The sequence below is a fragment of the Solanum verrucosum genome, unplaced genomic scaffold (genome assembly GCF_900185275.1).
Source record: "Solanum verrucosum unplaced genomic scaffold, falcon-dt-bn FXZP01000103.1, whole genome shotgun sequence".
Classification (NCBI taxonomy): domain Eukaryota; kingdom Viridiplantae; phylum Streptophyta; class Magnoliopsida; order Solanales; family Solanaceae; genus Solanum; species Solanum verrucosum.
This window is the reverse complement of record NW_026020048.1, coordinates 4,875,519-4,946,464: the sequence shown is the minus strand read 5'-3', so window position 1 is coordinate 4,946,464 and position 70,946 is coordinate 4,875,519. Positions and strand designations below refer to the sequence as shown.

General features: G+C 31.9%; 7 protein-coding genes and 1 pseudogene across 7 annotated transcripts in view; 4 read left to right on the top strand and 4 right to left on the bottom strand.

Moving 5' to 3' along the window:
- Nucleotides 1-911: 911 nt before the first annotated feature.
- LOC125822024 (ultraviolet-B receptor UVR8-like) lies at nt 912-6,145 on the bottom strand. The gene is made up of 6 exons (XM_049501401.1): nt 5,419-6,145; nt 4,550-4,759; nt 3,314-3,424; nt 1,710-2,078; nt 1,449-1,556; nt 912-1,225 (listed from the first exon to the last, which is right to left on the bottom strand). The coding sequence occupies exons 1-6, from the start codon at nt 5,755-5,757 to the stop codon at nt 923-925; spliced, it is 1,440 nt and encodes a 479-aa protein (XP_049357358.1). The 5' UTR covers nt 5,758-6,145; the 3' UTR covers nt 912-922.
- Nucleotides 6,146-13,904: 7,759 nt separating this feature from the next.
- LOC125822034 (uncharacterized) lies at nt 13,905-16,100 on the top strand. Its single transcript, XM_049501412.1, has 4 exons — nt 13,905-14,099; nt 14,277-14,327; nt 14,958-15,009; nt 15,643-16,100. The coding sequence occupies exons 1-4, from the start codon at nt 13,980-13,982 to the stop codon at nt 15,834-15,836; spliced, it is 417 nt and encodes a 138-aa protein (XP_049357369.1). The 5' UTR covers nt 13,905-13,979; the 3' UTR covers nt 15,837-16,100.
- A 7,245-nt stretch (nt 16,101-23,345) lies between these two features.
- Nucleotides 23,346-24,480, bottom strand: LOC125822035 (nuclear/nucleolar GTPase 2-like). The gene is made up of 3 exons (XM_049501413.1): nt 24,318-24,480; nt 23,912-24,045; nt 23,346-23,447 (listed from the first exon to the last, which is right to left on the bottom strand). Exons 1-3 carry the CDS (start codon nt 24,478-24,480, stop codon nt 23,346-23,348), a joined length of 399 nt encoding a protein of 132 aa, XP_049357370.1.
- A 477-nt stretch (nt 24,481-24,957) lies between these two features.
- LOC125821905 (MLO-like protein 11) lies at nt 24,958-31,852 on the top strand (annotated as a pseudogene).
- Nucleotides 31,853-40,040: 8,188 nt separating this feature from the next.
- On the bottom strand, nt 40,041-43,775 carry LOC125822030 (probable protein phosphatase 2C 47). The gene is made up of 4 exons (XM_049501407.1): nt 43,254-43,775; nt 42,328-42,522; nt 41,740-41,945; nt 40,041-41,007 (listed from the first exon to the last, which is right to left on the bottom strand). The coding sequence occupies exons 1-4, from the start codon at nt 43,461-43,463 to the stop codon at nt 40,452-40,454; spliced, it is 1,167 nt and encodes a 388-aa protein (XP_049357364.1). The 5' UTR covers nt 43,464-43,775; the 3' UTR covers nt 40,041-40,451.
- Nucleotides 43,776-49,068: 5,293 nt separating this feature from the next.
- LOC125822019 (glutamate receptor 3.6) lies at nt 49,069-53,865 on the top strand. Its single transcript, XM_049501394.1, has 6 exons — nt 49,069-49,365; nt 49,487-50,838; nt 50,924-51,201; nt 51,374-51,405; nt 51,490-51,896; nt 53,233-53,865. Exons 1-6 carry the CDS (start codon nt 49,101-49,103, stop codon nt 53,710-53,712), a joined length of 2,814 nt encoding a protein of 937 aa, XP_049357351.1. The 5' UTR covers nt 49,069-49,100; the 3' UTR covers nt 53,713-53,865.
- Nucleotides 53,866-54,024: 159 nt separating this feature from the next.
- On the bottom strand, nt 54,025-61,222 carry LOC125822022 (serine/threonine-protein kinase/endoribonuclease IRE1a). Its single transcript, XM_049501399.1, has 7 exons — nt 60,825-61,222; nt 59,638-59,887; nt 57,392-58,806; nt 56,415-56,587; nt 55,857-56,103; nt 54,628-54,931; nt 54,025-54,423 (listed from the first exon to the last, which is right to left on the bottom strand). Exons 1-7 carry the CDS (start codon nt 60,983-60,985, stop codon nt 54,277-54,279), a joined length of 2,697 nt encoding a protein of 898 aa, XP_049357356.1. The 5' UTR covers nt 60,986-61,222; the 3' UTR covers nt 54,025-54,276.
- An 8,552-nt stretch (nt 61,223-69,774) lies between these two features.
- The window catches only part of LOC125822020 (exosome complex exonuclease RRP44 homolog A), a 30,250-nt gene continuing 29,078 nt past the window's right edge, over nt 69,775-70,946 (top strand). The window contains exons 1-3 of the mRNA XM_049501395.1: nt 69,775-69,830; nt 69,909-70,049; nt 70,138-70,295. Of these exons, the coding sequence (XP_049357352.1) occupies nt 69,777-69,830; nt 69,909-70,049; nt 70,138-70,295 (353 nt within the window). The 5' untranslated portion in view covers nt 69,775-69,776. The remainder of the gene's footprint in view (nt 69,831-69,908; nt 70,050-70,137; nt 70,296-70,946) is intronic.

Sequence of the window (70,946 nt, the reverse complement as noted above, 5' to 3'; positions counted from 1 at the left end):
CCTTTATTTTTGTACTTGAACTAGAATGCCAAAGAGTTGTATTCATCATAAATCAATACCAACAATTTTTATATTTTAAATTAGTTATACATATCATTAGGTATTCGAATACATTTCAGATGAACACATATTCAAAGAAGTTCAAACATTTAAATATTCAAAACAGAGGGCATTAGAAATTTTCCAACACTTCCACTCATATAAGATATAAAATACAAACTACTGTTTTAAAAAAAAAATTGAAATTCTTAAGAACAAAGGGAAAAAAATGCTAGAAAGAAAAATGGCAACATATGCTCTTTCAAAAACGTAGCTGATGTTAAATTTTAATTTTTTTTTTATCTTTTTTGAAATTTTCTGTTCGATGATTTTCTCTATTCTGTTATTAATTATTTGTATTCTTTCAAATTAATCAAAATAAAATAAATACATAACTCAGCCCTTAACAAACTAAAATATTGAAGACAATTGCATATCGTGTGAATTTATGTTTGGGTAATTGAAGACGATTGCAGCGAGGTAGAAATTGTGACTCTTTTTAACATGTTGAAAGTCTCCATTAAAGAGTAATTGATCTTTTCAAGACTTTAATTAATGTTGTTTTCTGCTCTTCTGTACCTGGGATGAGGAAGAGGTTGTAATGAACTTCAGAAGACAATAATGTATGATTGTTTATTTGTATCATACAACAAAATATTTCTTTACACAAGAACACTAACAAAAGATTTAATCAATAAACAAATAAAAAACAAAGCAAAACATTTAAAGTCCTTTTTTGAAATGTTATATAACACTCTACAAACAATATTGGTCTGGTCAATATACATTATTTGATTAGTAACATGTACTAGACGACTTTGGCACTTTAGTGCTCGATACTAGTACATTCTTGTACGAGGCGTGTTTTCCGCTATTGCTTGCATTATTCATGCAACATTTCAGTAGGTTCAAGGCATCCCCTTACTGCATCATGCCCAAGTTGGGCTCTTTCGTTGTCTCCAAATCCAAAGACTCGTCCACAATTTGTAACAACTACGGTGTGGTATAAGCCAGTGCTAATTTGAGATATGTGATGGGATCTCAAGCTCTCCAGGATCCGAGGCTTCAAAACTTTATCTGATGCTCCTCTGTCAAGGAATCCGAGGCTACCAAAGCCCATCCAGCCAAAGCCATAAACAGAACCATTGTCCACCAGGACAAACGTTTTCCTCTTGCTTGCACAAACCTACCAAAATCATAAAATTTAATACAAGTAAATGATTAAAAGACGGGGCAGGCAAAATAAAGCTAGGACTAGGAAGACTGTTATATATTTTACAAGCCTTGAATTATTTTGTATCATATTACTTGCGTTATACACTAGTTTGAGTTATTTCATGTTTCCAAATGTTGCCTTAGTTAATACTGGGCTTGTAATGTCGACTAGCAAATGTAAAAGAATGCCAGACCTGAACTGCTAGATGGCTCTTAAGGCTGGTCAAGTGTGACGGAGTAGTCTTATCAATCTCATCACCATGCCCCAATGCACCACAATAACCTTTCCCCCAAGTATATACCTGAAATCACAAAAATCAATCGTCAGTCGTCACTAGCACTTTATTCTTTTCTGCAGTTATTTTTTCCCGGTGTATAGTGGTAAGTCAACCAACTTTTAGCATACATCTTAAATGAAATTATACTATCGTGTTATTTTAGTTACAATGACTTACATATCCAGTGGAATCCAGTGCCACAACATGCTCATCGCCAGCAGAAACACGAGCCACATTAATGCCCTTCCTCTTAAACGACTGGATTGCACGTGGCTGAAGTTCATTCTGCTGTTCTCCATGACCAAGGCAGAAATTAGTACCCGAACCAAAAGAGTACAGAGTGCCATCATCAGACACCGCAAGTGCATAACTAGGACCAGCAGCAATCTGAACTATAGAACCAATAGATGCCAGTAATTCTATGCATGTCGGTGTTGGCCTATCCGACGTGTCACCATGACCAAGTTGACCATGTGCGTTAGTTCCGCATGTGAAAACATGACCTTTCCTAGTGAGAAACATAGTAAAACTGAGACCTGCAGCAACCTGAACCAGTTCCAACAGTAGTGAGCATTGTATTCATGACAAAACTTAACGGCAACATCCTCCTGTAGGACAATGAAGTGTTTTTTATCTCTACCATGCAATTTACACAGCATAAAAATTTCCAATTGGTTAAATTCATTAAATGATGACTGGAACCCCATGTAGCATTAATTCGGCAATTTATTTATTATTCCCTCCTATTCAATTTGTTTGTCATACTTCACTTTTTAGTATGTTTCAAAAAGAATGTCTCTTTCCTTGTTAGGCAACTCTTTAATTCCAACTTACCACATGGAATGTTTAAGACACAAGATTAAAGGGCATTTTAATACATTCCATATATCCTATTCAAAAATCTTCCTTACTTAAGAAACTCCGTGTCTAATCAAAATCAGACAAATCAATTGAAACGGAGAGAGTATTTTTTCAAAGATACTACAAAAGTAAGCCCAACTTTAAAGAAAAACGAACCCAAAACATTTACAGACAATGACAAAATGCAGAAGAGCATCACATACACATTGCTGGGAACCAATTAGATCCGCATTAGCACCATAACACCTACAATGGTATTTCCAATTTGCAACTAAAACTAATGGACATTTCATAGGTGTTGCCTAACACTGTTTCTCACCTTCAGTAGTTGTATGGGAAATAGAAGATTTATCCTTGTGATGCATGGGTCTTCTGATTTTGGATCTTAAAAATACCTTTGTTTTCATTTTTAGCCTTCATTTATTCAACAGTGGCTTGCCGATCCATTTTTATCAAAAAGCATTTCAAGAAATGACAGATAGCTTATTGCAATTAAACATAGGAACAAGAAGGTGTTTATGTCATTCACAACTTGAATTATGCTATTAAAACTTAACGGAGTTTATCCTTCGGTTCCTTATTTCTTTCGTAGCTGGTCTTGATAAGAGAGACCAGAAATTCCTGGCAGATTCTAAAATCCTCCTAGTATCATCACTTTAAGTTGCAGATATTTCAAATCATCACAATCATTTTTCTTTTCCAGTTCTCCTCCAAACAAAAGAATAAATCTTGACGCAGTACCGTTTATTCCCATAAATTGATCTAGTAGAACTAAAAGATCCACTTAGTCGTAAACCATATATAGAATCTCAATCTCTATTAACTTACCTTTTCAAAAAAAAAAAAAGAATCCTGATCTGTTTACATGTATTGAGGTAACCCGTCAATTAGATGACACAACATGATAGAAAGAAATTTACCTGCTTGACAGGAATATTCTTCAATGCTTCAACCATTCTTGGCCTGAAGATTGGGCGTCCGGTGTCGCTATGCCCACAACAGTATGATGAGTTATCTCCACATGTGAACACCTATACCAAGAATTGTAAACCTCATGAATAATATAAAATTCATTCCAATAGTACGTATATACATTCTATGTTGTAGAAGAAGACAAAATTTGGCAGTTTTTAGCATATTTACAACAGAGAAAGATTCTCTAACACACTTTGAATATTGAAACCTACTGTGGACTATGATAAAGGGATATGTCTAAGCGGTACAACACTTGAGAGGCTCTCTCATCGTAAGGTGCACAGATCCGCTCGGTATAGATTTTTTTTTTTGTCTATCTTATTTTATTGCAGTAGCACTAGCCATTACAAATTGGCAGAATGATGACTGATTTTCTCCATAAGGGGAAGGAAAAAGTGAGCAGAAGTATTTGACCAGCACTTGGATAGAAACATAGGAGTAGAACCCTGGATTAGTGCACTATATTGATTAGGAACATCTCTAACTAAGGGAAATCACGACCACGTGTCTTTCAAAAACCCAACACTCTTGGGGTGAAGTAACGGAAAGCAAGCATGATATTCGATGGAATACAAGCTAAGCTGATAATCCAAAATGCTGGATATAATAGAAGTATTTGGAAGCTTTAGGTCTAAATAATGGATTGTCCATATTGTTATTATAACAATGGTGTTTGGGTCAGTTTACGCTCACCTTAACTATTCCTGTTACCTCCCACCAGCAAAGTATCGACTAACATTGTACACTAAAGCTTAGGCAAATAGGAAGAATTCACCTAGTATTTTTTGTTACTAGTCTCCAAGGTTAAAACCCACTAAATCCACTTCATTGACCACAACTTGCCAGTAAGTTTTAGGTCTAACTCATACTAAAATAGTAAGAATTTTTTTTGCAGAGTGGCATGGTGTGGCAGTTCTTGCATTTTTCAAAGTCAATATATATTTCAACAATATTAGTATCAGTCTTCCAAAGGAACCTCTCCTAAAATAATTCTCAAGAAAACAGAAAATGAGATTGGATTGCTTGTTTCCAATTACATTCTTCCTCTTTCACTTTCTTTACGTTACTCCTCAACAGAATGAGGATTTCCACATCATGCATGCAAAAAACAAAGTGCACGTAAAAGGTAAATTACTGTAATAAAAATAAGAGTAGTTGATAATATATGACGATTGCCAAACCTGTCCAGACCCTGTGACAAAAGCAGCATGATTATGCGAAGCTGAAACTTGGGCAACTTGTACGGGAACAGGAAAGCTAATTCGAGTAAATTCCACACACTGAGTTGTTTCAGGCCCATGACCAAGGACACCGCATAAACTGGAACCACAAGAGTATGCTGCTGAATCATTGATTAGCAGTGTGTGATACCTGCCACTCCTTATTTGCATCTGCCGATAACTTGTTACAGTAAGTAACAACAAATGATGAAGTCCTAGCTGCAGATTATTCTAGTAGAGGGAGTAACTAAAATCTAGAGATATTAAGATCAGAAAGATAGAAATCAATCAGCAACTAAACCTCAATCACAAAATAGTGAGATCGGCTCTATGAATAATCGTTATCCATTCCATTCTATTTAGTCTCATTTCTTTGCAATACTAAATACTTCACTAAACCTTACATAAAATTCCCTAACCAAACAAAAAAAGATACCCTAGTACTGACTGCTATGTGTGAAGCAGAGGAATCACACGCTCCATCCTGTTGAAGACTCCAAATTTTCACTAAGGGGTTTAAAATATGAAGAAGTAAACACATGAAGAAGCCGAAGGGGGTTCAAAATACGAAGAAGTAAACACACGAAGAAGTCGAAGGGGGTTCAAAGAGTGTCATTTTTGGCCCTATCTGGCTCCGCCCCTGGCCTCCATCAACAAGCATATCTCATGACTAACAACAACAAAAATAGTGTCTTAAAACATTCCATCCATCTATGTGTGTATTTTGATAAGTAACATTTCAACCATATATTTATTAGTCCTAAAATAGCAATCAACCAAACAAATTAAACATTGGTAAATGAATTATAAGTTTTGCAAAGAAATAGTACATTGCCTGCAGAGGTTTCAACCATGTCAGAGGACTGTTCCACAGCCATCAAGAACCTCAAAAGACGCTTCCAATTGCCGTTACATCGCTTCAACAGCTCTTCCTGAGCATTACAATGCAAAGAAGCATAGATTGGACTCAATCCACTAAGCTGAAAAGCAGCATAATCTACCAAAGACTTGAACTTTTTAGGAAACAAACCATGTGTTCCCCTAAAAGTCCTTGAAGTTAGCTCTAAACTTATTAAATCAATAACAGCTAATCGACCCGACATCAATATTTCAAGAATCAAATGAACTGGCAAATCCTCCATTGAAGTTGACCTCAAACGATCCCCCATTTTCCCTTCACAAAAACAATCTTTTAAACGAAAATGGAATCAATTAACACACTTTATCAAGAAATATCAAATGTAAGAAAATTAAATGAAATTGAATAAGAAAATGAAGGGCTTGGAGGGGAAATCTTATAATCTAAGTCGAAATAAATCATCAAGAAACAACAACCCCAAACACAAACATGAACAAACAAAACAAAATTAAACTTTTTTTCTAGCAAATTACAAGAAAAAACTCCAAAACCCCACAAAGATAGGAACTTTATAAACACAAATTTGAGCAAATATCGGATCTATGAATGAAAATTGAGTTGTGGGGTCCTTGATAAACAAGAAATTAAGCTAAAAGTAGGTAAAGAAACAGTCCAATAGTGGAATTTTTTTCATTATATAGAAGTGGGAAAAGAAGAAAGCGACTAAGAGTTAAAGCTTTAATAAACCGAAATTCTGACTGAAGAATAAAGTATTAAAGATTAACAAGCAAAAATGTCCAACTGGGAAACACATCAAATTTACAGGCGAAGATTTCTCCTCTTTTTTTTTCTTTCATTCATGTTCTCTTTTTTTTTTAAATTTCCGCTAGGCACAATTAAATTTGAATTTATCTTTAAAAAATTATAAAACGTTCTTTAATAAAGATAATTTTATAACTAGAGTTTAAATTCTGACTATAAAATTTGATTTTATATTTGAATTTTTTTAGGAATTTTACTCATAATAGTTTTATAACAGTAATCAAATAATAACAAAATTTGATTTGTCAAAGTTTTAACTTTTAAATTCATAATTGAATGAGAGCTTAATTAAGGATGAAAAATACTTATTACTCTTTTACATAATAATTCTTGTTTATTTTCCCCCTTTTTTTGGGTTGTTGTTTGTTTTGATTGGGCAAATAATGCTCTAATTGTTTTTTAATTTTTTTTCTTTTTGGATTGATTATTATGTAAAAGTTGCATGTTAGCATACACTACTATGGGTCATGTCTTTTCCTTTTTGAATTGATTGTTAGATCTTTTAAAAAATATGTATATTTAGGGTTATTCAAAATCAATAATTTGCTAAATTTGGATCGCGCATTGCAAGACTCATTCGGGGGTGGCGCTCCCAACAAGATTTTCTCCATATCCAGAGCTCAAACTCGAGACCTCTGGTTAAGGGTGAAGCACTCCCACCAGTGCACCACAATCCATGTTGGTTTGTTTTACTACACTTATGAGTCTTTTGTTGTAAAGAATAATACCAAACAGTCTTAGAATTAAATTATAATGTTGTTTAATTTGTTATTTGTTTTATATAACTTATTTCGAAATTAATAATTAGTATCAAAATAAGTTATCCCTTCCTTTTAATGGCATAGCAATCTTGGGATAAAATAGGTAAATAACAAAAACACCCATTTAAACCCTTTTTTAAACGGCATTATCCACATTCATGAAAGGTATTTTCGTGAATAAATAATTTGTTCTTAAAATTTATACCAATGCACATTATTTTGAATAATACACACAACTAGGGGTGTTCACGGGTCGGTTTGGATCGGATATTGATCAAAATCAAAACCAACTCAATTTAATCGATTTTTAAATTATCAAAACCAAACCAAACCAAATATAATAAACATTTATCGGTTTCGATTTGGTTTAGTTCGGTTATTCGGTTATTAACCATACACAAAAATAAAAGAAACAATTCATTCAAAATGTGAAAAAAGTGACAACAATCCATTCAAAACGTAAAATAGTTAGAATGACTTAAATTACTGAATTTTTGATCACTAAATTTACTATCAGTAAAGCTTTAAAATTCACTATATTGACCTAGAAGGAAGAGACAATAACATTTTCAGTCCCACAAAGAATTGTCATAGACACTCATATACATGAAATCAATAAGATAAATATTTCATCTTGGACATTTTTGTTTTCAATAAGTAAATTATAAAGAAATTTTAATGAAAATATGTATAAGATCTTTAAAATCTATATACTACCTTAAAAGCATGAACTCCCAAACTTGAATGTTGAATTACTATAATACCCCAAATTAAAAGCACTCAATTTACTTTATTTATTAGTTTAATTAATTTTATTATATTGAAAGTAGACACCTTTTCAAATTAAATGATTGTGACTTTTTCAATGAGTTGTGACTTTTTCAAAGGGTTGTGACTTTTTTGACGGGTTGTTCACTTTTTCTGACTTTTCCGAAGGGTTGTGACTTTTCTAAAGTGTTGTGCCTTTTCATATGAATTGTGTCTTTTTCAAAGAATTGTGACTTGTTAGATAAGCAGTGACTTTTTCAAAAGGTTGTGACTTTTCGGATAAGACACAATTAACACATATTCATACTAATATTTGATAGTTATAAATGAGGGGTTTCCTCACACTTTTAAACTACAATTTTTTTCCTCCTTCAAAAAATCTCAAGTGTTATTTGCAAAAAATGATTAAGTTTGAAATTCAACAAAATTCGAGGTACCTTATAAGAAAGAGTTGGTGAAAAAATTGTAGCAAATCATTCATTAATTCACACTCGTATTTTTTCTTACCATTTTCATGAGTTAACAATGAATAAAAGTTATAGGAGAGATAACAATATTAAACAAATATGAAAAAAAAACATATGATTTGGGTAAGATATTTCTTCTTTGTTTTCTTATTTTTTATTCTCTTCCCTCAAACGAAGGAGTTTCTTCCTAATTTTGTTAAAACAATGGCTATCAACGTAGTCCATTGAATTATTAGTTTTGATGTTAAATTCAGTATTTCAAAATTAATTTTTACTTTTACTTATAATATGAAAACATAGCCATGATAATAATTATTTTTTAATGGATATGTATGTAGAAAAGAACGGAGAAAGTAAAGTGTTGGTGACAAGAATTAAATCAAATGGAACACTAGAGTACTGAATATAACATGAACATATATTTTCGTCTTCCTTCTTTATTGACCATGTATTGTTCCATATAATTTTTCTTTATGTCACAAAACAACCAATTAAATCTATACTTCTTCACTACTCGTACAAGTTTGACGGAGTTAAGCTGTATTGAGGGAATCTTTTTGTCTCAATCAATCAAGAATGCCCGAGATACACTCTTTACTAGCTATATAAAAATAGATAAGAAAATAGTGATTGATCATAAGATGATCTTAAATCAAATTAACGATTCTATAAATAATACTTTAAATTTTATTCATCTATTAATTTTTATCATTGAAAAATTTAAATATTTTATATCATGATACAACTTCTATAAGATAATAGATACTTTCATTAGACAACAACTATAACATATGTATGCGGCAGAAAAAAGGAGAAGACTACAATTCCACAAAGATAAGATGAAAACTTAATGAAATGAAATATTTTTACCATAGGTGATGTTATTCATATATTAAAATTAAATTATTATACTAAAGTATATATAACCATCATTCATAACAATCAAGTGCACTTTTTTTGGTAAAATTACCTCTCTATGATAGACTTACTCAAATATTAATTGAATAATAATATTTTATAAATGATATGTTACATATAAAGATAAAATATTGAAATACTTATGATAATTTTTATTAGTGTCATGCACATACTAAATTTCAAGTATGAATATTTAAGACAAAATTTCTACTTAAATGATTCACATCATTTATGTTCATAACCTCAATAGGAAAGGCTATTGGTGACATTTTTTGAATGAATATTTTTTTTTCTGTTTTGTTGGTTAGATTTGTTTACAAAATTGAGTGGAGTAAGAAATAATATTATTAAAGAATGTCACTTTCTTTCATATATAAATTTTGAATGTATTTTGAAATGTTTTAACTTTTAATGATATCTGATCATTTTGATTTCAAAATACAAGTAGCTCTGTGACAATGTGTATTAATAATTTAAAAACACTTATCCTATGTTTGTTCAATTATAACTATTTACTAAAAAAACTTTAATTTAGTAATATTAATTCTATTTTACAACATCATATACTATATCTATGATACATACATGCAACGCACGTGCCGTAAAATTAGTTATTTTAAAAGATACGACCTTTCATGATCGATAAATTAACACTTCTGTTAGAAAAGAACATAATCTCAAAACCCTAAGGGGCCGTTTGGTTACTGGTTAGAGTTATGCATATATTAGTTATGTATGTATTAGTTATGTAGGTATTAGTTATGCAGGTATTAGTTATGTAGGTATTAGTTATGCAGATATTAGTTATGTAGGTATTAATTATGCATATATTGGTTATGTAAGTATTCGTTATGCAGGTATTGTTTATGTAGATATTAATTATACAAATATTAGTTATGTAAGTATTATTTATGTAAGATTTCGTTACGTAGAAATTATAATACATATATTATTACTTATTGATTGTTTAATTTATTGTAAATTAATATACATTTTTTTTAAAAAAATAAAAAATTATAAAGCTTGTATCCAAGATAAAATGCAACGGGCCCTTGAGGGGGTGTTGGTGGGTGGGGGGGGGCTGGGGAAGTAGAAATCTATAGGTTGATGCGCACAAATAATAAAATGCAACAGTTCGGGGGGTGGGGGGGTGGGGTGGGGGCAAACAGTTTTCTGGGTGTGTTTGTTGGGCGAGGTGGAGGGGGAGGCAATCACGAAACTAAAAAAATTTGAGTTAGGGGCGTCCTTTTTTTTTTTTTTTAAATGACTCCTAAATCTTGTGAATTAATATTAATATACATTATTATTTACAAATAAATAATTAAGTAAACAAATTAAGGGTAAATATATAATTTTATTATTTTAATCCATGTAAAACTAATACCTTCATAACTTGTTCCACCTTCTACCCCGCATAAAATTATACATAGATTTTCCAATAAGTTATGTGAGTATTAGCTATGTAGAGTTACAAAAATGCAACCAAACACCACATAAATCAATACATGAATAACTTTTATACAACATTTGGAGACACACCAACCAAACATTGTATAAAATTTATACATGAATAATTTTGATTTTATTTACAAACCAAACATGGTATAAAATTAATACATAAATAACCAACTTATTCATGTATTAACTTTGCCCTTATCAAGTAACCAAACGGCCCCTAAAGTCACCTCTCTCACGCCCAACATCACCGACCCATCCCCGACCGGCGCCACGCCACGCACGCCACGATCCCCGGCCGGCGCCTTCTCCGCAGCAGCAGCAGAGGGCGGCAGTAGCAGAAGCAAAGGGCGTCAGCAGCAGCAGAGGGCGGCAGTAGCAGAAGCAAAGGGCGTCAGCAGCAGCAGAGGGCGGCAGCAGCAATCTTGGTAAGTTTTAAATTTTCCATTTGCTCATCAACAATTTGAAAAAGTTTAGGAATATCACTAAAACAAAAAAAAGACAACTCCAACTTATGCATTGACTTGTTTCAAGCCTAAAAAACCAATCTTGATTGTTGATATTAACTTGTCTGATTATCTAAAAGAGTTAATGTATGTGAGGTTTGCTGCTTCTACTGAGGGGAGTACTTAAGTGCATAGTATTGAGAATTGGAGTTTTTGAACTTGTGGATTTGGCCCTGTGAGGCATCCTCATAATGTTTCTGATAATACTGTGATTGTAAAGCCTCCGATTATTCAAGATTCTTGCCATAAACATCATAATAAGAGTCTTGGGTTGGGTTTTGGAATTGGTGGTCCAGCTTTCTTTTGTGCTTCTTGTAGCTTTTGGTTGGATTTCTGTCAAGAAATGGTGGTCTAGCTTTCTTTAAATTTGCACAAATAAGACATCTGTAACAGCAAAACGATGAAAATAAATCCAAAAAACATTGATCAATTGAAAATAGGAGTAACCTATTTTGAATTATCAAGAAAAAGAACTAGAGATGACATGGGAGGAAAGGAACTAGAGATGCTTATCCTTCGGGTGGCCCAGTGGTTTGAGCTTGGGACTTCCATGTTGGAGGTCTCAAGTTCGAAACCCCTTGCCAGCGAAAGCAAGGGGTTTGCCTTCTGGGTCGAGCTCGTCGCACCAGGCTTGCTTAGTGAGGGTTACCTTTCCTATGTGATTTGTGAGCTATTGCATAGGAGCGGGGGTTTTACCCTGTGCGCACCCAAAGGGTAGCGGCTGCGGGTTTCCCTTATCATCAAAAAAAAAAAAAAAACACAAACTTGTTTACTAATTGTTAACTGTTAATAATGATTGAAATCTCTCTATAATGACCATTGAAGAAATTCTTAATTGTTTCTTTTCTTGCTAGGCAACTGAGGAAGCTCAACATCTAAAAAAGTTGATACAAGACTATACTGCTTTTTTCATCAAAGTAGGAGATAAGGTTTGGTGTTTCTAAATTTCTAAAGTTCAAGTACAGTTGTTTTCTATAATGTGTTTGTGTCCATCTAGTTATTTATAAAAACAATATATTAAGTATGTATATTAATAAAATATATGTATATAATTCATCGGTTCGGTTTGGTTATTTCTTCGGTTTTTTCGAATAAAACCATAACCAAACCAAATACTATTGATTTTCAAAAATCTAAAACCAAGCCAAACCAAACCAAACCAAACCCAAATAAAATCGGTTTTATTTTATCGATTTGGTTTGGTTTTTCGGTTTGGATCGATTTTTATCCAAATCGTGAACACCCCAACACACAACAAACCAAAGCACTCACTTAGAAATATTAATTTAAACATAATTTATCTTATCATAATTAATCTATCACATTATAACTTGTATTCAAACCGGATCAAGACTCGGTTTAGACAGATTCAAATTACAATTCTACCCCTGACTAGTTCGTCTTCAGGGTTAGGGCTACGGCCTGGCTGATGCACATTCAAAAGTTGCGCTCAGCGCCATAGCTGCTCACTGCTTTCATCTCTCACGCCTCATTGAGACAGTGCTTCAATCCTCAATCACAGACGATAATTTCTGATTCAGAAGTGCAGAAGCTGTGTATCTAGGTAAAGTAGTGAACTCAGAAGCTGCGATTTCCTCGTCTCTCAGTCTACTCTTCCAACTGGTAAAGTTAATTTTCTGAATTTCACTATGCCAATTTGACCATAAAAGCTTGTGTGAGAGTAGGACTTGGATACAGTATTAGTATTTAGTGCCTGTTTGGATTAACTTATTTTTAGGTGATTTTGATTTTTAAGCACTTTTTAAGTTTTGTAGGTGGTTGGAAAAGTTAAAAAATTGCTTTTAAAAGTAGGTATCATCCTGTACGATTTTTTTTAGTAATGGCGATGATCATTTTTGTTTGTGGACAGTTGGGAAGCTTAGATTAGCTGTAATCTGTAAAGCCACCCTTTTTGAAACAAAAAAAAGTTGTATTATAGAACTACCAGTTTACTCAGCTTAAGGAAGATACATGGAAACAAGTAAAATTTTGTCATCTTTTTTTCCCTAGTGGAGAATATACTCGAAAGTCGAAAGAACCGTCACAACCTGACAGAGAACAACTATTTGGATGCCAAAAGCTAAAAAAAAAAGAGAGGAAAGAGAGAATCAAATCTTCATATCAAAAAGAAGGATACAACATGGGAAGGAACAAAACTTCAGCTACTTTATACCAAAAGCTTATAAATCATGAAGTGTATATCAAACCAAACGGGTAAAAACTTGAAAATGATCACTTTTTATTCGCTGTTGTAGTTCCATAAGAGCTAGCTTATCCTTTTTTCTTCATTGACACACCATACCTTTTTGAAACAAATTTTGAGTATCATAAGAAACACCAAATCAAACTTAGTTCTCTCATTTATTAAGAGGATTAGATGGAATTTTAATTTGTTTGTCTCATAAGAAAGAATAATAAATGAATTTGAATACTGATTTTTTGTTCGTAAAATATATCCTAGTCAGACGAAGGAATGCTGACATGACTCATGTTGTTTTGACTTCACAATTACTCAAATATAAGGAGATTTTAAGAAGTTAACAAAATTGATGTTCTGAAGCACAATAGTAATGCACAGGGTGATTGTCAGAAGAAGGTGTCTTGTTTGTTGTTTAATACGTAATACATTTGCTGCATTATGTCATTGATTGAAGTTTATGGGGCAGTATGGCATCTATATATAAAGTTGTTGTACAATGAAAAAGTAAGGTTTTCCTTCGTCATTGTTTTACACGTTCTCTTTTCTCTTTTCAGCTTTTCTCCTTCACTTCTTTCCCTTCCTCTGTGTGTATCATCCATCACAATTCTTGGTGTTGTTATTTTCTGCTGCGCTGTATGATGGAAAAGCAGTCACTTTGTGATGACAACATGGAGGAAGCAGAGTATATATTGCTTGATCTGGATGACCTTCCCTGCGAAATTTACATTCCCCCAAATGCACCATATGTTCTCTCGGTATGATCCCAAGTTCACCTTTGTGTTTCAATGTTTTGATGTTCTTATAGATTCAAAACTAAGTGATAACCCTTTTGGCCTTTCCTTTAATTTCTTTTGACTTGTTAGTTACTCATTGCTTCTTGAAAACTATTGCAATTGCTTTGTTTCTTTAATTTTGAAACTTTTTTTTTGCAGGGTCTTGACACATTAAACCCCATCTTGACCATCGATGGTAAAATCAAGCTGGTGAGTTGGTGTTTCGAGGCTGATTCAAGTTCATTTTTGTTTTGAATTTATCAATCATGTTTACAGAATTATAATATATCTCCTTAGTGAGATTAGTTGTTTGTGTGGTAATATTCTTATAAAGGTATCTATCTCCTTAGTGACATTAGTCATTACAGTGGTCAGTCATCTTGATCCCCGCTGACATCCTTACACCCCAAAAGGCCACCACACTTACATCAGTGACATTGCACTCACTTTACTGTCTAGCTATTTCTTGCAAAATAGACAATAATGCACTTAAATAAAACTTTATGGCTGATAGGTCTCAGTCCTCACTCCTCACAGTTTTGTCTTCCATTCGTGAGAAAGATATAGACAGATTGTATCCATTTCAACTCCCTTGTTTTTTCTGGCGAGTCGTTAGTTGAAATCTTTCTAGAACAAAAGAGTTGGTGAAGGGAAAACAAAGTATATATAATGGAGAGTGGGTGTAACAATTGTGGTTATACACTCCAAATATGTTGTATCTTTTGATTATCCTCACATGCATTTGAACCCCCGTTGGGCAATTAAGCTGATTAGTCCATATGCTATTTTCGTACCGTAGAAGTGTGTTTATCTCAACTGTTGTTTATTTCTGTTTTGCAGATTGGACAGTATGATGAGACTATTGGGACATGCCTTGTTTTTGATGAAAGTGGTAAGCCATGTTCCTCTCCGCAACATATTATAATAGAACAAGAGAAGGAATGAGCTACTTTTTTGATTACTTTAATCTAGCTTCAACGTTGCTGGTGGTGTTCCATCTCATCCCAAAAAATATTTTTAAAAAATAAGAGGGAGTTCTTCTTTGCTTGTTTCTATCATACAAAAATCTGCCTGGGGTCGGAACTTGATTCTTTATAACTGAACTGCAGTTAGATGTTTTTTAGGGGTGCAGATTAGTTTACTGTTTTCTAATTTTGGTTTTCTGGTGCAATTCTGACACTGGGCTGCCTCCTGGTATCCGTGAATGATAATTTTTGACAACATTAGGCACATAGTAGACTGTGAACCAGGGAATCTGTCGTTTTTAGGTTCATATGAATGGAGTACGTTTTTTTCTGGAACCTGTCCTCTAACATAATGTTGCATTCGACACAATGAAACATAAAAATAGGAGGGGGCCTTCAGAATTTTAGTCCACGACTCCTTGGCGCATGTCTTTTTCTATTAAGACTTGCATCCAGTATTTCTAGTTTCATGATTTTTGCATATTAGTTGGATAATATAAAAAAAACAAAAATTCTTCAAATCAATCTGGAATTTTATCACCAAGTAAACGTTTCTGCAGATACACCTCCGGTGGTCCATGAAGAGGCGGGGCCTTCTGAAGCTAACCTTTTCCCAGGAAGGCCTACGTTAGATCCTAAGCAAACCAAGTCCAAACAAGTCAAGCCTGTAACACAGCTTCAAAAGATACTTAAATTCAGGTTGTTGCAGAATAGTGAAACTGGAGATGCAAGAGAGAAGACAAAAGAAGATTAGGTAACCGAGTGTTTTAGTAACTTAGATGCTACTACTCGAGAATGTACAGTGGAGTCGAAACAGAGCTATTATGACGTAGCAATGGTGTAGCATGGATAATACTAGCATTTTTCTTTACAAGTACTAGTATATGTTAACGATATAGTTGGTTGAGAACTCAGATATTGCACATTGAGCAGCAACTGAATTTGGCAGATAGAATCAGTTGGATACAAAAAGCTATTAGTACTTTATAATTTGCTCCTTTTATTATTATCGATGGAAAGCAGAGTTAGATTATTATCTTTGTTGCTTCAGTATCCTTAGAGATAGCTGGTCTGAACAAAGAGGATGCTGACACCATAGTTGCACCAGTTAGAGTATTTTTGGGTTTGGGTCAAAGGGTATCTCAATCTTATATATATCTTTATTCTACTGGGATTTACGATAAAATCTGTATTTGTTACCAACACGTTTAGGATTGATATATTTGGCCAATTGGGTTACAATTCAGCAATGTGCTTAATATCCTTCAACTAGGTGTATACTATTCTTTTAGTGCTTATGGTTGTCCACAGAGTAGTGATTGACTATAGTTGGTATAATCTTTATGTGTGCTTTCCAGGGAGGCGAACCTGACTATAAGACTGCTGCCAAGATGGTTCTCCATGATTGGCAAAGAGGCAAAATTCCGCCTCCAAAGCTGGATGATGCTGCCTCTGATGAGCAAAATGAACTTGTCACTGAGGCAGACACAGCCGTGGATAACAATCAAGCCACAGCTGCTCTCAAAGCTATTGCTGACGTCGTTTCATCACAACAACTGAAGGAAGTTCCTGTTCAGGAGGAACTATTTAGTAAGGCTGAGTTGTTGGGTGAAAATTGAAATGGACGGTTCATTTAAGACTTGCAACTCCTGTAGCACCCTCAATGGCATCAGCAGCCATTGCACAGTTCTGAAATTGAGTTGTTCTATATCATTCTTACATCTTTAAGTTAGGTCCATTGCTTTCTGAGAGTTTTCTAGTCCTAGTAGAGATTGATATGCGGATCGAAAATATAGATATCTCGTATTTTATTTTAATGTTTATTTCGAATTTTGTCTTATTTACGGAATTGAATTGGTATGAGCTTAAATGGAAATGATTCATATTGTTTATCTCAACTTGTTTAAGATTGAAGCTTTATTCTCTGGGTTTTCAGTGTTTGTGCGCTGCAGCCTGCAGTGAATTGAATTGCTGCATAAAATTTTGACTTAGAGTTTAATAAAGTGGAGAGAGATTTTTCGACAATAATCTAATCGAGATGATAGATCACCTTATGATTGATGTGATTATAAGTCAAGGGATAAAAAGATATCTTATCACCGACAATCTGTTCAGGATTTCATACTCAACGAGGGCAACTAAATACGAGGCCGGTTGCACTCATTATGAAACTTAACTCAACACCTTACGATACGAGCTGATGATTCAATACTAATTTTACTCAGTCAATTGCAAATTACTAAATTTATAATCAAATTAATTACTATTTGATTTTATTTTTCAAAAGGATAAAAAAACTAGAAAATTAATCCATCTCAATTTGAAACTCCTTTAATTTAATTTAATTGGCACGTAGGGAGTTGGGGACTTAATTATAATTTAATATATTTAATTGTGCCTAACATGTAGCTGTCCCTTCGATTTATTATTTGTAACATCCTCAATAAGTTGAATAGCTTGTTTGCTTAATTATTTTGTGATTTGTGTTAGCAAATACCGACACCCATTATCCTCATGTGCCATGTTCTAGATATTAATATTTGCCTTCAATCATTAAAATTATAATCATCTCGACTCATGACATAATTATTTTTTACTTAATTACAACAATATATTCAGTATAATTATATAAATAGGGTTTGGAAGAATAAAGGATATACAAAACTTATATTTAGCTTGAAAGGTTTAGAAGTAATTTCTGATAGGCCCTTACGTAAAAATAAATAAATTTACTTAGTTAAAGTCCTTAATTCTTCCCAACTCACTTATATCATTTTTTACTTAATTAATTAAAGCTTTGATCCTTTATTCAAGACTAATTTTTTTTTTTAAAAAAATCACCTTATCCTCCCTTGCAAGTACTCCCTCTATTTCATTTTACTTGTTCATTTTAATAAATTTAGAGGGTTTTATTGTGTTTTTTTTCATATTTTCTCTTAGTATTAAATAACTACATAAAATAATGTTTGATCAAATTTAGAGTTCAAAACATCATTAATAAGGTTAATTTTATAAAATACATCTCTAATTAAAGCTTTTTAAAGAGATTTATTAAATCAATATACGTCAAGTAATATAAAACGAAGAAAGTATTTACTGATTTCTTCTTGTCCCTACCATTTTTGAATTATTGAGTTATTAGAGGCTTTATGCATCAAAAGAAGCACTTAACTTTGTTTTACATAAAATGAGGTTGAGTACAATGGATTCCTTATCATTTTGTGTCTTTTTATTTCTTTTTATCTATTTACTTTATGGATGTTACACACAATTGAAAGTAACTGTGTTTACACACACAAAATAATGTGATGATGATATTTATAAACGAATTCAGAATTTAAAATGTATGAATTATAATAATTATGTTTATGATAGATATTTTATCGTCCTTTAGCTTATGTCTTATGCTATTTGTTGTCATAGAAGCTTTGAGATTGAGTAGCACTTACTCCATCCGCCTATCTTTAACAATTAGATGACTTATAATCAATATGGATGATGCAATATGTTTTTTTATTTCTTAAGAAATGTACTAAATCAATTATGAACAAATAAAAATGAATGAAGCTGACGTGTTAAAAGACAAACCAATTTGAGAGTCAAGTCACATTAAATAATTTTCTAATCCTTATTGCCTTTTTATTTTACCACCTTTTTAACTCACTTTAATTATCACTATTCTTTATTAGAGATTGATACGTTCATACTTCATCGTGAATGGACTTTATATTTTTTTTTTTAATCAAGTCAAAATCTAGTATAAACATTACCAATATATACATTTGACATTTCTATATAATTTTCTTAAAAAAGAAAATCATAAATACCAGGGTTGAAATCGATCCACCTTAGGTATTTATTTGTCAAAAAATTACACTATCAAAATATATATATAAAAAAATGTAAAGTAATATTAGTGTACAATATGCAATTTAATTTAATTCCTGGTTCAATCAATTAAATACATTATTCATTTAACCACAATAATTAGAAGTACGAGTATTTTTTTTTTCTTCTTCTATTCTTGTATAAATATATCTTGGTAATCTGTATCATGATTAATCAATAATCAATAACTCTCCTTATCACCAAGTGGGAGTAACTAATTATCAAATGGACCTTATCATTAAATTTGTAGCTAATTAGCTCAGCTAAGATCCACAGATCAGCATCTAGCTTGATACACTCATCATGTTCTCTTTCTATTATTTTTTCGAGCGCGAAATCAGAATTTGTATTAAGAGATCAATCGTCTGAAATATGAAGAAGTTAAATACAATTGGAAAAGTTGAAACTCATTATCTACTAATACTATATATACATAATAAATAAATTTAACTTTATATATACGGTATAACTTTTTATCGTTCGTTGACTCCGCCCCTAATAATTTTCCTACACTATTATTATAGTAATATAATATTAGTAGAAGGTAGTATACTAGATATTTAGTTGTTATTGTTTTGTGTATCCACGTTCTTGCATACATCATCCACCTAGTGAATCCCATTTCTTATTTTTCTTACACTCAAAAAATATTTACATAATTAAACTATTTAAATAATAATTAAAGTAATTCTTTCTAATTTTTTACGTTAATTAATATCTTAGAATAAATATTAGTACTTAGCATGCTCTGACGTGATTAAATTGTATTAATAATGTAAATAATCATCATATTTTGTTTGTATAATTAACTTAAGCAATTACTTATGAGGTAAAAATTAACCCAGGGAAATTATTTTACCAACCAACGTGAGATATATTATTGGTTCATTAATTAAAAGATATATACTCAGTAAATTATTGTTGACTTTATAAGTGAAAGACTATTTAAAATGTACAATTGACAGAATTTTTCATTAGTTTTTTTTTTAATCGTAAGCTCAAACGTCATGCTCCTCACATTCAACAATTAGTAGCTAGATTATGAAAAAACAACAACTAGTAACTAGGTTGATCAATTTATTTGTGTTGTGTTTTTTCTTGTTCGATGTCTGATTAGTAAAAGTGACTTCATTCTTATTATAATTTAAACTCGAAATATATTTTTATATATTTGTTAGTAACGATATAACATATATCAATTGTATATGTACTTCAGTACAATATTTAATATTTTCATAATTTTTTTTATAAATATCAAATATATATCAAATACCAATCTAAATTGTAGTATATATGCACCAAGATAATTTAATATCTACCAAAGTATTCACACCCCTATTCATAGAGTTTTGGAGGTAGGGTACGCAAGAGATTCATCGAAGACTTAAAATAATTATACTACTAGTATATTCTTCTCAATTTTTTAATATATATATATAGTCGATTAAATTTGAATTTGCGCTAGAAAGCTCTACATTGAGAATAAATCCCTCTCTAATAAAGACGATCTCATACACATGGAAAGCAAATATGAGACATTTGAATAAGAACGAAGAAATATTTATCACTTCACTACAATCTTCATTGACGTAGTATTTTTATTTTTTTTACCTGAACTGGTGGATGTCTATCTGTCAGTATTCAGTACGAAGTAGCAAAGAAATTAGAGCCCCAGAAACTACAAGGAAGCTAATTACTCTTACTTGCTCCAGCTCATTTTCAGACATCAATGCCCAAAGAAGCTCCCACACTGCTTTTCAATATTTTTTCACTATTATTTAGTTCAAATGACCACACTTTCTTTTGTCTTTTATTTTGCTTCTTTTCTGTAGTAAGTAATGTTCTTTCTTTAATTAACATGTTCCTAAAAGACACACTCTTTACTCAGACAAAATCAGCTATTTTAAACTCAAAACCCCATAAAGATTGGACCTTTCTGCAATTAGTGTAAAGAGTAGTTGTTTTTAGTTTCAAGTATCATTTTATTACCTCAAATTATTTGGTGGGTCTTAGGTCTAGACATCAAATCAAATCTGTAGTAGTTGCATTGGCAAATCAAGAATTGTGGGTCAAATTAGCTTCTTCTTTTTTTTGCTGGCTGGTAGCTTCTTTTTTTTTTTGCTGGTTGGTTTGAGTCCAAATCAGAGTCAATACATCTTTTTGAAAGTTCAGTCTTTGTTGGAATAGCTAAAGAAACATACCCCAAGTGGCAGATTTCACTATTTTAGAATGTGAAAGATTATAAAAGATTCACAGTAGAGGGACAATGATTCTTGATTTATTGTACTAAGGAAAATGCAAGAAAGGTTGGGTTTTTATGTTGCTAGTAGAACTTATCAGTCAAGTGAACTGACAGAAAGTTTTGATTTTTTCTGTAATTAGTAGAGTTTAATTTGATTTGAAGTTAAAAGTTAAAAATTTGAAGTTCTGGTAGATTAGTTGTAAAGACATTTGGCTGAAATGTCTGGAGAAGATACACAAGAACTTCGTTCGTTGGCCTTGACACCAACATGGTCTGTTGCTTCTGTATTGACTATATTTGTTTCTGTTTCACTGCTTGTGGAGCGATCCATTCGATCACAGGTTATCTAATGTAAGCAAGGTTCTCTTTTGCACTGTTTGGATTGTGTAGTCTTGTTGGTTTTATTGGAAGAATTGAGTCGAGCTTGTATTGGAAATAGCCTCTCTACCTTTGAGGTAGGGCTAAGGTTTGCGTATACCTTGCCCTTACCAGACACCACTTTATGGGATTACACGGGTTATGTTGTTGTTGGTTTTATTGGAAGAATGTTATAGGAGTCCAGTACCAATTAAGGAGTTCATAGTCCTACTGTATATACAAAAGAATTGATGTTGTATATATAGTGTAATTTTCCGGGCAAAGGAATTCATGACTAACTTTTGTTCATGTTTGAGTCTGTGTTATTCTGGACTTTTGTAGATATTCATGTTGTATGTTCTCAGAAATATAGGGGGTGGGGGAGGATATATGATTAGAATATGCCTGCTAGATATCATGAAATGCTCACCCTAAAAAAATAGTTGTCTAATAAGAATGATTCACATACATATCTCTAAGAATAAGTATTTGATCATTTAGGTTAAAAAATGAAAAAAGTTTCACATGATGGTTAGTGATATGAATCATTTTCATATAAAGCTTGGACAATCTAATTTTATATAGCATTAGAGTTAGATACAGCTCTCCTAATAATGAATTCCCAATTTAAAATTATTCATGTATAAATCTGCTCTAATAATATTTGTAGTATGATGACATCTATCGATCTATTCTTCGAGAGGAACATTCGTCATCTATCTACATACTCTTCTAGAGGAACATTTGTAGTTTACTTACAATTAATAATGTATCTATATTTCTATTAGATTCGTCATCCTTAACATTTATTTTGATTATGTTTATCTTGCATTGTCGGTTCAACAACATGCACAACTATTTTGATCATTTTTTTCTTGCATTACTGGCTTATTATGTAAAATTAGCTCCTCAATCTAATTCACACACTAAAAAAATTATTTAAAAAGAAAAAAGATTGTGCAAGTCTTATGACTATCTTATTAACACTTTTTCATTTTTGAAGAATTTCAAAATTATTTGAAAAATTAATTACATGGTACTAGTTATTTCATCCGCTTGAATTTATTTGCCTTACTTTTCTTTTAGTCTGTTATAAAAGAATGTTTTTTCCTTTTTTACAATTTTTATAATTCTAACTTTAGACATGACATGAAATATTTAAGACCAAAAAATTAAAAAGCATTTTGATAAATTTGACATATCTTTAATTTAAAATCATAAGATTGAAATATCTTCTATATTTTTTAAAACTTTATAATAAGTCAAAATAAAAACAAATAAATTGAAAGAGTGGGAGTAGGACTTTTCTTTAGGCCAGCAGTTAGGATGGGGGTTTGTATCCTCCTCACCCTAAAATTCTCGAATACTAAAGTATCTACTAATTTACTAAAATCTGAGTTATCCAATCTTATCTTGGCTTCTCCCTTGAATCATCTTGGGGAAAAGGTCGGATTTAGATGGTCTATCTCTTCATGAATCGCAGGAGGGGGTGATCTGCAAAATGATTTTTTGATTAACAACATACCCGGTATAATTCAACAAGTGGAGTTTGAGGTAGAGAGGATGTTTCAAATAGATCCTCGACTCACAAAAGGAATTTTTTATTAGTGAATGATAAAATATCAACTGATTCAAATATTTTCTATATGTTTTAAGCTTCAGTCTAATATTCTAAAAACTGCATACTTAGAAACAATTTTTCCTTTTCGGTACAAGAGTGCATTCACAGAAACAACAAGCATAAACTTTTAGTATTGTGCAATCTCATTTCATACCTTACGGCGTGTCGGCCTTCTTGGCTAATGATTTAAAATGTTTTGCGTGTTTCTTCTCTGTTCCAGCAGAAGGCTTACTGCCAAGTTGATGAGCTTTTCCTTTCTTCACAAAGGTAAAAGAGGACGAAATTAGTAAAACATAATTGGGGAATCAAGCACGAGTGTAGCAAGATCTAGCCAGTGCATAACACGTTATATATAAAAAGCATCAAGATGCATGCTGCATAATTACAAACAAGAGGTGTGTTAGCTCGAATACATCAGAAACAAACTAGGCTAAGTAAGATCAGGGAGCTAACGGAACCAAAGTTCATCATTGTTATTTAATGAAGTCAAGTTATTCCAACTAAACAAGTTAAGTAAACATCTAGATCGTGCTCTTATTTATGAGCTATTCAATATATATTACATAACACGAAGCTCACTATCAAGTAACTCTGTCCACCAAGGCCTGATGGGAAGAAATTATCCCATGACCAATACAAAGGTTTACAGTGAGTCGGATAGAGATTGACAAACAAATCAAGTTCTTAAGCAAATAGACTAAGGAAAAGACACTATGCATACCTTCTTGTGCTCATTCACAAGGGACATGGGCAAATTACTTCCATTCATTATGATATTGTAGTTACTTGAAAGCCGATCCGGAATCTCTTCTCTAAAGGATTCCAATTTCTCCTGACTAATCACCCGAGTATTGACTGTAGAATCCCGAAAATCATATCAATTTCAGACGATTCACATATAATCCACCATAATAGCAATTGAACAATAAGAAAATCAAAACATATTCAGCTAAAATTAAACATTAATACACCTTGCTCCTGTGATCCAATTCACTAATAACGTCGTCAATTCGACCAATTTTTGTATCACAAACTATATATAAAACCTGAAAGTTACAATTAACCTTATAATGACGAACGAATAGATTCTACATGCATTCATAAAACTTTTTGGGGAGAGTACATACTGAACCATCGGGGATCTGGTTGTATCCTCGTTGACGGAAGCTGCTTTGATTGATACTCGTGCTTCAATACTTTCCCCTTCCGATCACGCTTCGGCCTACAATTATACATCTTCAGCCGCCGTGTAGTGGCGGAGCTACGGTGGCCAATTTTGTTCTTCGCCATTTTGAGTGAATGAAAAAAATAGGGCTTTTTAAAATATTACTCCATGCACGGTTCTGTCAACAGAATATGTATTGCGATTTTGTTCTCATAATTACCGTAAGATCCTCTAAACTTTAGCTTATTTGTCTTTTGCATACTAAACCTTTTCATATTTACTCCTTTTCCCGGATATCCTGACTATTGATTTTTTTTTTTTGACTTTCGGAGAAATAAATTGTACTACCACTTGTTCTACTTTGGACTTTACATGATTTGATGACAAATTAAAATGGACAAATAATATGTCAAGGTTATTTTTATTTTTGATTTCTCACCCGATGTGATACCTTCGACTAAATCTAGGTTTATGTTGAAAAGTTCCACATTGACGGTTTTGGTCTCCCACTTGATTTCTGATACCCACATTATAATCCGAGTAAATCCGAATTTGCATTGGAATTGAAAGTCCCACATTGGGATTTTTTGGCTTACCACCTAATGTCTAGTATTCACATTGGAGCCCGACTGAATCGGAATTTGCATCGAAAAGTCCCTTGGGTAAAACTTTTCCCTAACAAAGGGAACTCCGTACCCAGAAGGAACTCAAACTCGAGACCTTTGATTAAAGATAAAAGAACACTTACCACTCTACCACAACCTTGTTAGGGTCAAGGTCATTGAGATATAGCCATTTTTTGAAAACCAAAACAACATAATTGTCATTAACTTCATAATAAGATTTCAAAGGATTTTCTTATATCTACATTCAATGAAAGAATTGTGTAAACAAGGGGATGAGAGATACATCAAATAATAATAAAAGGAGATAATTATAAAGTAATAGCCTTTTGTATCCAACTAATTCTATCTGCCATATTCAGTTGCTGCTCATTGTGCAATATCTGAGTTCTGAACCAGCTATATCGTTAGCATATACTAGTACTAATAAAGAAAAATTGCTAATATTATCCATGCTACGCCGTAATAGCTCTGTTTCGACTCCACTGTACATTCTCGAGTAGTAGCATCTAAGTTACCTAATCTTCTTTTGGCTTCTCTCTTGCATCTTCAGTTTCACTATTCTGCAACAACCTGAATTTAAGTATCTTCTGAAGCTGTGTTACAGGCTTGACTTGTTTGGACTTGGTGCTTACTTAGGATCTAACGTGGGCCTTCCTGGGAAAAGGTTAGCTTCAGAAGGTCCCGCCTCTTCATGAACGTAACCAGTATCTGCAAAAACCTTTGCTTGGTGATAAAATTCTATATCTTTGCAGTGGCCCTCTAGCTCTGGGGATTCGTGGTGGGCTTTATGCTGTTTAATGTAAAAGGTACTTCATCCTCCTCTGTTTGGCATGAGGAGCGTATGCATGCCACACTTATTTTTTATCATTAGATAAGTTTGCATTTTACTGCTCCCCGACATTTGTGTTCTGGTGAAACTAAAATTCATCCACAATCTCATGCATGACCATTGACCAATTGAACTTAAACATGCAGGATCGAATCTGTATTTCTGGATAGCGTTAATTCCTATCATTGCAATTCTGTTTTGTGAGTACTCTTTTTCATAAATGCAATGCCTATTTCCCTTTCTCTTTATTCCTTGCCGCGTAGTGGAAGACTTGACTGTGACCCAGCATGAGTCATCTTTCTTAATTACTAATATTTATCTCTTCCCTTACATGCATTCTGAATTATCTTGTATATTATATGAACTTATGGATGTGATAGAAGATATATATATAAATAGTCATTTACCTCGTGGGTACAAAACTGCAGCATGTAATCGCAACCTTGGCATTGGAGAGTGCTGCAATTACTGGCTCATTCTCAATGGTCAAGCTAAAACCACGAGACGAACTTTTTTGTCCTTTTCCAGGTTTGTTTGTACAATCATACTTCATTTTTTTAATTGTTTCGTCTATCTACTACGTTCTTTAATGTCTGTCTATATACACTAACTTGTTTTTGCATGCTTACTCTTGCAGAATGCATTTTTTTTGGTTCTGGGTATTCATTCACTGGTCCCTGAAATACTAATGATTCTTTGTCGGAGTTGGACAAAACCATGTTTCCTCCCTTAAATACTTCCTTAGACAAAACCATATTCTCTATTCCATGTGCTTGCATGCATATGTTTGTTTCCATTTGTATGTTGTGAATATCTGAGTTTTGACAAAGTTACGTCTTTATTCCAGTGGCAATTTGGGTATAACTCATGTTTCATAAAGAAGAATAGTTGACCAAAACAAGCTATTATTTGATTCAATTCACCAAAGTAATATGAAACAAAACTAGTATAAACGTTGTTGGTAGTAATGTATTAGGCTTTATTTCATTTTAAAAAATAAATGGACCAAAAATAGTAGGGAGACGGCATTAAAGAAGATTTATGTTACTAGCAGTAACGTTTTAGGCTTAAAATGTTACCATCAGTAACGAATCTCTGCAAATCTGCCACTTTCGAATCTTTGTACCAAGTTTTGTTATTACGAAGCAGGTTTTAATGATAAAACGTTACTCCTAGTAACGATTCTGTCGAATCAAATCACGTCTCCCAACTGAGAATCTTTGTACGAAATCTGACGTTAAAGTCGTTACTATGAGTCACGTTTTAAGACTAAAACGTTACTTTGAGTAACGATTCTATCGAATCATGTCACCAGGCTCTGAATATGTCTTATTGATTTGATCTGCCAATAAAACGTTACTATACGTTACGTTTTAACTTTAAAACGTTACTATACGTTACATTTTAACTTTAAAACGTGACTGACAGTAACAACAAACTGTTAAAGTGTTCCTTTTACAATTTGACCACGGATCATTATAAGAAATGGTGGTGTAGAATGTTTAGCACATTCCAATAATTTTCTACAAAGCTTCTGTTTATGTGTCCCATTGTTGAATCAATGCTCACAAAATTTTAATAGGTAAGTCTTGTCAACATTTTGTAATGTATTTATAAAAACATATTTTTAATAACTATAATGCATCTTATTTTTGTGTGTAGAATTTTTTATGGCTAATTTTGAAGATAACGTGATGATTATTTTGTATTGGGGTGATGAAATAATCACTGAGATGAAGGGAAAGAAGAAGGTTTCTCAAAACCACCATAGTTGTAGATCTGGACTAACCAATGTATTTTGGAAAGTTCCTTTCAGTATTTTCTTTTTGTTTGGATGGTGACATTTGTGGATATGAATGAATAATAGGTCCATGTGACCACAATTCACTTAAAAAAAGAAGATGAGGGTAACGTTTTACACCTACAACGTTACTCATAGTAACGTTTATTCATTTAACATCGTCAACTCTGTCAGTTGAATTTTTGAAATAAAAATAACCTAAAACGTTACTCTGAAGTACGTTTATATTACTTTTGTAAAAAATTTAAAAAGCGTGTTAGTTAGGTGAATTGGTTTTAAAAATAACTTATTTTGGTCAAAAATTCCATAAAGAACCACACACTTGTGTATCTACGACTCATTATGGGGTATGTGTAATTACCAACTGTATTTGTATGTACTATTGTTTAAGGTTTTAGATTTACCAACGTATATTTATATGGGTAAATCACATAAATATGCTATGTTATAAAAATATTTACCATCTATGGCAACAAAATTTTTCTAACTAAATATAACATTTTTTTGGAATTAAGAAAATTGTACAGTCTTCGCCTCTTTCTCAGCCCTTTTTTCTCTTCTTCTTTTTACTCTTCTGCTTATTCGTCTCTTTCTCTGACACTATTTTGCTTCCTCCTTTTTTTTTTCCTCTTCTTCTTTGAAATTTTCATTCAAATAACTATCCTCAAATCAGTTTTTTTCCCATATTTCACTATTTTTATCCAAAAACAAGATGAAAAGAGGAATAGAAAGACCGAAAATTTGTACAAAATCATGTTTTTAAGCAGAAATTTTAAATCTCTAAAATTACAGAAGCAAGAGTTCACCATTGATGGTCATTATAAAGCTTCAAATTTTGAATTCATTATTTGAATTTTACGAATTTGTGATTAGTTTGGATAGGTAGTTCGTACAAATAATTGAAAATGTCATTTGGAGTTTGTATCTCAATTTTAAGAGGGTTTGGTTTAGTTTATAATTGATTTTAGGAGAAATATTAGATTGAAACTCGAAAAAGGTGAAGTTTATGGAACTGTATCGCAATTGTATTAAAGTTGTATTAGATATGTTTCATAATTGTATTAAAATCATGAACAATACATTTATAATACATATTACAAACTTCTCTCCTTTTTTAGTGATATCAACCAAAATAATTTAAGTAACAAATTTGTTATACATTTATAACATAGGCATAATACATATTACAAATGTTCGAGATACAAACCAAAATAATTTATAAGACACATATAATACATATTTTATTCATGAATAATACAAGTTTAATTCAGTCTATAGATTATTGTCTTGACTTTCGTTAGTTACATTTTGCATTGCTAATTTTCTTTTCTAATTCAACTTTAATATTATGTAATACACTTTTAACACAAATTTAATTCATTTTGTAGTTTATTATTTGTTACTATTAGATTACTTGTTTAATTCATTATTGATTTAAGTTTAATTCACTCTATAGACCATTGTTTGTGTTTCATTAGTTATATTTTTTATCCATGCTTAATTCTCTCTTCTAATTCAACTTTAATATTTGTGTAATGCACTTTTAATACAAGTTAATTCATTTTGCAGTTTATTGGTTGATTTGTTATGATTGAATTACTTGTTTAATTCATTGTTGATACAAGTTTTATTCAATTTACAATAATGCTCTTTCGTTTGCTACATTTTGCATTCATGTTTAATTCACTTCTAATTCAACTTTAATATGTGTGTAATACATTTTTAATTCAAGTTTAATTCATTTGACAGTTTATTATGTCTCTTCATTTGTTACGATTAAATTACTTGTCTAATTAATTATTGATACAAGTTTTATGCAGTCTACGAATCATTGACTCCTCTTTCGTTTGCGATTAGTTTGGATAGGTTGTTCCTACAAATAATTGAAAATTGAATTAAAATCATGAACAATACATTTATAATACATATTTCAAATATATCATCTTCTTATATAATTCAAAATAATTTATAAGATACATCTAATACATGTTTTATTCACGAATAATGATATATGTTCAATTCAGTTTATAGAACATTGTCTTGTCTTTCGTTAGTTACGTTTTCAATTCATTCTTAATTCTCTCTTCTAATTCAACTTTAATACTATGTAATACAATTTTAATTCAAATTTAATTCATTTTGAAGTTTTTTGATTTATTTGTTACTATTGGATACTTATTTAATTCATTATTGATATAACTCATAAGTTTAATTCAGTTTATAGATCATTATCATGTCTTTCGTTAGTTACATTTTTCATTCATTCTTAATTCTCTCTTTTAATTCAACTTTAATACTATGTAATACAATTTTAATGCAAACTTAATTCATTTCGCAGTTTTTTAATTTATTTGGTACTATTGGATACTTCTTTAATTCATTATTGATACAAGTTTAATTAACTCTAGAGATCATTGTCTTGTCTTTCGTTAGTTACGTTTTCCATTCATTCTTAATTCTCTCTTCTTATTCAACTTTAATACTGTGTAATACAATTTTAATGCAAATTTAATTCATTTTGCAGTTTTTTGATTTATTTGTTACTATTGGATACTTGTTTAATTCATTATTGATACATGTTTAATTTACTAAATTGGTCAATGTCTACTCTTTCATTAGTTACATGTTTTTAGTCATGCTTAATTCTCTCTTCTAACTCAACTTTAATATTTGTGTAATACACTTTTAAATACAATTTTAATTCATTTTGCAATTAATTGGTTGATTTGTTACGATTGGATTACTTGTTTAATTCATTATTGATACAAGTTTTTTTCAATTTATATGCAGATCAAAGAATGCTCTTTTGTTTGCTACATTTTGCATTCATATTTGATTCTCTTATAATAATTCAACTTTAATATGTTTGTAATACATTTTTAATTCAAGTTTAATTCATTTTGCAGTTTTTTATGTCTTTTTATTTGTTACGATTAAATTACTTGTCTAATTAATTATTGATACAAGTTTTATTCAGTCTAAAATCATTGACTACTCTACGGAAAAAAAGAGGAAAAAGAGCAATAGTAAAAAAGGGAGAAAGAGCAACAAAAAAGAAAGGAAGGGAGAATGAATAACAGAAAGAAAAAAAAGAAAGAAAGAAAGAAAGGAAGGGAGAAAGAGTGAGACAGATAAAAGAGAGAAATTAATGAAGTTGTTATAAATGGTAATAATTAAAGAGTATGTTTAAAATAAGTAATTATTTTTTAAAAGGAATCCACTCAAGTAATTAATCCTATATATTTAGCACAACAATCTAAACGTATGCTGTTGTTTGTCACCCAGGTTTAATTTGCTGGACAATTCCTTTGCAGTTATAGCACCTTGCCACTCTATGCCCTGGTTACACAGGTATTATGTCACGACGGAAATAGCAAAATTGATGAGAAGTCAGAATAGTATGATCCTCTTCTTAGTGTTTGACTTTGTACGCCATTACCTCTCTGCCCTTCTACATACAATATTCTCATAACCACCTTAAGGTTATGGATGACATGTCTCAAATTTTCTAGTTCCGTTTTCCTTTCTCTTTCCTCATGACAAACAAACACCAATAGATGGGAGACTGGAGTGGGTGAGGTAAATGAGGACGATGGCATAGGGGAAACGGAAGGGGCTTTATCTTTTCCCTTCTCTTTAGGTATATTGTTAAAAATCATGTACAGGCTATTCATTCCATTCTTAAATGTGGTCTACTTTAAACCGTCAACGGTATGTCCAGAGATCATAGACTACTTCAACATGTTGCACTTCCACAGTAAACTCGTGAATCGGACTATTGAATGAGATTGTAGATATTAGTAATATTTTCCGACAACAAAGCTTTGAACATATTATATTGCCTCTTTGCAGATGGGTACAAACTATAAGGCTGCATTGATTCCACAGAGAATAAGAGAAACGATCCATGGATGGGGAAAAAGGAGGATGCGTATGTTCGTTCCCAGATGATTCAACGGTGCACACTGATACAAGCACCGTAATGTCACTCGAGGAATATGATCATGACCAGTAGTTGGTTGATAGCCCTCGAACAGTGCATGGTGCAGGTACAGAAATTGAGTTACAGCCACCAACAACTGTCACAGAGGATCATCATTCAGTAACAATTAACGACACTTCAAGTCGTATTGGTACTCCTCCCCTGTGCCTCTATTTCTTCCGCAACTTCCCCAAGTCTTCTAATATCAACATCATCTTCAATGCCTGCTAGAGGACATTTGGGTTTGGATAAACAATAACCACCATAGTGAAGTCGCAAAACAATACTAAGTGAAGTTGGTGTTGATAACGTTGCATATAACATATATACTTGAAGAAGTTTGACATGTGAATTCAAAGAAATATGCAGGTAGGAAAGAAATAGTTGCAAACATATTTTCCCCAAATCAGTCATAGTTCTCAATATTTTTTGCCAAGTTTTGGAAATCCCTGGTATACATAAAGGCTACCAACTCCATTTATTTACTTGTCCATTGTAACACTTCTTCCACTGTACACACGATATAAACTTGTGAACTCCATATATGAATTTCATCAAAGCAAAAGCTAGCTAGCCTTCTTCAGTATTAATCAAATTAAATTTCTTCTAAATCTAAGTCCTTAACTTCAATTATACATATTTCCCAACTCGAATATTTGTTCAGCAATGTCTTTCCGTTTATGAGGATCGCGAGTAATTATTACAACAGAATAGTTTCCAGAGCATGACTCAGACTACCAAACGATAAGAAAAGATGCCTAATGAAAATGTATAGCATTACCATAAGTCCCATGATATTCAGCTTTTCTCACTGGCATCTATACTTGATCCTGCATCCGCCAGTGCTTCAGCCATCATTTTTGCTCTATTCTGAGTTTGTCTTTCCACAGCAACCATATAGAAGCCTAACAAGCAAGATACAGATAAAGAACAACATCAAGTATTCAAACAGAAGAGCTAAAAATAATTTAAGCACTCAGCAGAGATTGGTCACAGTAAACACATAGATATATCCAAAATCTTGATGTATCATTAAACTATTCATAAATTTTCATTTGTCAAGAGAGTCATTGCGCATACTGAGAATGGAAGTAGGTCATCTCAACAATCCATACCCCATAGTGTCCCATGGCACCCCTCAAAGCTTTCTGGAACTAAAAGAACCTAAAAATTGGCATGTGAATCAAAATCTACAGTATATGAGTAATGATATGAATTATGATCAAACTTTGATGATCACTATAAAAAGTTAAGAGTTGATCCATTCGCCTAGTGGGGTTTTTGGTTCAGCGTTTATCATACTTCTCAGTTAATAAATTCTAGTTTGCACAAAGATGGTTGAGAATTAGTTATTCCAAATGTAAGAAAAAATTAAAACAAAATTATAACATACTGCATCAAGGAATAAATTTTCACTTGACTCGGAAGATCTCTATGTTTGAACTGGTGGAGATGTAGAGTTTCTTCTAGCCAATAACTTTTCTGAAGCTCATGTGATTTTTTTTCTATAAGCTCTTTTCCTATAGAGCAAACACCTTTAGAATTTTAACCAATACCATAAGTTGATGAACACCACTACATGCAATATTTTTGGATGAATACGGTAAGCAGTTGGCAGTCACTAGGTACTTCTAGGTTAATAAAGAGCTTCGATGAGGAGATTTCATATGTATTACATTATTAATTAAGTCTTGGCATACTAGCTAATTTGTTAGTTGTTGACTTTCTGCCAGTCCAGTACAGGCTAAAAATAACCATTGCTTGTCTAGAGAGAAAAATCTCAAGAAAAAATCAAAGGAGATTGATGGTATACCAACAGCACTTCCAATTGCACAGACCCATAAAAGCCTTCCTGACCATTTGTCAGCAACGATTCCTCTATTCCCAAATCCCATCAGCTAACTGGAGCAAAGACAGCACGTATTAGAATGTGAATTTCTCACCATGAACTGCAGCAGTAAAGTCCAGTTTAGCAAGGAAAACACATATTAGAATGTGAATTTTTCAACAGCTCCAAATGCTTTCACATTGTTCAATGTAACTAGTGTACAACGAAACATATCATTTTCATATTTCTAAGTCTTGGAAATCCTGGTATACATGGTTTCAATATTTTCTTACTGTTTAAATTGGTTTTTCTTTCCTCACTTTCTACTGTAAAAAAGCAAACTGAAAAAACTAATTACCATTTTACCATATGGTCACACTATTTTGCAGAAAATGGCTTCATAAAAGTACAGAATGCTCAAAAAGAAAGAAACAGACGAGAGCAACAAACATAATTAAATGAAATCCAAACACTCATGTGTGAGAGAATGACACTGTCAAATTGTTCTTCCAGGGACCAACAGATCAGCAAAATCAATGCCATTACCAGATATCAAATAGTGAATACTATTGAAAATGATTTCATGTACGAGACCTATTAATCAAAATGAACATATTGGAATTTTTTTATTTTTTTATTTTTAATGACAAGGGAAACCCGCAGCCGCTACCCTTTGGGTGTGCACAGGGTAAAACCCTCGCTCCTATGCAATAGCTCGCAAACCACATAGGAGAGGTAACCCGCACTAGGCAAGTCTGGTGCGACGAGCTCGACCCAGAAGGCAAACCCCTTGCTTTCGCTGGCAAGGGGTATCAAACTTGAGACCTCCAACATGGAAATCCCAAGCTCAAACCACCGGGCTAACATATTGGAAATTTAATCAATTGAAGAAGCAGATTCTCATCTTTTCCCCTTTGCTGGGTGAAATGGTATAATATTTCATGTAAGATATGAGGAACTAGAGGACATAAAAAAAATTGTTTCAAGAAGAAAAGACAGCACTACCAAAAAAAAAAGGAGGGAGAAGCTAAGAGGCAGGAAATAGGAACGACGGAACGGAAAAAAGTAACTTTACGAGAGCAACACAACAAAGACGAACTTTATGGGATTTTCTCCTTTGCTCAAACATATGTATTGGAAAATCAAGAGGTTTAGGAATCCAATTTTCCATCTCCTTCGGACATTTAGGCACTCGGGTTCTAGTTAAAGGCATCTACGAAATTCCATCACTAATACTATGCCTGCTGAACTGAGGTAGTAAATCAAACTAAATAATCCACCAATTGGATGATCACTCGGTTCACAACATGATAACAACAACATACCCAGTGAAATCCCACAAATAGGATCTGATATCCCATATGATCATTTGAAAAAAAAAAAAGTTTCCAACCGTAAAAGCTAAACATCTCAAGCTATTTCTGTTTGTATTCCTCACTCTTCTCTTTTCTCTATTTCTTCATGAATCATACCAGTGCTTACACTTTTCATTTAGATCGTAAAATCAGATCATTTTGCAAAAGGAACATTAGGAATATAGTGAGCACTTCAACTGTTTCACTCTAAAATGAAAATATAACAATAATTTTAATAGATAAGATAAATTTTCATGGAAGCAATAAGGCGGTGCTGTATTACAGTAGGAACTACTACAAAAAAATCAGAAATAAGCTATTATACCAGAAAAAATTGATACGTTAATGCATATTTTTGAGTTTCTGCGAGATTATTGATAAGAAAAGGAACAGGAGAAGGAAGAACAAAGAATTACCAGTGGAAATGAGCTGCCGCCTGCCGCCGGTTGCCTGATATTCTACACTTTGATTTCGCCGGGATCGAGAGAGACAGAGATAGAGAAACCGGGTGGTAAGTGGCAAACGGGTAAGGGCTAAGAATTTGGGCTTGGGCTTATGGGTATTGCTTTGGGCTCAAATAACGCTTTTTGAAAAATAAAAAGAGTAAACTTCACGTAGCCACAAGAATAAACTTAATTAGGCTTCTTAGCTATAGTTTACATATTTACATGTTGTAGCTATAATTTTAATGGTTATAGGCAAGTGTATTTGTATAATTCGCTATTATTTGGTATTTATACAAAACGAAAATTCAAACTTTTTAAAAGACAATGACGATAATTTCAATTAGAATAAGGTAAACAATCCCTTAATTCAAGGAACAATATCTCTTAAGACTTTCATACCAAATATGACTTTCCTTCTTTCCGTAAATGTATAAATTGATTTCTATTTGTTATTGTATAAATTATTATTGACTGATTCAATTCATTGATGACTGTAGTTTATGTGGAATCAGTGTTTGTATAAATTAGTTATTTTCGTACATAATTGTATAAACTGATTCTTCAAATGTTGTTTGTATTTGTATATTTTGTATATGTATAGGTTTGTTTTATTTTTGGTGGAATTAGTTTTTGTATATGTATAATTGATTGGTGACTTTAGTTTATGTGGAATTAGAGTCCGTATAAATTAGCTATTTACATTTGTAATTGTATAAAATGAGTAGTGACACTGACAACTGATTTATATTTGTATATTTTGTATATGTAAAATTCACATATTCTATTTTATTGGTGGAATTAGTGTTTGTATATGTATAATTGATTGAGTTATTTTCTGTATCAATTAGCTATTTTCGTCTGTAATTGTCTAAAAGGAGTAGTGACAATTGATTTGTACTTAAATATATGTATATGTATAATTCATAGCTGATTTATACTTGTATATTTGTCATAATATATTCCAAAGCTATTTTGAATGTTTCTTCATCCATAATTTTGATTGTATCTAATTATAAATCTGAAAAATCATTTGAAATTGCAGTCATATACAAATTCAAATCAAAAGGATAAGAATGAAACCACAAAAAAGGAAGAAACTTAACTGCATAACAATTGCCCTAAAAATTAGGAAGCGCGATTTGAGAGGGAAGAATTGAAATTTTCAAATTTTGAAATCAATTTGTGTTGAGGGATTTAAGGAGAAAATAAGGTAAATAATTATGAAGAAAGAGAAGGAATCATTTGTATATATGGAAAGGGACAGCTATACGCTTATACAAAATATCACAATATTATAGAACATTTTAGTATATTTTACATATCTATAGATTAAAAGTACAAGATTCAAGAGTGTTCTTTATTCCTAAAGTTATGTGTCAAATAAAAACCAGTCAAATAAATTTAAAGGCAGAGAGTATTTTCAAAACATAACGATGCTTTGATTTCAAAGGGTAGCAAAATACATGTTTTTGTACCATAAAATATTTCATTCTGACTAAAAATCGCACATATTTATTATGTGGTCATAACTAGACGTGTATGAATGTATGTATGTGTGACCAATTATATGTGTATGTATGTGTAGGCTAGAGTTTTTAAATACATATATACGTATAGAAGTATTGTAATTCATATATATTGTATAATCTCGCTATGTTCATGTAATGTTTTCAAAATAACACTATAAAGAGTTAGGTTGACATGATTATTATTTGTTGTTTTCAACAAAATATTTTTCAAATTTATAATTTTAGTTTTGATTAAACCAACCCAATATATGCTCAAACGTTATCAATTTTGAAACAATAGCATACAAACATCAATATAAATGATCATCAAATCACCTAATGCACAAGTGAATACGGATTCAGATTCGATTTTGATGAAAAAAATCGGGAAAAAGAACATAGCATAAGAAGAAGAAGGAGGAGGAGGAGGAGGAGAAGAAGGAGAAGAAGAATAAGAACAAGAAGGAGGAGGAGGAGGAGGAGTCTGCAAAATTGTATTCATACCAAAATTGTATTCATATTAATTAATTTTTGTTTGTCAATTGTTTTTCTTTTACTCATCATTTGTATTTTTATTTTAAAACATTGTATTTCTTTTTTAGTTTGTTGTCATTCAAATAGGTGTATAATGTATTCGTTACAATTCTACATATTATGATTGAATACACAATTTATAGAATTGTGACGAATACATTATAAGAAGGGAAATAGAAACTTATTGGTATTCATTTTTTCGTTTGAAATACAAAATCATACTGAAATACAACTTGTTATTTGATATACTAACTCAGTAAGACATATTTTGTATTTTATTTGTCTAAAACAATATAATTTTTATGAATACATAATATATAAAATTGCGACGAATACATCATAAGAAGGGGAATACAGAATTATTGATATTCATTATGCGTTTGATATACAAAATGATATTGAAATACAACCTAATATTTGAAATAAAAACTGAACCAGAAAATACTTTCTGCAAATTTAAAATGAAATAATAATATAACAGAACTGAATATTGAAATATAAATACAATTTATTTTGAATATAACTTATTCTATGTATTATGTATTCATCACGTATTTTTCAATATCATTTCGATTTACAACTAATTTGTATTTATATTTTGATATATACTTCACAACTATCTTTATTTTTGTACTGGAACTAGAATGTCAAAGAGTTGTATTCATCATAAATCAATACCAACAAATTTTATATTTTAAATTAGTTATACATATCATTAGGTATTCGAATACATTTCGGATGAACACATATTCAAAGAAGTTCAAACATTTAAATATTCAAAACAGAGGGCACTAGAAATTTTCCAACACTTCCACTCATATAAGATATAAAATACAAACTACTGTTTTAAAAAAAAAAATTGAAATTCTTAAGAACAAAGGGAAAAAATGCTAGAAAGAAAAATGACAACATATGCTCTTTCAAAAACGTAGCTGATGTTAAATTTTAATATTTTTTTATCTTTTTTGAAATTTTCTGTTCCATGATTTTCTTTATTCTGTTATTAATTATTTGTATTCTTTCAAATTAATCAAAATAAAAAAAAATACATAACTCATCCCTTAACAAACTAAAATATTGACATTTTAAATAAATAGTGAAACAGTTGCTAGAAGTCTCATTAAAAGCTAAAATATTGTTGTTTTGAAAATTTTCCCTAAAATTAATATTTGCCGATTATTATTTTAATGGGCGGCTTTTTATATCGATCCTGATATCAATTTTAGTTAATGCCTCCAAAGCTCCAACTAAACATTGGATAAATTTAGTCCAAAAATTTAAACTAGGATAACCAATCTACTTCCTTTAACCAAACGGCTCCTTGTTATGTAAGGAGTTCTCTTATATCTCAAAATTCGGGTTAAAAAGTTGTGAAAGAATGTTTATCTTAATAAGAATCGTGCATTCTAGTTATATCGATAAATAATGTTTTTAATAGTTCAACTAAAATATAAAGAAAAACTCTTGAGTAATATTTATCTACAAGAACCATTTGTTTTAAAACAAAAAATGGATTCGATACAATTCAACCGATGTTTGCAACAAATTTTAAACATATGGAAAATAAATAAACCACACAAATAAAATCTGAAGAAACATGAATATATTGATAAATATGCGGGTACAATTCTGTTCCTCCCTTGTATCTACTCTCCTAAGATTTATTCATTATTCGAGGATCGTTAGTGCGTATTTCTCGAACTAGGATGATTTAGATTTGACCTCTATATGAACATTTCATCAACTTATGGAATATTCAAGATCTTGATCTTTAAAAAAACCTAAGAATTTATGGGATATTTTGAGATGTCTTTTCAGGGAATTTAGTACCCTTTATATAGGCATAAACTAAGGTTTAGGGTTGAGTAGATTCCAAGAATTTTAATTGAAACTGAACACACCATCCAGAGTTCCAATTCGAATTGAACACTTCTTGTAGAGTCCGCAAAATTTCAATGTCTACAAATGCCCCAGCTTCAAGGCTTGTCGGAGTGTAGACTCAATGAAACTCAAAGACGAGGCTTGAAATACTCATTCTTCCACCTTTGCAGCTTCAGATTTTCAAATTTGATTTAAGAGAGAAGAGATGAAGGGCAGATTTGGTCCCGCTGGGCGTGCCAATTTGTTTGCAACAAATTTCAAACATATGGAAAATAAATAAACCACACAAATAAAATCTGAAGAAACACGAATATATTGATAAATATGCGGGTACAATTCTGTTCCTCCCTTGATTCTACTCTCCTAAGATTTATCCATGATTCAAGAGTCGTTAGTGGCATAATTCTCGAACTAGGATGATTTAGATTTGACCTCTAGAACATTCCATCAACTTATGGAATATTCGAGATCTTGATCTTTAAAAATACCTAAGAGTTTATGGGATATTTTGAAATGTCTTTTAAGGAAATTTAGTACCCTTTATATAGGTATTAACTAAGGTTTAGGATTGAGTAGATTCCAAATTTTTTAATTGAAACTGAACACACTATCTAGAGTTCCAATTCGAATTGAACACTTCTTGTAGAGTCCGCAAAATTTCAATGTCTACAACCGAATCTAAGAAATGTCCAAAATAGAAATAATTTATTTTGGAAGGATCAAATATGTACCTGTCGACATTTATGAAGAGTCCGAGCAACATAGTGAGTATCAGTGGCACACTTCTGTATTACTCAAGTGCGTGCTTTTACGGAAGATCCATTGTTACAAGGGAGTAGATTTGAGGGATTTGTCATGCATGTGCTTTTGGCAAGTTGATCAAACATAGAAGCTATTTAACAAAAATGAAGAGAGATCAGTGTTTCCCCTTTTCATACATAGTCACATTACATCATATTTGCACCAGTAATGCTCAGCTTTACAATCATTTTGTAGAGAAAGGAAACTTTTCAACTTTTTCTTCTGAGTTCTGGAGGGAAGGAAAACACAATCCCCTCATTTCATAGATTTATGGTCTTGGTATGAATGCATCTTGTATCTTATATTGATATCAGTACATAATTTGAAGAATAGTAACACCAAAAGGACAAACATTGAGTTCTTGGAGGCTCCAAGGTTACAGGAGCTCCGTATTTGTCGTCATCATCAACAATCAATATGAACCATGGCCAGCAGAAACTCAGAAAAATTGCTGACCATGGTGTATGCTAAGATATATCTGTACAAACAGCTGCCGAACTCTCCTTCATATGTCACTCAACACCCCCTTTAAGAGATCTAGTCCTTCAGCTGATATACTTCTCCTTCTTGTAGTTTTTGGTATTTCAATTCGAGGTGGTGGATCAGGAGAGAAGCAGATTACAAGAACGGTTAGATTATCACAACAGTTACGCTTCAGTGCCTCCTTGACAAGAAATTTTGAGCATTTCTCGGGATCATTATGCAGCATGAGCTCCTTTCTTACGATTGTTACTGCATATTGGCTACTCATGACATCCCATAAGCCATCGCAGCCAATTATCAAGAATTCATCCTCTTCTGACAGGACTACCTCTTCAAACTCTGGGTCAGAGATCAACAGGCCCTTTGAACCTTTGGCACCCTTTATGTGCCAGTCACCCAGAGCTCGTGCAACTGACAGTTGGCCATTGAGGTAGCCATCAAAAATGACGCCCCCTAGTTTTTCAATTCTCAACTTCTCGGAAGTAGCGTTTGGTTTGTGGTCTTTTGACAATTCAATTGCTCTTCCGCGCTTCCCTAGTACAGCTCGAGAGTCCCCAGCATTAGCTATCAGCATGGTCCTGTGTATTACAACAAGATACATCATATAAATGAGTTGTTGCCATTTCAAAAAGGAAGTGTGTATATACTATTTATATATTGATATAACAAATAATAACGTAAGTAGAATGTGCCTTCATAAGTGAAAATCAGAACTAAAAATGGGAAAGATATGCCATATGGAATGTAGTATGAAGGCCAAAATCAGTAGGAAGACCATTTTTACGAGATAGACTTGCACATTTCAAACCAGTAATGCAATCTACTCGGACATGAACTTTGAACAACATAAGGACCTATGCATGTGTTTAAAACACTCTTTTCGAATCAAATAAAATCCTTGTCATCTGTATACTAAACAGAGTAAAATTTGGAGAATTCCTTGGAAAAGTTGCAAAACCCACATGCCAAAAGTAAAACTGGACTAACATGAGCCATCGACATTTGCCTTACAAAGCTAATGAAGCAAACAACACCAAACAAGTACTGTGAATTGATCTTTTGGCTACATATAGACATGAGCAGCATTTAGTTCAATATGAGGAGAAACGATGACTATCATCAGTTTCTCTTCCATTTTTTTTGGTACAAAGGGATTCTACCACTATTTGATCAAAACACAGACAATACTTCAAGAGATTCATAAATTAATATAATTAGGGACAGTGATGGTTTCAGTACTTGTTGCCCCCTTCTGACATGAAGAATTGGAACTTAGGACTGAACTACACAAAAGCAGATCAATATCTTACCTTCCTAAAATAAGTGCAATCAGAGCAGTTGTTCCAGAGGAACTATCGAGAGACTTCGTATCTGCTAACGTATTATCGGCTTTCTGAAAAGCATTCCTGACAGCTTTTTTAACCATTGATGGGAAATGGGAATCCTCTAAAATAAAATTAAGGAGATTATTTTGAGTGAATGATGCAGCATCAGTGCCACCGTGCCCATCAAAAACCTGGGAGTACAAAAACAACAATCAGACAAGTAATATCATCAAAACCCAAGGAATTGACTATTCAAGTGCGCATTCTAGTTGATATCATATACAACTACCAATAACTAGATAACAATCATTGAAATCAAAATAATGTGGCTTATTAAAAAATAATACTAGTGCTCAGTTTTCAGCTTTCTAATTTAAATACTGAATGTTTAAATTTTATGACCAGTACTAGAATTCAATACAAGACATTCAAAGAGCACCAGTGACATCAGGTTGTATCAGCCAAAAAGCTTGTTTTGCCTTCACATACATAATGTAATTTTCAACAAATGTATGCAGTACTTCAGCCCCTCCTCAAAAACTGATAGTTTGAATCAAATAAGAAATTACATACACCATAATATGCTCCTTGTGAAAGAAGACCTTTGGATTCATCAACTTGTTCCCGGAGATTATCAATACGGATATGTTCATCTTCCATGTACTGTTTGGGTCCCATCTCAGAGTAGCTTCCTGAGCGAAAGATGGGGACATATGCACAATTGTCACTTGATGGTGATTTGAGACCAAGCATTACTGTATTTGGTTCCTACAGATTTATAAGACAAATACAACTTTCAATTCGCAAGCAGAATAAACACACACTGACAGATAAAAAGCCTCTCCAGCTAACAACCTATAATTGTATATGTTTGCGAAACAGTTATCGTGCACAAATTTATATATGAAACGCAATTTGAGTAATGCAATAAATGGAAGTTCATCAACAGCTTATAAATCATGATAGACCTACAAAGCCAGTGTTGGCATAATCATCATGGTATTAAAATCATAAAAGCTGGAAACAGTCGGAAGATATTAGAAAATCTTTTAACGGTTTACTAGAGCAAATCAAGCTATTCAATATCGAAATGAAGAACAATGTCTGCACTGGGATCTACTTTTCACCGCTAACAATACACCAGAACAAGGATTTAAAAGCAGGCACTGTTGCTAATTAGCAAGTAATTAGGATTGCCACTAGTAAACAATCAACAGGAACCACCGCGCATATCCGATCAAATTTTCCTCTTTTTGCTTTGCAAATAGTTCATTTCCACAATAGGAATGTACTAATCAAGCCTCACAGATCACCCCTCAAGCAATTGATACAGAATCCTTCTAAAGTATATAACTTCAGTACATAACATACATCACACATACTATTTTGCAATCAAAAGACTTGGTCTTTTCTACATAATTAAACAACTTGAGTTTCTGCAAGCATAAGACCAAACTATCATGTAAAAAAAGGAAATTTCCAAATTGGGATCCACTCACCAATGCAGAAGTAGCTCCCAAGCTTGCTTGGCTGATACAATGCCTCATCCCTGGATGGTTTCTTGGTGGCTTCCCTGCATTTGGCTGACTCAAACCATCAGACACTTCCTGATTTTCTTCAATTGCTGACATATTTCCCTTACAGAACCCATTTTCAATTTCCCCATTACAGGGTGACATATTGGTGCCTGGAGCCATCATTTCTTTCATTCACTCCATCAATAGATCCCTTAATAGTGTGCATTTGCTTTCATGGTTTAATTATTAAATTTTCTTTCTTCACATGGACAGCTGTGTGACTGTTTCTTGATCCCAGGTCAGAAACACCACAAGAACCCACATTTTTAGGCAGAAAATGAGTATGACAGACCCTTCTTTGAAATTGAGAAAGAAGCAAAGTCACCCACATGCCAAGATTTAAACTTTATCAAGATTTGAGATTACCCAAATGGTACAAGATCTGGAAAAATTAACAAAGATTGATTAAACCAAGAAATGTAAAGAAACAAAACATTTTGTAAATGTGTAGCAAGAATATGAGATTAGATGAATGTATATGGATAATAGAGTGGCGATCCCAGCTTTGAGCTTTTTTCATGGCCGGCTTTCTAGGTTATGGCGATTGGGAGATTGGGTTTGTTACACGTGGCACTGTCATTGGATGGCTGGTATGTTAGTTGACCACAACCTTGTATTTTGCCACTAACAAGAAACTAAGGGCCCGTTTGGCCATGCGATATGATATCATGATATGAAATCATGATATGGTATCATGATATGGTATCATGAGATGAAATTGAAGGTTTGTTTGGACATGCGATATGGAATTTTTGTGTTGTATATTTTCTCATAAACATAAAAATCCCATAAGTTGTAAAACTATTAAAATAACCCCAATTGTTTATTCAATCTTATCAAATAAACAAAAATTATAAAATCGCATAATAAATGATTACAAAGTTATTTGTTCTTCAGTTAAATAATTGTTTCATCTAACTTTAATTTAATTAAAAAAAATTGAACATAAATTGTACTTGATATGATCATATCTCTCAACTACTCTTACAAATAACCTATAAAGTAGAAAAAAAAACATACATTAGTGAGTAAATATTAACTTAGAAGTTAAATGCACTAAGATAAAAATTAACAAACATCACTAACTTCTAACTATTTACAAGAAAAATCAATAGTTAAATATTATTAAATAACGAAATTTTAAAAAGTTACCACAAGTTTGAGTCAAAAAAAAATTCTAATAAAATTTAATCAAAAAAATTATAACTAGTCCACTTGACTAAATATTAATAACTAATTGATCAAATTTTCCTAAGTCCTCAATCAATTGGACTTGATATCCTTCAGTCATGTGAACGAACATTTTGCAAATACTAAGATTAAGAAAGTGTGGCGCCGCCAATGAAAATTGTCTTTTATCAATATTATGCTTAGTCATAAGATTAAGACGTTTTTTTTTTATTATGAAAAATAAAAAAAGTATTACTCCCTTTGTTCTCATTTATATTCACCAAATAAATTTCTACTTTATCATTTATATTCACCAAATTTAAAGTGATAATAAATTTTATATTGGTGAGAATAATAAATTTTAAAAAGTAATGATGTGATTATAAATTTTATTTACATATGAAACAAATGGTTAGTAGATATAAATGTGGGGTTGTTTTAACAAAATATAAACTCATGGATCAATTATTGTATTAAAATATCTCAAATCATGATATGAAATCACACATATCATGATTTTTGGAGAATATGATATCACCTCTCATGATATGAAATCAGTGTAAAATTGCATGTCCAAACGCTGATTTCATCTCACGACATCATATCATGATATGATATCGCATGGCCAAACGCCTACTAATAATTCATACCCGATATTTATATCAAATCATACGATTTCCATTTAAGGTTAGTTATCCATATTTCTAAAATTAATTGTGCTTTTTTAATAAAATTGAAAATTGAGATAGAATTAATTACTTCCTCTATCACACAACATTATCCACTACATTAATAAATAATAGAACCCTTCGAATAGATTAAATTTAATGCTTTGAGAAAGGTATTAAACATTGAATAATATTTAATATCAAGGTAAAATTAGGTTGCGTTACTATTAATAGCACAAAAAAAAATTAAATGTGTATACCTTAACTTAAGTTAGATTAAATTATTTCTCAGAACACTAAATATTAACCTAAAATTCTCTAACCATACATTAGACAATTGTGTTTATGTTTCTTCCCTTAATCCTTTTAGAAATTGCATATCAAATTAATAAGAGATCTTCTTCTATAATTTGTATTAAGTAATCGTAGTTAAATAATCAACTAAAATCCAAATATACAGTAATTAATTATAATTAAGCTAGCTATATACAAATGACACATGTTATACATTTATTAATTAATTTAATATAAATAGCAGCCAGCAGGTTTATATTAAATTAATACCGAATGAGGTAAAGATTGGTTAACGAAATGCAAGTGGAAAATATTAAAACCTCATATTATGCAGAACATTTGTGGCCGATTATCTCAATGATTACCAAGGATGTGGTTTCAAGGCTTCTTCTTCAAGTAAGAGGTTTTGAATTCAAATTCTACGTATGAAAAAATATTTAACAGAAAACGTTATTTTAAAAATGGGCCTCTATTCAATACAAATTCAAATCAATCAGACTATTCAATACGATTTGAATTGGTGGAACAATAAAAAAAAAAAAAAAAAAAAACTATCTGAATGGAGTAGGTAGTAGTACACTTTTGACCTTTTCCCAAAAAGAATGATACTTGATGTAGATATGACAATTGTTTGTTTATTTTTACTCCCAATCAAAAATTTCAATGCAGGTGAAAAGAAATTGATTTATAATATCATCACTCAATTAATGTTTATCATTTAAAAGTTATATTTTTTTTATTGATAAAAAAAATTAAAATAATTATTATTAATTAAATAATCAGTTAAAAAATTAAAATCAACATGACATCAAATACCGAAATACGTACCGACAAAAATAAGAATAATTGAGTTATTTAATGTTAAACCCCCATCTGAACAAAAAGAAATGTCCATAGTGGGCACGATGATCACTTTGGTGCAGGACCACTTATAGAAAATTTAATGAAAAATTGTGTTGAAGGTGTGGCTCATTTTGATGAAAATTTATCAACACCAACATTTATATCGAATCAATAGATATGTGATACATATTTATAAATAATTATTTGACAATGATTAATTATTACATATATTTATTTTATAAAATTACTTATAAAAATTAACAAATTTATATGATTTGATGCATACATACGTACCCGACAACATATTCCAAATCGGGCCATTAGCCAATGCATGGGGACCTCAGGTGTTGACCTAAGCCACATAAGTCTAAGATAAGTTCCTTTTTCTTTACTAACTTTTTTGTTTATAAATATTCTATTTATTGTTTGCCATTGATTTGTTGAAAATAACAAGTTAGAAGATAGATTGTGATATTCGTGACAAAAGACAAGTTAATGAACACGGGTTGATGAACAAATGAAGGCCGGTCAAAAAGAAAGAATAATTGATTTTAAAATTGGTAAACTTTGAATAAAATTGCATAATGATATTTTAAGCAAATAACACTACATAAAAATATCAGTCATATTATCTCAACAGGGTGGTAGAGAAATTTGTTAGGACATTCAATCTCATTTCATTAAACTCGATCAAAAGTGTGGAGGTTATGCCCCACGACACGAGGATCCACATTACTAAGTTGCCAACTATAGTATAGTAAGTAGTTTGGGAACAATTATACAACCGCGATATTACTTATTGTTGGGTTATGAAAGGTGAATAGGGCGTCATGCGAAAACTTACAATTGTAAATAATATAGTTGACAAATCAGACGACAAATAAAAATATACTAAAGATATATTATTAATATGGTTTGGTCAATCAACCTACATATTGAAAACTAATACTAAAAAAGCATAAATATGTTTAGGAGAAAATCTCTCTATAAACAAGACTCTTAAACGGCTACATTGTGGATGTTATTGTTTTATGCTATGAGAATAGTGATCTTCAATTTATAGATCTCCAAACTATTTTCTAAGGAAAGAATAAACCAAATATAGAAGAAAATTATATTCTTCCTTCAGAAAAAGTTCAAGTATTTATGGTAATACTTGACTTTTCTTTAAGGAAATAAATAAACTTCAAATAAGAAAAGAAAATTAAGGCAAAACCCTAACACTTATGTCTTACAATTGTAAGAAAAATCATTTAAAACTGATTAACAAGCTTATAACAAACACGTTTTTTTTTTAGAATCCCAAAATAATCCAATAATTTTTTGATAAATAGTTAAACTTTAATAAGAATGCTGATTCATTAAGGATGTTTCTAACTTCCTTTTGGGCACATAGCTTAGTGGGCAAGTCCAAATTATATATAATAAATAAGGGATAAGAGTCTGAAAAATATCCTAACTATCGTCGAATTTGCTGTTGCGATACTAAACTTTCATGAGGACCTATTACCTCCTTAGACTATTTAATACCTTATTTTAAACATATATATTTGTCCATGTAGACATAAAAAATAATGCAAAATTATAAATAGTAATGTGTCCACGTGGGCATGTATATACCTTTAAAATACAATATTAAATAGTTCAGGGGTAAAAAATACGGTATTAAATAGTCTAGGGAGGTAATAGGTCTTTATGAAAGTTTAGTATCGCAACAACAAATTCGATCAAAATTGGGATATTTTTCAGACCTTTATCCCTAATAATAATGGAAGTTGGAAGAAAGTGCAACATTTTATACCTTTATCTACTGTCACACGTATTCTTTAGTATACTCAAGACGCACATTTTTCATGTGTTTTTGCTACAATTTTTTTTATTCAGTTTTTGGTGTTCATATTTAGCTCAACTAAATTCGAATTCATGTTAAAAAGTCTCATATTATGAAGTAAAATGCTTCTTAATAAAAACAGTTTTATAATCAAGGATTCTCAATCTAAAAATTCTGAAGGAAAAAGTACTTATCATTGTACTACAACTCTGATGGGTATTTGTGCTACTGAAATAACACTTTTTCTGTCCTATTTTCTTGGCAATGATACCTGAGTGGGTTCACTATTCAATCATCTTTTAGTTCCAACCAAAAATAGCAAATTCAGATTTTGTAAGTCATACATGAACTAGGTGAAAAAAATCCAGTAGCTCGGTTGATTGATTATTTGAATTTTGAATTCATAAAAGTAGAAAAGTTCATATTTTTTTCTTGCTGAAACTCAAGATTTCAATATTTGCACTTATATGCTTTGCCCTTTATGCTTTATTAGTGGGGAAGAGCAGAAGCAGATACCCCACTAAAGAAAACTACAGCTTTTTTTCCTTTTCCTTCTGCTTCTTGTTCTTTATTTTCCCCCTTTGTCATGGCGGTTTGATGTTCTGTAAGTAAATTTCTTGTCCCTATCCAATTCTCAATCCATATTTTCTCAAGATTCTGTTCTGCTCTTTTCAGAGTTTTAATATTCTTTTTGTCTGCTCCATTATCTTCTAATGAAATATGACTCATTTCACACTCTGGGTGGGAAAATGACTGTTCATGTCCTTCTAGTGTGAAATTGAGGCTACCCCTTTCTTTCTTAATCCCCCTTTTTTGTAATATGCCTTGACTGAACTATTATGTGTTTTGAATTCTTGATGTTACTGCTTACTATGTATACTTTCTGTTGATGTAAATTTACTAAAATTTTCCTATCTGTGCCCAGCAGTGTCAAGATTGCACATTTTTGTCCCCAAGTTCACTATGAGACTATTTTGGACATTGATTTTGATAGTTATCTACAATGGGTATTCTTCAGAGGGGGTTAATTCAACTCTTTCTGCAAGGCCTAAAGTTGTGAACATTGGGTGTATGCTGTCTTTCAATACACTCGTTGGGAAAATTACTAAAATCGCTGCGGAAGCTGCCGTTGAAGATATAAATTCCAATCCAGATGTTATTGGAGGAACTAAGCTGAATATGATAACATTGGATAGTAATGCCAGTGGATTTCTTGGAATAGTTGAGGGTAAGCTATCCCTTTGCAAATATCTGTAATTTTGTTACTTTTGTGGATAGCATTTTCATTGTTTCTATAATTCTGTTCTTGCTCTTTGAGTTTTATGTAAATTGTTTGGTTTTTATTACAGCTATCCGTTTCATGGAGACGGATACTGTGGCCATTGTTGGCCCCCAATCTTCTGTTATAGCTCATGTGGTATCAAACATTGCGAATGAGCTGCAGGTCCCTCTATTATCATTTGCAGCCACAGACCCCTCTCTTTCTTCGCTTCAGTACCCGTTTTTTGTTAGAACTTCCCCAAGTGATAAGTTTCAGATGGAAGCTATAGCTGAAATGGTTGAGTACTATGAATGGAGGGAAGTAATTGTTATATATATTGATGATGATTTCGGAAGAAATGGTATAGCTGCATTAGCAGATCAGCTGGCCAAGAGACGATGTTCGATCTCTTACAAAGCAGCTATGAAACCTGGAGCAACATTGGATGATGCCCGGGATGTTTTGGTTCAGGTTGCTTTGAGAGAGTCACGAATAATGGTTGTTCACACTTATCCTACAAAGGGTCTGGAGATATTCTCTATGGCACGGTATTTGGGGATGATAGATAAAGGATATGTGTGGATTGCTACAAATTGGCTCTCAACTATCCTTGATGCTGGTAGTCCCCTTTCTTCAGATGAAAAAGAGAACCTTGAAGGGGCTATCACCTTGCGTATACACACTCCAGGTTCAGAATTGAAACAGAAGTTTGTCTCACAGTGGAGCAATTTGACAAGGAAGGCAGGACTTACTGGATCTTCAGGAATGTCCACTTATGCGCTCTATGCTTATGATACTGTGTGGCTACTTGCTCGTGCCATCAATGAATTCTTTAACCAGGGTGGAAATGTTTCATTTTCTAAGGATCCAAGGCTAACTGAACTGAATAGTGGAAGTATGAATCTTGATTCTATGAACATCTTTAATGGAGGGAAGTTATTGCGAGACAACATTTTTAAGGTTAATATGACAGGTGTAACAGGACCGTTTAGTTTCACTTCTAATAAGGAACTCTTCCGCCCTACTTTTGAAGTCATTAATGTGGTTGGTACAGGTTTTAGGAAAGTTGGTTATTGGTCTGAATACTCTGGTTTATCAATTGTGCCTCCTGAAACACTGTACTCTAAGCCGGCAAATCGTTCCTCTTCAAATCAACAGCTACATAGTATAATCTGGCCTGGACAAATAACGGAAAAACCTCGTGGATGGGTTTTTCCTAACAATGGGAGACAACTGAAAATTGGAGTTCCTAACCGAGCTAGCTTTCGTGAATTTGTTGGAAAGGTACCAGGCGCTGACTCGTTCAGAGGATACTGTATTGAAGTCTTCACTACTGCCATAGACTTATTGCCTTATGCTGTCCCTTACAAACTAGTTGCTTTTGGCGATGGTCATAACAATCCAGATGATACAGAGCTAGTACGCCTAATCACAGCAGGAGTGAGTACAAGACTACCAAGGTTCTATTGTACTGTCATTTGAACAATGTGCTTTCTAACTGTATCTACTTGATCTCTTATTTCAGGTTTATGATGCAGCCATAGGTGACATAGCAATTACAACTAATCGAACAAAAATGGTTGATTTCACTCAACCGTACATTGAATCTGGGTTAGTTGTAGTGGCACCAGTTAAGGAGCAGAATTCTAATGCTTGGGCTTTTCTCAGTCCATTTACTCCTAGGATGTGGTGTGTCACTGGTGTTTTTTTCTTAATTGTGGGCACTGTAATTTGGATTTTGGAACACAGATTGAATGATGATTTTCGTGGACCTCCGAGTAAACAGATTGTCACTGTTTTATGGTGAGTTGGCAAAACATTACTAAATTAGCATATATTTACCTGATGAAAGAGTATGTCATATATTGTTCGCTCTTCCTTGACCTTCTCCCACACCTTCTAGTTTCCACTTGCGAAATTTCACTTTGCAGAAAATCAAACTCTTAACCCTTTCCTATGTAAAACTCTTTTGCAGGTTCAGCTTTTCAACTCTCTTTACTGCCCAGAGTAAGTAACCTATGCTGGTTGAGTTACTTGTGTACTACCCTTTGAATGAACTTGTATAACCAAAAAAAACACTTTTGTATGCAGGAGAAAACACTGTCAGCACCTTTGGCCGTATTGTCCTTCTTATATGGCTATTTGTGGTTTTGATAATAAACTCAAGCTATACGGCCAGTCTCACCTCAATTCTTACAGTGCAGAAACTTTCTTCCCCAATTACCGGAATTGAAAGTTTAGTAAATACAAAGGAACCCATTGGTTATCAGTTGGGTTCATTTGCCCGTAACTATCTGATTCAAGAACTTCGCATTGATGAATCTAGACTTGTTCCTCTTAACCTCCCTGAAGATTATGCTAAAGCTTTAAAAGATGGTCCTAGCCGTGGTGGTGTTGCAGCAGTGGTAGATGAGCGTGCATATATGGAGCTTTTCCTCTCATCGCGTTGCCAATTCAGTATTCTGGGTCAAGAATTCACAAAAAATGGATGGGGGTTTGTAAGTAGCTCTCTGTCAACTTCACCTTTTTGCTTTTACATGTTTTTGTCAACTTCACCCTTACTTATACATGTGAACCTGCCTTTTATGAATTTGTCTCCCACCGTGATGAATTGACCATACATGCAAATATGCCAGGAAATTGTTAAATGCATGAGAAGTATCTACATCAATCAAATACATGGAAATATGCCAAGAAAGTTTATTTTTTACTGATGCATGGTTTTCTCCATTGTTCCTTAGTTATAATCCTGCTTGAAACATGTCTTCTGAAGATGAATTATACTACTGTTAGTTCGATATATGGAAGGAGACCTGAGATTTGGGAGATCATTATCATTCTTGACATAACATGGTGCTTGTTTCACACAAAATTTGTCCCTTCAAAACATAGGGGGTCGATTGGTCAGAACATTAAAGGAATGAATACAAGTACAAATATTGGCTGTGTTTGGTATGAAGGAAAACAATTTCCGGAAAATGTTTTCCAAATCAACTCATTTTCTTGAAAATGACTTTCCTTCAAAACTTAAGGAAAACATTTTCCAAAACTTTCCTCCAACTTCAAATTACAATTCTTTTGTTGAAAAAATAAATTTCAAGTTTATTTTTAAAAAACATTTTTCAACTTCAATTTTTTTTATTTTTTTACCCACCCTAACCCCTCCCCCCCTCCCCCCCCAAAAAAAAGAAATTTAAAATTTAATGTTTATTTTTAAAAAATATTTTCAATTTCAAAATTTTATTTTCACCCCACCCCTATCCTCAACCCCCCTCCCCCACTATGCCCCCACCCCCCACCCAAAATAATAATAAATTTAAAGTTTGTTTTATAAAAAATACTTTCAATTTCAAATTTTTGTTTTTCACCCCTACCCTGACCCCCCCCCCCAACCCCCAAAAAAAATCAAAGTTTGTTTTTAAAAAATATTTCCAATTTCAAATTTTTATTTTTTCACCCCTATCTCGACCCCCCCCCCCCCCCAAAAAAAAATTTAAAAAATTTAAGTTTATTTTTTAAAAAAATTTCAATTTCAATTCAAAAATATTTTTTATTCATAAATCAAACACTAAAAAATCTTTTCCGGAAAATATTTTCTACTCACAAACCAAACATGAGCTTGTTTTCCAGGAAAACATTTTCCTTCATACCAAACACACCCATTAAGTTGGTGTATTTGGTTTATAAACTACCTTTCCTTTCATCCTATTCCATCAAACCAATCAATCTAAGACCATTTTGTTTTGAAGGGTTTATGCCAGATCTGTCGATGTTTTGAGAATAATTTCCTTTTGTGACTAGTGCTGATTTCTTTTCTATTTTTCCCCCTCCTAGGCTTTCCCTAGAGATTCTCCTCTAGCAGTAGACATGTCAACAGCAATTTTGAAACTATCAGAGAATGGGGAACTACAAAGGATCCATGATAAATGGCTTTCTGGAATAGCTTGCACTTCACAGAATACAAAGCTTGAAGTGGACAGGCTTCAGCTGAAAAGTTTCTCAGGTCTATTCTTTCTATGTGGGTTGGCATGTTTTCTGGCTCTGCTCATTTATTTTGTGATGCTAGCATGTCAATATTGCCAATACTATCCCAATTCTGAGGTAGCTAGTGAAAGCTCACGATCAGGACGACTGCAGACATTCCTTTCTTTTGCTGATGAAAAGGAAGAGTCAGTGAAGTCTCGATCCAAACGAAGGCAGCTAGAGGTGACTTCAGTAAGAAGTATTGATCAAGATGCATCAGTAAACGGTTCAAGGAATGACCGTTCTGAGATATACTCAAACAGGGTTGTAAGTTTTGGAGAATCTGTATAGTTCATAAACAAAAATCTACCATTCTTCCTCAAATGTAATTATAAAGGTTGACTGCATATTTGTGTAGACGATGCTGTAACTGTACCAAATTTTACAAAGTTCTGGTGCCATTGACATATTATATCATACAATCCAAGAACCTTACAACAACTACTACTATGACTCAATCTCGAAATAGTTGGAGTTGAATATATGAATCTGCAACTGTCTGTGTCGTTCCATTTAAGCCTATTTTTTTTTAAAAAAATAAAAATCTCTAGCATTAGAATATCCTGCTAATCCATATGCATGCGTACTACAAGCCCTTTCAGCTCGAATAAGAAACATATTTGAGCATTTAAAATAAAAAGAGAGAAATGTTGGTAAACATACTTTAATAAGATTACACAATTTGATTTCATATTTACATTATTTTTGTTTCCAACAACAGTGGTGTCCGTACAGCTTTCTGGTACCTGCCCGGCACAGGCATATTTACATGGTGTAGATTACAATATACAATACATGTTACATCATGCATATAATGTAAGAATGAAACAAGATACAGCTGCTATCTAGAGGAGCCTAAAGTACACTGCTTGTGAAGTACTTCTGAAAACAGGCTTCATCTTTACAGTATTCTGACATCACTTTATACACTTCAATTAGTAGTTGCGGAAACCGCCTCCTAAAATAGCCATCAAATCCTTCTGGAACAGTTCCTAAAATTTCCTGAAATGAAGTTGAGATGCACCGGAAGTCAGCAAATACAATCTGAAATCAACGATAATATTTCCACCTTGCAGCACACTGCTTCTTTGAGATGTTCCCACACAAAAACTAATTCCTCAAAGGAAGTCTTGACCAAATGTTAAGTCCATCAATTTGTTGAATAACAATATGTATTAAGCACTATATAGATTGATCAAAACTAACCTGAATTTCGGTGGGAAGCTCTCTATAATGATTTAGCTTGTTCCGCATCACACGCAGCAAATCACGAATACTGTCAAATCTATATCGCCTGTAATGGCCAATATTTTTTATGAAAGGAGGTTCCATCTTCTCATCCCATTTTCCACCCAAAGCCACAGGCGCTGTACCTTCTAATGCTTTCAGAAGATCAGAAGAAGTCTCCCTATCTTCAAGTTCCACCCTGTCGCTTGAGTCACGAAGAAATGACAGTCGCAGCTCAGCAGTCCAAAAGAAAGGATGAGCAAGCACCTTCACTGCCTTTGGTCTTTTACAGAGTTAAGGAAAAAAAAAAGGAGTTTAGCAATAGGCAGATGCAGCGTACATAGACTAGCAGAACACACACTTTATCCAAGAGAACGCTTTAGCAGTTTTCCCATTACAATGTTAATTGTATATTGATTGAAAATACAACTACGCCTCGCTGCGCTAAAAATAGCTACCAATTCATGAAGCAAAAACCTCTAATTTCTTTATCTTCTCTTACATTTTGTCTGTATTTTCTTTCCTTTTTTTTTCAAAAATTATTATTTCTTGACAGGGATATTGGTGGCCAGGGTGGGGGAAAGGGGTGCCTATGGGCCTTTTGTGAGGATCAAGCCTTGCACCTCAAGTATGCAAAATTACGACTCCGACTCTAGCCCCTACCTAGTTAGCACTGGATTTTCTTAGAATCTTTTTATACGTAATTGTTTTTTAAGATCTAAAGAGATAAAATAGGTAATACTGATACAGAGATGTTTCCTGCATTCCTGAACAGCATTGAAGAGATAACTGCACAGCCTACTTAAACCGTCGAATGGGTCAGAAACTTATCAAGCACATTACTAAACTAAATAGAGCTGAAAATTCAGTTGATAAGTTGTACTTGGCTAAAACTTGATTGCACACATACTAATAGTCATAATCATTATGCCTGCCGTCCTATTGTGATTAATAAGCTAAAAATATTCTTTGAATTTTGAAAATCACCATCAGGAGCTGTAATTCTAAAGGGGGGGATAAAAAGGGTATAGTCATCTTCACAAACATTTTTAGAGTACGAAAACAGTATTGCAATTCAAAGAGAAGTTCCAGCCATAACTAGCTACAAGAATGTCATGGTCAATAACAAACTCTAAATTTGTCCATAGTTATTGGTATGTGCGGGATGTAATAGAATTTTTATTACATAAAGCATGTGCACTTCTTACCTCAGTTCAGCATTGGGATCTAACAAACGAGAAAAGAGATCCACAGCTTCAGGGATGTGTTCCGACAAGAAAAGATCCACTTTATTCTTTGTAATGTTAATGTCACGCTCAAGAGGACTTCCAAAGGGATGACGACCACCAGTCATGCAGAAAAACAGAACAGACCCCAGACTGAACATATCAATAGCACGTGTTTGACGTCCATGAAGAAGTTGTTCAGGAGCTTGCCATCCCGAACTTCCATAACCTGCAAAAAAATATTGCTTAGTAAGGACAGCGAGAAATATGCATTAAACAGTTAAAGACATCATGCTGAAGCAAGCTCTGAAAAAAAAATTAAAAGCTAAGGCGCCACCTAAAAGAAGAATCTGGTGTGAGAAACTGAGAATAGAACTCAACTGTCAGTCAAACAATCTTCTCTTGAATGCAGCAAGGATGACATTGTAGAGATGCTCAATGTGTCATGCAAATTACTAGATAAAGGAGCATACTCAATGATGGTGGGACTGAAGATAACTTCATTAGCAGCTAATGTTTTAGCTACTTAACAATACTTGCCTGTTGGGTGATGACCCAATGAAGACATATCTCCAATGAGGCGCTTGCTGATTCCCATATCAGAAAGCTTAGCACATAAGAATTTTTCCTTAGTTATCAGAACATTTTGGGGCTTCAGGTCTCGATGAATGATCCCCAGATCATGAAGATGAACAAGACCAGAAACCACATCCCTGTCCTCCAAAAAAGAAAATCAGAACAGCAGACAAATTGGAATTCAGAACATTATAATCAAAAGATAAAAATGAAAAATGGTTTTCCGGATCAAATTTATGTTTAACATCCACTACCAGGGCACATACTACAATTTCTATGCACGGAAACAGCAATATATATCTTATAAGCGCTTAGTAACCAAACAGAAGATGACAGTTGGGAAATGCAAGATGCAGAAAACTTTTTTAGGATTGGTAAAGGAAGGAGCATTTGTAGAAGGCCCTTCTTACCCACTGCAGATGGGATAAAAAATGTAGCAGACTAGCAGGTGACCTATTTTATCAGACCATTCAAAAGGTTAGCAAATAGCAAAATCATAAAAGAAAACAGATGAGACAGCATGGATAAAAAAGCACCAAACCCTAAAAATTATGAAGAGAAAAGCACTGAAAAGGCCAATTGTAAAGTCATCGTCACGAGAAATTTTGAGTCAGAAGAATGTGATGGTATTTTCTTGTCTAACTGCCCAGCTCTATCCGCAGGCGCGATAAGCAAAATTCAACAAAGTGAATTTCGCTGAGTTCTTTACCTAAAAAAAGGACCTCTAGAGACCTGATGACTAGTATAGTATAGGAAGCAAAACCCAAACTGTATGATCTTTTGGTATTAAACAGACAAGAAATAAAGGAGAGGCCTTTCTTCCGAAGTAAGCTCAGCCTTTTTCAAATCATCATCTAATGGATTGCAAAGTACCCTCATATACCATGAAACAATGATAAGAGGCACAAAAGTCCAGGCTGTTATAAAATTATTCAACGAACCTCATCAATTTGAGCAACAGAGGTGAAGGACAACCATTTTCATTCATCAAGTCAGTATCCAGAATAATACCCTTCAAATTGTCCAAATAAAGTCTATGCTTCGAAGATTCTCCATCCATGTTCTGGTTAGGATATGCATTTTCTGAAGTGTCAGCATAAATCTGAATAAGGTCACTCAAGCTGCAAATGCAGCGTTCCAACGCAAGATAAACAAAATCTTGGTCTTGTTCCACACCATACCACCGAACGATATTTGGATGTCGATCAGACGCAATAAGATTCTGTATCTCTTTGAAGGCAATATCATGATGTGCCCTGACAAGCCTTTTCACAGCAACTGCACGACCTTCATAAATTCCTTCAAATACAACTGTACCATTGCTCCCTTTAGCAATCTCTGTACTGGAGACAAACAATTTACCAATAGAGCGTCCACCTTTGGTACATATACTTGGTTGAAGAAAGTTCAACAACAGTTTATTATCAGCATCCACGTCTGCATATTTAAGTCCAATACCAGATGAGGTGTCTTTATCACTTTTAATGCCACTGCTCCCATTCTTTCCAGACTTCCTAGACTTCTTCCTTTTTGAAGGTACATTTGGTGAATGTGGGTTCCCAAGCTGTCTATCCAAATTGAGTTCAGACACTAAATCACGACTATGTGTAAAAACTCCCACAAGAGTAGCTAAAATACTGCGAATCGGCATGCTTAATCTTTCAGAGCACTTCATTATTCCTTCTTTGAAAGGACTTTTAGCATCTTGTAAAATTTTGTTTATGGTGAATAAAATTATGAACACCACCAATATGCCAAACATAGTTTTTTTAATAGTAATATTTTCTAAGTGGAAGGTGTCTACATTCTTGTCGGGCACAGGAGTAGCTGCATTATCAACATTTGGTTGTGAAGTAGGAATTGGCAGCATACCCTGACTATCAGCCTCTGGGAGCATCTTGTTATCATGACCTCGGCGTCTGTAGATAAGGGCCCTTGACTGACATGGCAATGGCATATTGAAATGCACATCAGGTTCAGATTTGTCAGACTCCATAATATCCCCACTAAATGCATCATCAACTTTGCAAAGAGCAGCAGCACCTATTTCAGCAACCGTCATGTTCCACAACACTTTGTCTGAGTTTGGAATAAAGGACGTTAATGCATAGTCTGTCCTGGTGATGTAAAGCGTGTAGCTGGGCAGACTCTCTTCCTCAATGGTGCCATTATGATGAAAAGTAGTGTTGTTGTCCTGAGTTGCTGGAGAGCTAGGCATACTATATGTGTAAATCAGGCGTCCAGTCTTAGCATCAACAAGAAATGCAGTAGTTCTTTTAGATCCCAGAACAATTCCGCCATCCTCAGCTATTTGTGGAGTTGAACTAATATACTCATCAATACTCTTCATAAGTTTCTGTTCAAAAATATGGAGCAATAAATAAGAGACTAGAGTAAAATAACAACAGAAATGTAGGGCCAAACATATATCTCAGAAGTTTGAGGATGGTCATTGCTTCTAACTTGCTGAAAGAATATACCTAATGACTCATGAAACAGATATTTATGTCATTGTATCACACCCTTATTAGCAGAACAATTCAGGATGAGGTCCATCCCCATCAGCTTAGGGTTGTATAACAAAATCTTGGACCTGACCCGTCTGCTATTTTTACTTTTTCTTTCTATATTAATGGGTAACTTACTTGGACCTTTCCAATTGGCAAAACCAAGTAGGACATCCACTTAGTTTGAGATATACCTATGAACCTCCCCTCTCGTTGAGACTTGCCACTAATATTTTACTATATACATTAAAAGAGAATGGGTATAACAACAGCCCCTTCTTAGCTACCTTTTCTTTTCTTTTTTTACTTTTTTCCATTACACACTTTTTAAAAACTGAAACTGATTCCAAAATTGCCTACGATCAGCCACTACATAGAAAGGATGGTATATTAGTCAAATCATGCTCAGATTAAACACCTTCATGTTATGAGTTTGAAGATGGGAGGTTGTAAATATTTTTCAAACTAAGGGAATATTCATTTCATTTTGTTAAGCTAGATGGATATCTAGTTGATAATACTATATTAATTGGTATCATGATTCATTATTTGAAACCTTTTTTTCCTGTAACCTTTCTCGAATAAGAATGGTATCTTCCTCATTATCAATCAATGTTAAGTAGATATCATTTCTCGTTGTATTGCACAGAAGAGACTTGCATAAAATTTAGAGACAATACCAATTTACCAAGCCTGTTGTGTGCATACAACTCCCAATCATCCCCACGGCCACAGTCGATAAAATAACCACTTCCTATATCAGATGATGCCTCCTTGCCGTTATTGTAATTAACAGGAGCCTGATAAGAAGAGTAGATTGATGACCCAGATCTAAATGACCAGAGTGGTGGTTTCTTAGTATTTAAGCTATTTTGCTCCCTCAAAGAAACTGTACCATCCAATTCAGCAAACAGAGCTGTCTCAGGTTTCCTGTTTCGAGAGAGTGTAGCGAAAACCAAAGCCAAATAAATTTAATGAATCAATAAGCATACCACAAGTTTATCAAATTACCAGTATGACACAAAGTGAACTTAGAACAAACAAAACAAAGGGCTTTAATTTATCATTTCCAAAGGGAATCTAGTTTACAGCTCATGCATCCAATTGCGGAAAATAAGTTGATTTACCTACAAAGACATTAAACAGAATGTTTCTGGGTTCAAGAGATGAGCAGAAATGCTAGTGATGTTTTCTCTTAGATCCTGTTCATTTTTCGAGCAATCACAGATGCATGAAGCATTTCATGCAGCGAAACATATGATCCATATTAACTGAGTCTCAGAAGATCCCACTCCCCTCACTCATAAAAAAAAACACTATTTTTCCACATATTTATATTGTAAATTACAGGGTAAGACAAACTAGAAACCGAAAAGTATTCTGGTGTTTATAGAAACTGATCTCCTCCAAGAGAATGTTGTACTTACAAAACTAGAAATCCTGAAATTATTAAGCTGTAGTTTGGTAACTTGGCATGGTTTCGACATAGAGCAATATGAAGCAAAGAACGGCAGGATAAACAAACATCCCTTTTCCTGATGGCCCAAAAAAGAGCATAAGAATCTTTACCAATTATAAGGAAACTAGAATGACATATCTGATTGAATAAAACACGAACGACAATTAGTCAAAAACAAGTTTTATACAGACAAATCTAAGTGTACAATTTGTACATATTTAACATGATTCAATTCTTTAGCCTCAAGAACCATAAAAAAACCACATGGAAAAACAACTGCATTAACAAGAATCTTGCAAAGCAATAATAAATCTTTGCACAAATTACTTTTAAAAACTAACCAAACCAGAAATAAATTCAAATGGGTATAAGTTAAAAACTCTTAAAAAATCAAGAATATAAACTAACTTTAATTCCGACAGCAAATTCCTCCTCGCCGGAGCTAGCGTAACCCCATCAGAAATTCCGTCAATTGAACCACTGGGCAAGGTAAATAACTCACTGGCCAAGACCGTAAAGCTGAAAAATAACAGTAATAAGCCGGCCGGAATCACCCAGTAGCGTCTCATCGACCTGAAATTGACCGCCGATTTCTCCCCGGTTGGTGGGGTGGGGGTATCAAATAAATTAGGGGAGGTGGCGTATGATAGAGTTATGGGTTACATCGAAGATTGCAATTGAGGAAATCTAGAGATTCGATTCGAGATATGAAAGAAAGGGCGTTGTTGTCTGGATTTTGGGTTCCTGGGATTTCGTCTGTCGACGGCTGTCTGTTTTTCTTTGCCTCATTGTTGTAACTAAATCCAGTTTTATTTCTTTCTAATTTAATATCCCAACTTCCAATAATAGCGGTCCACTATACTATATAAAAAGAAAAAAGATAAATATATGGTTGAATTATTATAAATAGTATGCAAATATCCTTTGACATGTTTTTGAGATATTGATGCCCCTACCGTTCAAAACTAAAATATATATGTCTTTCACTCTAACGGAAATGTTATAAATGATGAGATTTAGGGAACAAAATCGTAATTTTTTTAATAAAAGAAACTTTATATTATATTATATAAAAATATAAGTTTCTTGAATTGGATAAAAAATAAAAAAAATAAAAAGGAACTAAAAAGGGAGAAAAGGTGATTTAAAGAAATGATATAAATATCATTAGGGAAGAAATTAAAATACTAAAAAGAAGAATATGAGAAATATTAAGGAAAAAAATAATAGCATTTAATGATAAAATAAATCTATCTATATCTATATCTATATATATATATATATATATATATATAAAGTTGGATCTTCTGATGTGGCATGTCCCAATGATCAGAAAATCTATTTATCTATTTTCTTATATTTTTGGAGGATTTTTTTTCCTATTTTCAAACTTAAATTGATTCTAATTTGTAACCGTTTAATTTCCTCAATTTAAGGCTATATAATTAATGGATTTAAATTAATTAAATTTTAAGAAAGAGAAAAGATACCATTTAAAATTCCAATTCTTAATTGTAATTAGTATCCCTTAACCGTTTCCTCAAATTAAGGCTGTAATAATAGGAGAAATCATTTACAATTTTAGATTCAGAATTAATGCTTTTTAACCGCCAAAATATTAAGGTCCTATAAAATCACTTTATTATTTAATTTCCATTAATTTTTTCTTTCTCTTTATAAATTTCTTTGGGGTTTGTTGATTTGCTAATACTATTCTAATAGTTAATAGAAAAGATGTCTAACTTTATATTGTCTAATTTGACTGGATTTTCAAAATGATTTGAAAAGATCTTGTCATGGAAATTATATCAATTTTTATGGAATATTGTGAAGGTGAGAGCAACGTCTGAACTTTGGTTATCATGCAAAGTTACATAATGTTCTTATGATTTATATTTTTTGGTTTTTTATATTGTATTTGGTATTCACATTGTAACTTGATTATATATGGATTCACAATGCGCAAGGCTCCATTTGGAGCGAGCACTTCCTACTAAAGAGTTTTTTCATACTCAAGATTCAACTAGACATCTGATTAAGAGAGTAACAGTCTCTTTCAATACACCTCATCTTTTCGTGTTTGCTTATAAGTTTCTGCCTCCGAATATATGTAACTTTTTTGTTTTATTATGAAACATATGTTAATTCATGCGTAGAGTAAATACATAATATTTTCGTATTGTGAAGGTAGTTGATTACTAAATTGTTGATATTGTAATGTCAATCATTTTTAAAAATGGTATCTACACACCTTCATTACTTTTGCACCCTTGAATAGTCATTAACAAAACAATTAATATAATAGTGACCTCCTTAATGTGTTCTATCTCTTCCCTTTTTCTTCTGTATTTTTTTCTATTTTATTTATCTGTTTAATATGTTAACTATTGACCTTTCTTTTCTAAAACTATTAACTAACGAGTAAATATGTTTAAATAGGATTCAGTTCCCCTCTCCATTGTCTTTTCTCTCTATTTCATCAAGTATACATTTAGATAAGAGATATATGTCTTATTTAAATTTTAAAGGTAAAAATTATATTAAATAAAAAAAATTATAATCATAATTAATTAGTTAAAGATTATATTAAATAAATAAAATCATAATCATAATTAATTAAGTAAATAACTTTTGAAAAGTACTTTTCAAATTCGGTAAGAAAATATTTCCTACAAATTTAGATACACATTAATATCATCTTATATTTTTATATTTTAAATATTTGAATATAGGAGGCTACTCTGTTTGGAGATAAAATAAATAAATCTTATATTATTGATATATTTAAATATGTGAAGGCTGTTGTGTCAATGAAAAAAAAATCAATTTTTCTTTTAAAAAAATAGAAATTCTTTTACCTTTTCTTTTCTTTTACGTATGTATGTGAATCATGAGACATATTTTCAAAAGATTACTATTTATCATGCTAATTAAACATATTAAATTCATCTTCAACAATTTTGATATTTTGAATAATATAAAATTAAGATTAAATCAATGATATTAATGAATCTTCAAAATTTGTGGGAATTTACCAATTTTGAAGAGTATTTTTCTAATTTTATTTACTTAATTATGGTTAGGAATGTAATATAATTTTGACCTATAAATATTAAATAGAACATGTCTTTCATCTAAATGTATACTCTTGATGAAATGGAGAAAAAATATAATGAAGAGAAGCCGGATCGGGTTCAATATAATTCATATATTCTCTCTCATCATGATTTACCACAAATATATCTCTATTTATTTATTTATTTTTATTATATAGTCATTTATACAAAAAGAAAATCATGTACTCCCTCCGTCACATATTAGTTGTTCACTTTTCTTTTTACGCGCATATATTAAGAAATTATAAACAAGAAATCATATATCTTTATTTATTTATTTTTATTATATAGTCATTTATAAAAAAAGAAAACCATGTACTCGGTCTGTCCCATATTAGTTGATCACTTTTCTCTTTACATGCAAATATTAAGAAATCATATATCTTTATTTATTTATTTATTTTTATTATAAAGTCATTTATACAAATAGAAAATCATGTACTCCCTCCGTTCCATATTAGTTGATGACTTTTCTTTTTCACGCGCATATATTTAGAAATCATAATTAAGTGGGTAGTTTTACCAATTCACCCCTTAAGAACTTTTTGAAACTTTACTAAACACTTTAAAAAGGAATTAATTGCAAGGTAATTTGAAAAAAATAATCAATTAATGCTTTCTTGATTTATTAAGGTGATCAACTAATATGTGACAACTATTTTTAGTATATAGTGATCAACTATTATGGGACATGAGGAGTAATTTATGATGGAGTAGATTGTGATTGAACTAATAAGATTGCTATAAATCATTAACTTTAATTAGTATGAAACTATGATGATTGAATTATCAATTAGCACAAGTTTTTCATATCAACTTTTAAGTTTCATCTTTTTTTTATCAGCAATTTGTAGCATATTTTTTTTAGCAATTTCTTTGAATAGGTCATATTAAAATCGTAACTTAATTCCTCTCTTTTATTGCATTAATTATTAGTAAAATATTTGTCAAGTAATGACACTAATTATTTTAGAATATATTTAATCTTTTATTTTAACTGCGCAAAGCGCGGCCAAGTACACTAGTTACATATGACTATTGATAGAGATAGGTATGTACATTTTATTTACATAAGCAAAAGGAAAATAGTGACATATAAATAGTAACAGAGAGAATATTTTAGGATTAAAATAAGCATTGATGTTTTTGCAACCTTATAATTAATTTTCTGTCGAGAGTAAGGGTCAAACCCCTCATTGAAGGAATCAGAATTTATTACTTTTTTTTTGTATGACATTATTTTTTCAATTTTTTTAAAAACATTATTATGTTTAAAAATAGTTTTTAACTTTCAAGATTTTAATTTATCAAAATCTCGTACATTAGAACCTATAATTATGGACCCCAAATATGTTGATATGTAGTTTTTTTATTCCAAAGTAAAATTCCCTAATATTTCAAAGAGTAAAAAAAAAGTATATCAATATTTAGTTAAATTACTCCACAAAAATCAAATAAAAGAAGTATATTTTTGGTTAAATTATACTACATAATTTAAAAGAAAGAATGTTTTTTTTTTGCCCTTTCTTTCCATAACGTCATTTTAATTATAAAAAGCAATTCAATATTTTTCAATAAGAAAAAATTCTTATTGATCTTGCAAAAATATTGAAAGTTCAGTTAAAAAAAAAACTTACTTGCAAAAAAAAACATGTTATGATTTCTTATCTTTTTATGTTGATAAATTGTGTGTAGAATATAAACTCTAATAATTAAATATTGGTGAATTGTATTTACACCTCACAAAGGTAAAATCTTATTTCAATGCTTACGTCGAGTTAATAAATATATACTTGATTTAAATTAATTTAACATTTTTCTTAACAAATTATTTATTAGGATTTTATTTTATTAAAATTAATTTTATTAATTATACTTTATAATATAAATATGACTATTAATAATCTAATATAGTTATTTAATGATATATATAATATTAAAAAATAAATTGTTTTGAATATAGAAGAAAAATAATAAAACTTTATTAAATTACGTAACTATATTAAATTTAAGAGCAAGAGAGGCATTTTAAGAAAATGAAATGAATGATAATAATGAAGAAACTTATATTTATTTTTAATAATTTTTATAATTTGTTTGATATAAAAATAAGAAAAAAAGTTTAAATTATGAGAAATAAATAAATGGTGATACTTCCCAATGAGACATGTCACTTCATTTTTTTATTGTCCAACTTTAATATTATATATAAATTTAGATCTTTAGAAGAAGAAATGAGGTAAAAATTCAAAAAAAATTGGCAAATCAAATTTTGTAAAAAATAAAATGCAATATAATGTTGTTAAAGTTATAATAGTTAATTCCTCGAGTTGAATAAATAAAGGAAGATAAAAAGAACATACAAAAGAAAATGGTAGTAATAAATAAAAAAATTTGCTAAAATCAGTAATTATTTATTAAAAGGTACTCATCCAAACAATTTTTTCTTTATCAAATACCCATTCATCCAAAATGAATTACAGCTCATGCTTCCCCCCACCCACCCCCACCCACCTTTTGTTTAGGCCTAATTTCCTTCTAACGCTTTTTAAAATTTAGGCTCAATTTCGCTCCAATCCTTTTAAATTTATCCCCAATTCGCCTTCGTTCAAATCTTTTTCTACTATTAATTAATTTTGTTCTTTTTTTCTCATTTATTGTTTTTGTTCTATCATTAATTTCTTTTGTTCTTTCTCATTTATTATTTTTATTTTATCTTTTATTCTTTTTCTCATTTATTATATTACAATTATTATTATTTTTATTGTATCCTTATTAGAGATACCATTTGCTAATATTTTTATTATTTTTACTTTTTTTATTAGTTTATCTTATTTTAATTTTTTTCCATCTTTCTATATTTTTACCTTTTTAAGAAAATAAAATAAATTTTATTTTTTTTATAAAAAATCTCTTTTATTTTTTTCTCTTTTTATTTTTATTTTTTTCTCTTTTTATTTTTATTTTTTTCATTATCCTTTATTAGAGATATCATTTGGTTACATTTTTGTTATTTCTTTCTTTATTTTTTATTTTTTATTAGTTTATCTTCTTCTTTTTTCTCTTTGTACATTTTTACCTTTTTAAAAAAATGTATAATAAATTACTTTTTGTTAATTACTTTTGTTATTTTTCTCATTTATTATTTTCATATTTGTTTTTTATTTTATCTTTTATTAGAGATACCATTTGGTATTATTTTTATTATTTTTTTCTTTCTTCTTCTTCTTTGTCATTTTTTGTCCTTTTTTCCCTTTTTTGGTTGGTTTATCATCTTTTAATTATTTTATTCTATTTTTATATATTTGCCTTTTTAAAAAATAAAATAAATATAAAAAAATAAAATATTAACTACTACTTTCAGATTAATAAAGAATAACTAAACTACAATAATAAATAAATAAATAAGAAAGAATACATAATTATGTGATTTTGGGTCTGTATGCTACATTTGACATTTGTTATGGTGTGTTTTTTTAAATACAAATTTATGTTAATGGGGCACAACTTCGATTTGGATTGGTTGAATTTGCTCTTGTTATTGGATACGTTGTAAAATTAATATCCATCAAATGAAAATTAGTTGACTAGTGATTAGGGTATACATTTATTGGTTTAATATCACTTAAGCAAAGTTATCAGTTAAGCATCTATTGTAATTATTTAGGGACATCATTGTAAGGGGTATATGTTTGTAACTAATTTGTATTTATGAGACATTTTTTTAGTTTCTCCTATATTGTAATTTATAGTCAACGTATATTTTCTATGACTTTTGACAAGCTATATTGTATAGTCAGTGTATACTTTTTGTGATTTTTGACTTTTTTTATGTAATAAAACATTATAATATTTATTGTAAATTAATTACTTTATTATACCAAAAATTAAAATTAAATGAGGTCTCTCCTCTTTGCAACATCTTCAACTCTTTTCTTTTGCCGAAAAGCATAAACACCGACGAATAACGATTAGTTCTAAATTGCAAGGACAGAACCACCAATTGTGGCTCCAATGATAATGCCTGTACTAACTGATTATAATTTTATTAGAGATGTGTCAAAAACATATTTAAATTATATATATTTTTTTTAGTTTTATACCTGAACTATTGAGACTGTGAGTTTCATACTTAAATTATCACTTAAATTATAACTATTTTCTATAATTAAATTGCTAATTTTGACTAGTTCCATATTTTTTCCTAATCATATTATATATATATATATATATAAGAGAACCGTAGGCTCGCCTATGTGGCGCCATCATAAACCAGACTTCCCTTTTAATTTATTTATTTCCAAAATTTGCTTTCCCTTTCATGAAAAGTTGTGACTTTTATGAAAACTTACGAATTTTACGAAGAGTTACGACTTTTACGAAGAGTTGCGACTTTTATGAAAAGTTGTGACTTTTCCAAAGAATTGTGACCTTTCTGATAAGGCACAATAAACATTTATTCACACTACCCTTTGTTGTCTATAAATAGAGGGCTTTCCTCTCGTTTTAAAACAACGAAAATTCTAAATTTCTTCTTCTTTTGCACAATAAATATTCGTGTACTTTGTTCCTGTTGAGTGGCTCACTGACACCGTTGTTTTTGTATCAATACACTGATGAATAAAATTGTTCTATCCTCAGGGTATCTATTCCTTTAAACCTCGGGTACTCGAGGAGAATAATTTTCTTAAGGGGACAATGTGCATTCAGTGGGCTTAATTTTTTCCTTTCTGTTTCATTCTATTGTTACAGATCGTGGTATTTTTTTTATAGTAATTAATTTATGCTTATGTTATGAATTGTTGTTTTTGAGTACATGTTTTAAACTTTGTTGTTTATGGTTATGTTTTTTATCATTATGTTGAAGTAAAGATATGTTAATCAAGAGTTTGATGTAATCATTAGACTATTGGTGTCATGTAGATTAGAATTCTTAAACTTGTAAAATAAATGACTTTTTTCAGTGGCTAAAAGATCCATGGGATGTCCAAGATAGGACTTTTGACTGTTCAGAAGTTAGGGTGGTTCCACACTACCTTGGAGTTTTAGTTATTCAACTTTCTATCTTATCGATGTATTCAATCGATTAGTGACATCCAAAAAATAAAGGAATGTAGTGGGATGGTATGTATTGTACTCGATCTTAATCAAAAGTTTGGGGTTCAAATGTTGGATTGAAGTCAATGAATTACCCCTCAAAGTAGGATGACTCCATATTAATCAAATATTAAAGAAATAATTATCTCCTAATAAACATTAGATTAAAAGTCACAAAAAATAAAGTTTTAACCATGTTGATCGAAACATAAACAACAAAATATGCCTTTTGGCTATCAAAGTAGTGTCATCGACTGCGAATAATTTTGAAAAAGGGACTTGCCAAGACATCATTTAATCCAAATTATTTGAGCGACATACGTTATTTCATTGAACTCCAAGAGATGTGTTTTTAAATTTCAATTAACTTATCAAGTACACAACTAATTATGTAAGATGTATAATATTTAGATTATGTATGTAGAGGCCTTGAATATGAAAAAAACTCTCGCAATTAATGAATAAAATGTTTGTGCCACTTTTTGAAAATACAAATATAGACAATGAAACAATTACATATCTTTTCTAAAGACTTTGATGATGAATAACAAAATGCATAAACAGTTAGAATCAAATCTTTTTGTTTTTAAGATTAAAAAAATATTTCATTTCATCTTTGGATAAAATATTTTTGACAAGTTATCGTAGGGCTGTACCCACTCAAAATACTTATATTATCAAATGTTCAGAAGTAAATTATTGACGTTGTTCACCACGTCTAGTATTAAATAGTCTAAGGAGGTAATAGGTAATCATGAAAGTTTAGTATCGCAACAACAAATCCGACCAAAATTGGGATATTTTCAGACCCTTATTCCTTAGAAAAATGAAAAACTAAATCATGTCTCAGGTGGAGACAAAACTCTACATTATTTAAATATGAATAATACATTCTATTTATTAAATAAAATAATCTATCAATATCTATAGATTTTTTATTTTTATTTTAAAAAAAATATAAGTGAAACTTATAAATAGATTAAAATTATTATAACCGCGTTATATATAAATCTTCTCTGAAAGCCTAAAACAAGAAAAGAAAATCAAAAGAGCCGCTCTTTTCATCTTGAACACCAAACGCACTTCACTTCAGCAATCCATAAACTCCTAAATCCAAGAATCCATAAACCCTACCCTACCCAGCAATATGTTGAAGAACAAAGCATTCTCACGTCAAACCAGACAAGGCAGAATAATTAAGGTTTAACTATTAGAATTATGTTTCTGTATTTGTTTACTTTTTCCCAGAATTTTAATCTGAGTTTTTTTTGTGTTTCAGGAAGTTAGGGAACATTATTTGCGAGATGATATTTATTGCGGAGCCCCTTATTGCAAGAATGGGTGTAAAGTTTCATCTCCTTGTTTAAGCGACTCTCACTTCACTATTCTTGTTCTTGACACCAACGTTGTTCTCAACCAGGTGAATATACTTTGAAACCTTGGATTGTGTTAACTTTTTTTTTGTTCGGTTGGGTTTATTGTTTTCTTGAAATCTTGAATTGTGTTAGATTGATTTGCTGGAGAATCAAGCTATTGACAACGTGGTAGTGCTATCCGTGGTGTTGTCGGAGGTCAAGAACAAGAACATTGCGGTTTATAACAGACTCAGGGCTCTGTGTAGCAATTCTTTAAGGAAGTTCTTTGTCTTTTCTAACGAAAATCACAAGTATGTTCCTTTCTTTCTGCCCCTTTTGTACCTCTAGTTGTTCTTCTATAAATTCACTTGCCTTTTGATCAAAAGCAACCATTGCTTATTGCGAAAAGTTTATCCATGTTGATTAGTCATTTATTCATTCTCAAAATATTGCTTTTCCTTCTGCTTAGCAATTAATTGCATCATTCTGGGGAGAGGGCAGGGGTGCAGGAACTATTGACTTTGAATGCTAGGGTTTGGTCAATGTTTTAGTAATATTTGTCATTTGATCCACTTAAACCGCATTGTGTTGTTTGTAATTTTGGGATAGAGGGAGTAGATTATTGAATTTAAAAAACACAGTGAGAAAAAGAGGTAGGATAGAGTATGCTGTTTAAGACTTTGGGCCCAAGAAACCAATTACTTTAGTGGTCCATGTAATTGTATGTCCAGGACTAGTCCTCTATGAAAGAGTGTTCCAACTGCTGGAAACTCTTTGGTCAAAGCTCATAAGATAATAGCTAAGTTACATTGCATTGGCAGCGTCTAGGATAGTATGGTGGTTATCACATGTGTGGCACTTGCTGAAAACTCTTTGGTCAAAGCTCATAAGATATAGCTAAGTTACATTGCATTGACATCGGCTAGGATAGTATGGTGGTTATCACCTTACACTTGTTGATT

Excerpts from the sequence above, each read along its gene's own strand:
- LOC125822024 (XM_049501401.1), bottom strand. The coding sequence starts at position 5,757 with ATGGGGGATCGTTTGAGGTCAACTTCAATGGAGGATTTGCCAGTTCAT. Across the intron at positions 4,760-5,418 it reads TTGAAACCTCTGCAGGCAAT|ATGCAAATAAGGAGTGGCAG; the intron begins GTACTATTTCTT and ends AGTTATCGGCAG. Across the intron at positions 1,226-1,448 it reads AGAGCCATCTAGCAGTTCAG|GTTTGTGCAAGCAAGAGGAA; the intron begins GTCTGGCATTCT and ends TGATTTTGGTAG.
- LOC125822034 (XM_049501412.1), top strand. The coding sequence starts at position 13,980 with ATGATGGAAAAGCAGTCACTTTGTGATGACAACATGGAGGAAGCAGAG. Across the intron at positions 14,100-14,276 it reads ATGCACCATATGTTCTCTCG|GGTCTTGACACATTAAACCC; the intron begins GTATGATCCCAA and ends TTTTTTTTGCAG. Across the intron at positions 15,010-15,642 it reads CCTTGTTTTTGATGAAAGTG|ATACACCTCCGGTGGTCCAT; the intron begins GTAAGCCATGTT and ends ACGTTTCTGCAG.
- LOC125822035 (XM_049501413.1), bottom strand. The coding sequence starts at position 24,480 with ATGGCGAAGAACAAAATTGGCCACCGTAGCTCCGCCACTACACGGCGG. Across the intron at positions 24,046-24,317 it reads ACCAGATCCCCGATGGTTCA|TCAATACTCGGGTGATTAGT; the intron begins GTATGTACTCTC and ends GGGATTCTACAG. Across the intron at positions 23,448-23,911 it reads TTGTGAATGAGCACAAGAAG|AAAGGAAAAGCTCATCAACT; the intron begins GTATGCATAGTG and ends ACCTTTGTGAAG.
- LOC125822030 (XM_049501407.1), bottom strand. The coding sequence starts at position 43,463 with ATGAAAGAAATGATGGCTCCAGGCACCAATATGTCACCCTGTAATGGG. Across the intron at positions 42,523-43,253 it reads TGGGAGCTACTTCTGCATTG|GAACCAAATACAGTAATGCT; the intron begins GTGAGTGGATCC and ends ATAAATCTGTAG. Across the intron at positions 41,008-41,739 it reads ATTGCACTTATTTTAGGAAG|GACCATGCTGATAGCTAATG; the intron begins GTAAGATATTGA and ends TGTAATACACAG.
- LOC125822019 (XM_049501394.1), top strand. The coding sequence starts at position 49,101 with ATGAGACTATTTTGGACATTGATTTTGATAGTTATCTACAATGGGTAT. Across the intron at positions 50,839-50,923 it reads TACGCCTAATCACAGCAGGA|GTTTATGATGCAGCCATAGG; the intron begins GTGAGTACAAGA and ends CTCTTATTTCAG. Across the intron at positions 51,406-51,489 it reads AACTCTCTTTACTGCCCAGA|GAGAAAACACTGTCAGCACC; the intron begins GTAAGTAACCTA and ends TTTTGTATGCAG.
- LOC125822022 (XM_049501399.1), bottom strand. The coding sequence starts at position 60,985 with ATGAGACGCTACTGGGTGATTCCGGCCGGCTTATTACTGTTATTTTTC. Across the intron at positions 56,588-57,391 it reads CTGTTGCTCAAATTGATGAG|GGATGTGGTTTCTGGTCTTG; the intron begins GTTCGTTGAATA and ends TTTGGAGGACAG. Across the intron at positions 54,424-54,627 it reads AGCTTCCCACCGAAATTCAG|GAAATTTTAGGAACTGTTCC; the intron begins GTTAGTTTTGAT and ends ACTTCATTTCAG.